The sequence below is a fragment of the Saccostrea echinata genome, unplaced genomic scaffold, assembly GCF_033153115.1.
Source record: "Saccostrea echinata isolate AGI-Se365-2 ecotype Australia unplaced genomic scaffold, CSIRO_AGI_Sech_v1 ptg000036l, whole genome shotgun sequence".
NCBI lineage: Eukaryota > Metazoa > Mollusca > Bivalvia > Ostreida > Ostreidae > Saccostrea > Saccostrea echinata.
In genome coordinates, this window is record NW_026889785.1 from 9495515 (window position 1) to 9548799 (window position 53285).

Here is a 53285-nt window from a genome sequence, read left to right on the forward strand (position 1 = left end):
GACTACGATTTCCGAAAGTGATGCAATTACACGCAGTTTTTGTCGGGGATGAATTAACAATTATCGATAAAAGGAGATAAACGGAGAAAATTTTTTATGTTTATACATTACTTTATATACATGTTGACTAAAGTTTACTTAAATGATTTATTTATTGAAATTAAGATGACTGTAATTCTTTGTGTACAAGCGGGATCAAAACTCTGAAAAAATGCTGATATTTTATCAATTAAATGTTTTGTATAAATTTTATCCGTTATTCTGTGTTTTTTTTTTTATTTCTCTGCTACGTTGAAGCAGCCTCTTCTATTCAATTCTATGAACTGCGTGTTGAATTTAATCACACTTGCCCCAGTCTGGGCCAAAATGCATAAATAAATAAATAAAAATAAAAATATGAATAAATAAAAATCAGCTGGATTGACAAGGTAGCATAGAAAAAAATAGATAAATCTATTGTTTGGCATTTTTTAGTCTAATGTTCTTTTCTTTCTTATAAAAAGAGAGTTAAGATAATGAATACCCTATTTTGAAACAGTTCTATATCAAACCATGAATTATAATACGCATGTACGACAACAAGAGAACTAAAAAGAAAAATCAAATTTAACAATTGAATTTTCATTTCATTACCTATTTTTGTCGCCATGAAGTCTTTTCAAGTTATCATTGCTGAAAGGACAAAATATAAAACAAAATCAAGCCGTATGAGAATAGGCCCGAAAGTAGCAATTTCACTGGGGAGGGGAAGGGGAGACATACAGATATTGTCAAATAGCTCATTGAAAAAAAAAGAATGAAGAAAGTCAACAGACGCTATGAAAGTTTTTGTGTGTTCCCGGGGGGGGGGGGGGGGGGGGCTGGCATTTTTAAGCATATACTGGTAAGGGTCTGGAAGCAAATTCTCTTTAGAAAACTGCTACACGGTTTTATTGATTGTATGGATATCAACGTCTTTTGCATTTAGTGTGTGAGTGAGGGGGTTAACTTTTATGTCATCTAATGTAAATTACAGAATCAATCAATAAAATGTCCTGATGTTAAGAGAGAGAGAGGGGATCCCGACAAATGTTTTTAAACAAAATTGCAATTAAAGTTTTAAACAATATAATGAAAACAAATAGAAATTTATTGAATTTCATTATCTTTTTTTTTTTTAATTTTCCAGCAAAATAACAAACTTTTATAGCAGCTTAATACATTTTTTATTTGAAAAAATACCATATGCTATTCTTAAATGAATGGGGCTGCTTTAAAACCAAACAAATAACGATGGAAATTATAATAGTAAATAGTTTAGACATCGGGATCGAGATGCCTCTCTCACCTCGATACGTATACGGATACGGATACTTATACGGATACGTCAGATAGAACAATCTCTATTATAAATATTATACAATCAAGACTGTGATATAACTACATTCAGAGACCAAAAGAGCTTATGCGATAGTAAGGTGTACGTCGTCCGTCCGTCTGTCTCCGTCTGTAAACATTTTTTCAAAACGCTACTCCTACAGTTTTGATCTGATTTCAGTATAACGTGGCACACTAGTAGACTACACTATGATACAAAATTGTCTCTATTTTTATTTATTTTATTTTTTTTATTGAATGATGTCATGGTTACTAAAATTGAAATTTCTGTAAAATTCTTTTAAAAGGCTACTCCTCCTACAGATTTAGTCTGATTGCAATAAATCTTAATAATACAAAAATCTCAATAAAACAAAAAGAGATTACACCAAGGATCATTACTCTATGTATTGCAGTTTCAAGTCCAAGTTCTACTTTTAAGTACAAACCAGTAGAGCTAAGTCTCATCAGAGACTACTCAGACTTCAGAGACTTCTGGTTATATTTATTCATACCTTGGGTTTAAGAGTTCCACAAGGCCCTGAAATAGATATTATCAACGATGCTTACTGGTAAAACCTTGCCAATGATCGACTTATTCAATGCATCATCAATTGTTGACTGCCTTTCTGGACCTATTTTCCGACAGGTTTCTTATATTTGACAAAGCTCTCAAGACGAGACTGGATATTATTAGATTTTATGTTCGGTTCCAATTAAACGCCATGCTGCTTTTACACGCCTGGTGCAAGGGGTCCAGACAGTCGTCCTAGAACCTTTATACCACCTTACAGTTACCTGTTGCCCATCTATGGCTTGAATGCGGCAAACTTGAGACAACTCTCCTGCATAGTTAGGGATATCCACCAAAATAAAATCATCGATTTGAAATTGCTTGGTGGTATTTGTCTGTCCACAGGCCTTTCCTTTAAAGGTGCTTAGACACAGATTTGAAGTTAATATTTACTCAAGTTTTCTGTATAATTTCATGACTTATATGTTGCTATAGCATTTCATACGAAAATTTGATAAAAATCTTATTTTATTTGGAAGTTACTGAAACTTCGAATTTCAGAACGCGTTTGATAGACACATCCTTGCACTTTCACAAATTTTAACTTTATCCTTATAACTTTAGAAAAGTAGCAATTTTGTTGTTTATTAATGAAAAATATTAAAACTATAATGCAGAAATTTCAGAGTAGAAATGTAGAAAGCAAAATCCTCTCACCAGTATTGTTAGTCCGTGCTCAGTGGTGTGTGCAGAGTTTAACAATTGAACACACCCGGTTAAACGTTAACATTAACAATAACAGAGCTCGTGCCCTGTTTACAAAACCAGTTTATGTTTCACGGGTGTATTCAATTTGTTAAACTCTGTACACAACTACACAACACTGAGCACGGGCTGACAATACTGAAGTGAGTGGAGTTTGCTTTCGCACATTTTTACTCTGAATTTTCTGGATTATAGATGTAATATTATTCATTAATACACAACAAAATTGCTACTTTTCTTAAGTATTAAGGATAAAGTTAAAAATTGTGAAAGTGCAAGGATGTGTTAATCAAACGCCTCCCGAAATTCGTAGTTTCAATAATTTCCAGATTAAATAAGTTTTTAATTTTATTTTTGTGTGAAATGCTATAGCAACATATAAGTTGTGATATTATACAGAAAATTTGAGAGAATATAAACTTCAGATCTGTCTCTATGCACCTTTAAGGACCTAAAATGATATATTCAAAAATATTTAAAATGAGAGACTGGCTTGTAAAGTAGAAGTTTTGTTTTTAAATGTCTTATGAAATATATATATATACTGCTGGTATTTATTTACCTGATGTATAGGGGCATATTCATCTTCGTCAAAATCAAAAACGGTTCTGAAAGTAAAAAGTAAAAAAAAAAAATATTAAAAAAAAAATAGTCCAAGCTTATAACAATGTATTATTCATACCTGCTTTAGAGCCCAGGATTTCCTGAAGGAACCACACTGTGTCATTTGCTAGAAAAGAACAATTTCTTTTAGAGTAGCTATGTAAACAACATTTCAAAAATTAATAATACTAATAATAATATTTTTTACAGGTTACAAAATATTGTGTTTGTAAACATTTATTATAGGTAAATAAATACCGTTTTCGTCACAATTTTCAAAGAAAGACTGCCACCACTTTTTAACTTCGTCTTTTGCGAAAAACCTGAAGCTGGCCCTTGTATCCCCTTCCAACCTATCCATGTTGTTAGCAATCTTGGAAAAGTCCCATTTAGCAATATCAGGTGTGTTCCTGGCCAGAGGTTTAAGAAATCGTTCAAAGTCTGGAAAAAATCAGATACGTTTTAGTGCTTGGATATGATCTGTATATATATCCTTATGTTATACTTTGAGTTTTGTTTGTGTGTTTAAAAGAGAATTGATAGAAAAACCTCGAAATTGTTGTCAAATTCGAATATCAAAGTTATTAACAGGGAACATCTCTGAATCACAATCAATAAATACTTTCTAAAATAAACTTCATCTCTAATTTTACGATGCGTACTTTATCTTAGTCCACTCTTTCCAATGAAGTTTTGCCCTGCCATGTTCATCTTTGGTTATTTTGAAGACGTGTGGCTTGGATTGTCACCGGATACGTTAGTTGTATAACACCTATTTCAATGTCCACAATAGGCAGAAGATTTTTAAACCTGACAGAGCATTGTTATATACTTCATCACATGATCAAGTTTGAGCCAATTAGAGATGGTACATTTGCTTTTGAAGTTTATCAAGTCCAGACTTAATGGTTAAAATAATTTATTTGGTACACATCTAACATCTCTTACTCATTGTTTTCCGACTTTTATTCTCACAATATTAATTGAGGTTTTTACCATAACTTTGGAGGTATACTATAGCAATAAATCTCAAATAGATTGTACTCGCACCTCAGCCGCTGTCATGTCTTTAGATTTTCCAGTTATTAAAACTTGGTCGAACTGTTTCCCTGGCAGATTTATTTCCAAAAGAACTGAATCTATTTTTTTTTAGCGTTTTCTCTTGAAGAATGATGTAACATTAAATAACTGATATGCGTGCATTTATTTAGGAATAAATTACAAAATTACGATTGGTTTCTTGAGGAGTCAACAAAGGTTATATTTTGCAACTCGTAAGAAGTAGGCCATGAGCCCCAGTGCTCTCTTCGGTTATCTTAATCTTGTCTTTGGCTATCACAAATGACCCCACAAATGTACAGGAGTTACTCAAGATAATAAAACAAGTTAACCTTGACCTTGTTCTCTTGAACTAATTCCCAAATCTCAGAGTTATGCATGATAATGACAATGTAATTTTCCAAGTTTGTGTTCAACTTTATCTAATGAATATTTTAAAGTGTAAATCATGTCCAAGAATCTTTCAATTATTCCGACGCTTTACCTTCGAAGCAACTTATCCAATGCATACAACTCAACCCTTTAACCTACAGGTTTCTGTAAATCAGATGATGAAATATGAAACTTAATCAAGAGTGTCTAATCCCTCTACTTCGCCTTCGAAATGCGTTTCTTCTTCCGTTTCCTTCACAAATTTTTAAAAAAGAATCAGGTTACTCTAACAAAAATCTTATTTTTCAAGACAATGATAGAACACTTAATTTTTTTGTCATTAGGAATCAATTAATGTAATATTTTCTATGCTAGGAAAGAGTTTTTAACCACCAAAATCAAGAAAATTAGGGTAATTTACTTTTCATAGTAAAACATTGTGCACAGAGGTAGATTAGAAAAGAGAAATTAATCTTGGGGGCCTCCGAAATACGCGTAATTCGTTTATATTTGATTTTTTTGTTAAATGTTAATCTAATAGTACTGATACGAAGTTCATTTCTTTTGTCTGCTCCGTGATCGGAAGACCATGAGTTCCAATCTCAGCCGCGACTGACCTAAGTCGATAAAAAATAGGTAGCAACTGTTCCTTCGCCAGGCGCTCGGCACTTTGTAGTGAAGGTTGCGGGTCCTTCGGATAAGACCTTTAAAACCGAGGCCCTGTGTCACGACAGGCGTTGGCACGATAGTGATCCCTCACTGCTAAATGGCCATGAGTGCCAAGTATAGGTATCAATTTGCAGCTCTCCACCGACAAGTGGCGGTGTCTCAATATGAGTGAAAATTTCTCGAAAATTTCTCAAAAGGGACATTAAAAACAAACCTACAGCGATAGGTTCAATAAGCAGAATAACTATGGTGGATTTGAACTTATGAGATGTAAAAGATTAAAAATACATTTTGCAAAACGTATTTCAATCTTCTTTTTTGACGTGGGAATGAGTAAAACCCAGTCATCCCTCCCTCTGTTACAAATGAATTTAGACTCCTACCAAATAAAAAAAGTTTAAGGATACATAACACAAACACAAATTTGATGCATGGATTGAGATACATATTTTGACTGATTTTGAATGGAGATGACATATTTAATCAATCCCTGAAATATAAAAAATCCCAAGTTTTTGGTTCTTAGATATGTGACTTTGTTTCGTTTTCTATGTAATTCTATACAAAATTTTGCACATATTTTTGACATAGTGACAAAAACTTACAAAATTCTCCCACTTAATCTGGAAAATATCATTCAAGTTACCTATTTGAATATTAATCAATGAGAAATGTTTCTGATTTCTGAAAAAAGTTTGTGTTATTTATCCTTAAACTTCATACTTTTCATTAATATACATTTGTATTCAGTCTACAATAAAGCAGTGGTGGTTTTGTGTAGGCCTTTCACTTTGGAAAAAGTTTTCAAGTATTAAAGACCAAAGATTAGATTTTTTTTTAATGAATCTAAACTACATTCTAGTATTTGCCACTATATATTAATATAATAAATACAGATTCATCATAACTTTAAATTCTAAATTAGAATTAAATGTATAATGAATTATTGATAATAATATTTATATGTACTATATAACTGTATGTGTGCTCTATAAGGATGAGTCTTTTTTCAACTTCAGTAATCACAAAATTTGAATTAGGCGAAGACATTATTCGACCTGTATTCATAGATAGATGCATCACTGATGATGAAGAGCAATGAATTGTTTGTCTTAAAAGAGGGTGAAGTTTCAAACATCCCCCAAGCATCATCTTTCCAATCAGGAGGGCCAGAAGCAAGTGTATTCCAAATACATGTATTTAGTATTTAGTATTTTTAAACTTGTACATGCATTCCATCTTCCCAAGTCAAGAAACCCTCGACTAGTTGGTAGGAAGATGCATGCGTTCCTGAATGTATTTTTCAAGAATTCTCAGTAACCAATTGCAGGTGATTTTAAAGAATGTCCATAACATTTATTCAATATCATGGGATATAAACATGTAAAAATGACATATTATCGAAATGAGTAATGATTTTATAATTGAGTGTAAAGTGTTCTAATTTAAGATCAACTTAACAATGTATGGATTCAAATATAACACAAACAAACAATATATTAACAGGCTTGCACATGATACTTGTATATATGTGACGATTGAGTTCGATAATACACTGCGTGAAAAAATAGCTTTACAAAGCCAATAAAGATAATGTAAATTTTAAATTTACATTACCTTTAAATGACTGTACTGAAAAGTCAAAGTTCTAAAAGGTGACCTTTACTATAGCTTTACTTCACTAAAATATAATGTAATGTCCTACTTTTTGCTTAGTTAACAAAGCAGTAATAAATATATCATTTTGTTTGCATTAAAATAAAAGTTTACATATTTTAGTGGCACTAAATTTGATATTTAATGGCATTAAATATATTATTTTGTTTGCATGAAACTAAAAGTTTACAAATTGTAAACATACTGTATATTTCATTCACCTTTAATTATATAAAATGTCATTATTATATATATTAAATTTAATCTTTCCTCTGCAGAAATTATTTCATTTTGCTATATATTAAACCAGTATCGCATCTCCTATTGCCTTCTTCATAAGCAGTCCTTTATTCATCCAACAGACAAAACACAACAAAAAACAGTGCATCAGGTTATCTATTTTTTATTGCAAATAAGTACTATAAAATAAAACGTAAAAAAAGTTCTTTTACACATATGAAAAAAAATTGTTAACAACATCAAGATAATCAAAGAATGACCTAACAACCAAACAAAAATATGAATGGTGTTTCCTGTTCTTTTGTAGAACCTTTTGTTCTCCTTTGCACCAGTCGCTTACTTCTCGGTGGACATGTCTCGTAATACTTTTAGTTTAGACTGTCCTTGACATGCTTTCACGTCTCACTTTCCCAGGAATAGGGGTGTGGAATAAACCCATCCGCTGCCTCTTCATCACTTGACATGTACTTATATGACTGTTTATGGCTTAAATTTTTTTTCACTGATGCTTTCTCCTCTTCTGCCAAGTTCTTCTTCTTGTCAGTTGCAACCAATCTTCGTCTTAATTTCTGAGGATGGTACAGCTAGTAATTAATGATGTTTTTAAGTACTGTAATTTTGACAATACATGACTATCAAAATGTAATTTTTCTCCTAAAATGGCACACTGTGTATATATTACAAAAATACATGTGGTTAAATTTTAGAGGGGTAACGATATAGATATTTAGTGATTGGGCCAAATGAAAGGGCTTACAATACATAAAGCCTACCATTGGATATGTAATGGATGAATATGTAAAAGTTTAATTTTATAGTCTTACTTGAGGAAAAAAATCTACATGTGTTTCAATAAATTTTAACATTTCAAAATAGTGGGACAAGAAGAACAAGTAAACGAAAATAATTGCTGACATTATGTCCATTGTAACTAATACTAGTACTTTGGTACACAGTATTTAAATTTGAAGATAAGCAACAACAAAATGTGTCAAAAAGCAGAATTGGTGTTTACTGTATCCTGATGCAGCTTGTTTCAGGTGAACATATGGTCATACATATAATGTACTATTATGTAGCTTGTATAGGGTGAACATATGGTCATACATATAATGTACTATTATGTAGTTTGTAAACTTCAGGCCTATCACTTTTAAATCCATGCATTTGTGAAAAATAGACAAAAAGGCTATAAACAGTCTAAGCCGGAGTATATATAAACCATACCAAGATGTGTGTTATTTGTTATAACACTTGTTGCACTTTTCTTTACGAAGTCAGTCATTCCATTATTTACTTCTTAAGTTTTTCTTCAAAGCTCTTGCAATCCGGACTGCCGTAATCAGAATCTAATCTTACCCTTGCTTTATGAACTGCCAATGATCCTTACTTCGCGGGTTCGAATCCCACTGTGCGACATGGAGACCGGTCCTTCGGAGGAGACCGTATAAACCGAGGTCCCGTGTCGCAGTAGGTGCTGGCACGAAAAAGATCCCTCACTGCTCAATGGCCCTGAGTGCCGGGTATAGGTCAAAATTTGTAGCTCTCCACCGGCAAGTGGTGGCTTCTCCATATGAGTGAAAAATTCTCGAGAGGGACGTTAAACAATAAACAAACAAACAAAAATGAACTGCGAATGTAGAGTCGCTGGTATTCGAGTTCTTTATGCGCTCTATTTGCAACGATAAAACTTGCATGGTCGCCGCTACCTATGACTAGAAACTCTTCAATGAAAAAAATGCTTGTGCATCAACCTCGTGCAGCCTGCAGGAAATGCAGATATACAAGAGAAAACAGAACTAAATAAAGACAGACATAAAATTTCCGGATTGATCCGGTGTGGTAACATTACAATATCACACTCCTCTGGATTAAATATTATGATACTGTTTCATACGCAATTGTTTATATTTATAATCTGTTGATTATTACAGAATATATTTTTTAAGACACTGAATCTCGATTTCCTTTGAACTCGGATCACTAACCCTACACGGGTAATATTAAAATACGCCTTCAAGGGAAAATACGCCTGCCGAGAAAAAAAATATACGCCTGCCGTGTTATTGATTAAATTTCTTTTATTTTTTCTTGATATATTACCATAGACCAAAAATAAATTTTTCAGGAAGAAAAATTGAAAAATGTACATTTTAAGGTATCACACCGGTAATTGACCAATCAAACTGAACTTAGTAAATTGTAGTTCCATACGTAATAAAGAAATATTTTTTTATTGTGAGAAATTTTTTATTTTCCCTTATTCTATAGTTTATACACGTGGTTTTGAGGGTATTCCTGTTTGCGGATGGAAAATATCAGAAAATGCCGTGTACGTACGTACCCATTTTTTGGTGTGAGCTAATGTGACTGGTAACGTTTATATAACACTTCCTGCTAAATATTTTTTCATGAATTCGAATACCTGATTTTTAATGACTTTTATTCTATATAGAATTATATAGTGAACAGAATTACCGATGTGATACCTTGAAGGTGATTGTGTAAAATCATCTACATCCATATTAAAGGCATTTTTAATTTTAAAATGGCATATTTCAACAAAATATGTCAGTTTATGAACTTTATGTGTGCAAGCACATATTTTTAAAGTTAGAAGTAGGGTTGACATTAATTTATACAGATTTCTATGTAAAATACTAATAATATGTCATGTTTTACCCCCAAAACTCCAAATTATGACTTTCAAAGTAGGATTATGCATCTGACATGTAGAAAGAAGTTAGAAAATGTTTTTTTTTAAATTTTAGATGACTTTAAACTCTGTGCACCACCTGACCGCAGTCAATTATAGTGTCTACAGACTTTGCCGTGAAAGTAATTTAGGCTGATTTTTTTCAAGAAAAGACTAATTCTGGGTTTGCGAATGAGTTTTCAACAAAAGCGACAACTGCGATAAAATGTGAAGAAGTAAAACATGTTTTCACAAAGTGTTCAATTTTACAGAGGCTGGGTTTACTTTCATTTTATTCACATTTAGTGATTCATTTATAACTGAATTGGAGGAATAGAAATAATGAAATGAGTTAAATATGTCTAATAAAAGTAATGCACAAATTAAATTTAAGAATTTTTAAAAAATAAGCAGCTTATGACCAAAAATGCATTAATACTGTCTGGGCACGAGAGAATACTTGTTCTGAGGGCTAACCATGTAGCACACATTTAGTACAGAATGTCACTTAGCACCATGGTATGACTGTTATGGTTCTCTAAACTTTTTCCATGCTTTCGCAGCTGACATTCATGATTTTTCAGTTTGCCGGAGAATGTTTTTATCTATTTACCACTTATATGTAAGTGTTGACCCTCTCTTTTAAATTAAGTCTCAGTCACGATTGTTATTTTAGCATGATTTGTTAAGCGCATTAATGTACTGTAATATTAATGAATTACAAATTAAAGCGACATATTTACACAATTAAAATATCAGAATAACCATAATTCAGCTAATAAAGAGCCCTTTTGTTCTTTTGTCACTTCCTATAAATTTTATCAGTTTTTGTACACCCACCCACCCCCAAGAATCATGATGGATGGCCTAATATTAGTCTCTTTGTTGCATTTTTTTCAGATTTAAAAGTGTTAAAAACCATAAAAATGTTTAAGATTTATATTTTTTAAGGGTCACCTTGATATATCGGTCCGTCTGAGGTCATCCGTGACCGTCTAGGGTTATCTAGATATCAATGACTGGAAGGTTATGGATATACACTCGAAAGGCCATTAAATTTCACCTTAAAAAGTAGATCATCCCATCTGAGGTCACCTTCATATCTGAATCAGGTTTAGGTCACATTGATGAAGTCCGTCCGGAGTCAATGCATCCTGATGTCCATCTAATTTGACCTTAATATATGGGTCAACATAAAGGGAATATTTCTAAAATCAAGGTTTTCAGTTTCAGGCCTCCCTGAAAAATCATTATTGCTACAATCTTTGCTTCCTTGATATTCGAAGATCTTGATTGATTGTATGTTGTTTTACGTCCCATTCGGAAATTTTTTACTCATATAGAGACGTCACCATATACTGGTGAAGGGCTTCAAATTTTGACCTTTACTCGGCACTCAGGGCCATTCTTAATTGTGCCAACGCCTGCCGTGACACGGGGCCTCGGGTTTTAAGGTCTCATCCGAAGGACCCGCAACTTTCACTTCAAAGTGCCGAGCGCATGGCGAAGGAACAGTTGCTACCTATTTTTATCGACTTGGGTCAGTCGCGGCCGAGATTCGAACTCACGACCTCCCGATCACGGAGCGAGCGCTCTACCGACTGAGCTACCGTGAACGGTCGTTTTTAAATCGAAGTGAAGTTTAAAAGCCCAAATTTACGTTAACATAATGAAAATCTACCTGTTTCAAGATCAATAATATACCGCCTTTCGATTGTTAAAAACTAAACAATAGCTTCTGATTTGATTGACAGGTCTGCTATCTGTGCTACCTGATAATTTGAAGACAATTGCCTGGTCACGCGTTAAACACTTTCATCAGTGTACCGCCTAAGTAGTCGCTTTTTATACACTCTTGATGAAAATAAAGACATTAGTGTTGGTAGTTTTATTTTAAAAAGAATTGAAAGTAGATATTTAAATCTTGCTTTTTTTTTAATCTCCACTTGTAAGCGATATGTCGTCCAAGATATTTGTAGAACTTGAAAATGAAAAACTAGCGACTCTTTGAGCCCTTTATTTCTTCAATGAGTTGGGCTGGGATCCTAGAGGGAAGAAGTTCCAGTAGCAACTCAGACCGATAATTCTTCCGAACCCCTTTTATTCAATGGATTTTTAGAAAGCCCGTCATGCCCTTGTCGACCTTGCACTTGGGAAACAGAAACTCAATTTGCCGTAATTGGAAGTGCAACAATTATATGATCAAAATGAAATAGAATAAAGAAGAAAAATATAAGCTCTGATTTTGACAATATCTTGTATCTCGACCTCGATATCATTAAATATAAAAATTACAAGATTTACTGTGCGACGCACATACCTTCACGCTGTAAACAAGTTTGTGTTGTTATTTCACTACCCTGGGGAATAAAGGCATTGGCAACTGCTCTAGCTTACCCAGTGCCAGCTATAATGAGATGCACATGCAGGTTAGTTTAAGTAGCTATTTTCAAGGTGTTAGTTGCATAATTAATAGTGGCATGATTGGGTTTCAAAAAGTTTAAAGTAAGTATGTAGACAAAACTGTCTTGTACGACATGCACAGTGTACAAACACAATACTATCAATAAACATTTCTACATCTAACGTTCCCAGCACTTTTAAATAGTTTCCCGTGACACCTATGATTTTTTGTATATTAAGCACTTAGAAGGGGAGTGTTTTTGTAGCAAGTCCAATCTAAAAATTTCTGAATTATAATGTGTTATGCTAGCACCATTATTTAATAGAGCACAAAAGTACAAATCAATAGTATGATTCGTATTAATCAGTACATGTGCAATGAAGGGAAGAAATCTATCTTACTATTCATAAAGTAAACGCTACCCTGCATTCCTTGCAACGTTAACAGTTTTATTAAATGGGCACTTTAAACACCTTTCCTCGGCCAGGAACAATATAATCTACCTTTTGAAGAATTTTGGTTCTTCTTTGCTCCGGATTGGCGCTGATTTTTCTCCAAAAAGCTGGGTCTACCAGGTCCTCTTGGTATTGGTAGAGATACCAACTATCGCTACTGTCCCCAACTCAATTAAATACGTACAAATACAAGTACTTCTTTAAAAATACAATATTAATTTCAAATGTTTAAAATGTTAAAAAAAAAAGAATAATATCAAAAATAATGAAAAAAATAGTACCTTTCAAACGAACAATGTAAAAAGACTATAAATGGTTCAATGTGAAGCCAACATACTCTAATTCTTAAGTGTAACTACACGCCAATTTTGGGTACCAGGACCCCTACTTGGTTCTTTTGTCTTCGACCTTATTTCTTCTTTCAGACATTTTAGGTCCTCATCTATTTCAATACATCCATGTTTTGTTCTTTTTATTTCTTCAAATACGGAATAATGACATGCTATAAAAACCAAAACAATGAAATTAATTATAATGATAAATGTTAATTTTATCAACTGTTCAGATGAACGAATTATACAATGTTCATTGTGGCGTTTTGATTTAAATATAAGAATTTTAAATAAAGTCAATTTATTTCTTGTTAGTAATGTTTCACTTTGTATTTTGATCCGAGGACGACCCTCAACAATCAGAAGATGACAGTTCAGTCTGCGCAGTCCGTCCAGCCTCATCCTCAACAAGATCCTGAAAGATCGAGGGAGGGAATGTCAGCGACAAATGCACACGCTGTTGTTAAAATTCTGGCAAGGTAAGAGCTAGAACAGGCTGAGGGGACGGTAGTTTCACTTTCTCTTACTGTACAAGTTCTGACTGAGGATCAGCTATCACAGACTGAGGAGATGGCACAACCCTCACTACATATTGTTCAAGCTTTTCCTTAGGAAGATCATGCACAGACTTGGGAAGTGGCAGTCATGCACAGACTTGGGAAGTGGCAGTCCCATCTTCTCAGGTTGCTGAAGTGCATCTCAGGCCTTCACCGTCTGCTTCACCCTGGACGTCCGCACCGGAATATCCATCACGTAATCCTCCATCCATTAGGGACGTCGCCTGATCATCTGGGATCGTATGAGCTCCACTCTTCAATAATTGAAATATTTATGTGAAACAAAGCTATTTTTCTAAAATTGCATTATATATTACATACAACAGAGTATAATGCTTAAATTTTTTGGCAAACTTGCACAAGTTTGCGTCAAATAAAAGCACCATCGGTTGAATAAGCAAGACTTCCTGACTCTTTCCACCATTAAAATAATGGGATAAATCCTATTATTTTTGCGAAATAGGAAAAACAAGTTAAATGTTACCACAAAATATGGTCGTAATACATTTAATAGCAAAATTTATATTATTAAGTAACATAAACGTATTATACCGATTCAATTTGCTACTCACTTTCCTCAGTGATGGGAAATATGTTTATTATACCTTGGGACGTTCTTTTTGAAGGTGTGGAGAGTTGTCAGAGGAGGATTGCTTTCTTGTAAATACTGTTATTTGACCTTTAAACATTTTTAACTTTGAAAATTGAATTCTATAAACTGACCTCTCATGAATTCTAGACTTAAAGTACATACTTACCGACAACGTGTAGATCTTGAATGTTTTGACCCAATTTATGACCAAGTGAAACCTCTTGAACTTGACCTCGAAATTTTTTTTTACCAATCTAATGACCTTTTAGGGCTTTTGAATATCGAAATTCATGTATCTGACTAAGTGATTTGTTTACAGATGTAGAATGATGTCCTTAAAAATTCCTCGTACTTGCTTTTCGGTAATACGTCGCGGGTTCGTCGGATGAGACCGTATAAACCGAGGTCCCGTGTAAAAGTAGATGCTGGCACGAAGAAGACCCTTCAGTGCTCAATGGCCTTCAGTGCCGATGATTGGTCAAAAATTACAGCTCTCCACTGGTAAGTGGTGGCGTTTCTATAGGAGTGAAAAATCCTCGATAGGAACGTCAAACAACAAATAAATATCGAGATCTAGATGTGCTTTTTAAACCAATCACCTGGAATATCTTGTCTATGATGGATTATGAGCTGAATTTTCTATAATTCAGTAGCAGCTACCTCCGGTTCTTCTACATCTAGGTGTTCAGCTGAACTTCTTGTTAATTTCTGATAGAATCCACAATTACAATTTATTAAAATGAAATGTTTTGATTCTGAAATTAATGCAAATTAAGAAAATGAAGTAAAAATATAACATATTTTACAAATGAACTTTAATGTCTTTCACCTGATTGTGTTGTGACAGCATGTACTCTTTCAAGACGTTCTTAAAGAATTGTCGACTCTAAAAAAGGAGCAAAAACAACATCATGGAAGACAATTTTGAGATGCAATGAAACCAAGAGGCCTGTATTAAGATGATTTGGACTCAACATTCCGGCTACCGGACGCTTATCAAACCTACAATAAAACAACGGAAATGAGTTTGAAATCACGAAGAAATCGCGGAGATCTTAAAGGAACAATCTGAACTTTCCAAAAAGCGTGGAAGTCTGATACAAAGAAATAGGACCGTGAAATACCCAGTTTGGAACAGAGTCAGCACAAAATGTTTCCTGAACCTGTGAATTAGGACTGGGAAATACCCATCTTGGAACAGTGTCAGCACAAAATGTTTATTGAACCAAACTAATAAGCAAGAGGACTAGAAATTCAGAGGTTTCTGGAGGGAAGTTGGCGACGTCTGAAGAGTCTGAGTGAGAGCGAAAACAGTTAACAATTCCCAGTGTTAGCTGTACAATAACTCATCCCTCTGATCCAAAACAAATGTTTTAGTTCAAAACGTTCATAACATTATGTCAAAACTAAAATCACAGTGGTTATATTATGTCTCCTTGTATGATCAACCATTCGATACATATGGTGTTCTTCAGTTCCATTGGTGTTATGTTTAAGACATATCACCATCTGAAATAGCGATGTTTTCTGAAGCAGAGGCTCTTGATATCTGTGATTTTCACCTGTGAGTGTACTGCAACTGAACTTCTGAAACATATATAACCAAAAAATAAATAAATAAATAAATCACCAGATATTTATGTTTCTGATTAAAAACACTTACTTGATTTTTCCTCCACTGGGTTTCCAACATTTGTTGCCACTGTACATTCGCTGCTCTGTACATTTGCTACTCAACGTTTTTCTATTCTAGATAAAAAAACTTTAATAAATTATGTTTTCTTTGGTAAAGAGATACTTTCCGGGTGTTTTTCTTTTCTCTTGAAAGTTTCTCATCAACAAAACCAGATATATTAACTAATCTGTAAGAACAAAGTGCAAATAAAGAGTTGTGAACATTATCACTTATAATCATGGTCTTTCAAGCATTCATTATATGTACTTACAGTTAATTAATTTTGTTCCTTGCCTTGTCCCATTAATTGGGACTAGAGACATGAAGGTCTTTTTGGGAAAAATATCAAGAGGCTTTGATGGTATGATGTTGGTGACTTCATTTCAGCTAGTCCACTACAGTAAAAAAAAAAACAGAACTTGTTAAGGTAAAATAAATTATCCAGTTCACCTTAGCTTAACAACTAAATGAACTATTCTTATCCGTTGTCTGATGTCGGTAATAACTGTCATATAAATTGTCCAATCTTTGTCAAATCTTTCTCTATACCCTTCAGGGTAGGTGGGTCCACTTATTACTCTAGCCCAAACAATCTTTGTTAAAGTTTCAATAACCACTGAGCAAGAAACAATGAAACTTGTGTGAAAGCTTTATTGCATAGCGAGGATTCAAGTTTGTTCAAATAAGGACCTCAGGGGCTTGATTTGGGGGGGGGGGGGGGAGGCAATGGGCGATCAGATTTTTACGAAGTAATATCTAAGGAAAATCTTTAAAAATCTTCTCAAGAAATGCAAAGACATGATTAGTCATATTTATATAGAAGCATCCTAAGATAGTGTAGAATCATGATCCACTGCGGTAGGTGGGGCCACAATTAGGGATCAAAGGTTTCCATGGATAAAGTAAAATCTTTTAAAATCTTGGGAACAGCAAAGTAGTGATCAGTCAGATTAATATGGAAGCATTCTGAAGTAGTGTAAATTCAAATGTGTTTTAAAAAAAAGACTCCTGTGGGGTTGGGTATGGCCCACGATAGCCAATCAAAGTTTTTACATAGGAAAGTTACACACAAAAAGCTTAGGAAATATATTTTCTTAAAAACCATGTAAATTCATCCAGAAGTAGAGTACATGTAAGTATGTTCAAATCATGCTCCTAGAGAAAAGGCAGGATCACAATGGGAATAAAAGTTTTACTTATAAATTTCTTTTTAGAACAGCTAAGTTTTGATTTGGCATTTGTATGGAAGCATCCTCAGAGAGTGTAAAATGTAGTTAAGTGTTGTGGCCAAAAGGCCTCTCGTTATTTGCTTTTTCCACACACCACAATTTTCAGTAAAACATGAAGCGAATTTTAGTTTTCATTCCATGCGTCTTTGCAGCGTGTTGTAAATGTAACACCCACCCACCCACACACATATACATATATATATATATATATATATATATATATATATATATATATATATACTTGCACATACCTTTTAAATTCAATGATGGTTATAACACCAGCTATTTGTTCTTCTGGTTCCTGCTTTTCCTGAAAAATCAACAAATTAAAATAGGATTGTTCAGCTGCTTTCCACAGTAAGCCAACAATAAATGTTTTGTTTAATATACTCTGAGCTTGTTTGCTGTTTAACATCCCTCTCGATAATTTTTCACTCATAGTGGAGACACCACCACTTGCCGGTGGAGAGCTGCAAATTTTGACCTGTACTCGGCACTTACGGCCATTGAGCAGTGAGGGATCTTTTTCGTGCCAGTACCTACTGCGACACGGGACCTCGGATTATACGGTCTCATCTAAAGGACCTGTAATATACTCTGTCAGGTCAAAATTTACCCACCCAATTTTTTTCATTATTTTTTAAAAGATATTTTGTTTCTGGTAAAATACAGGTGATCCGATTTGTTTTCAAATGTTAGATTCAGCCGATGAAATTAGTGGAACCCAAGGAAAGGAAATTCTTTTACCCCCTAAGTCAGACGTTCTGATGTTGAGGTGGATCTATTAAGGCATAAATTCTTTGACAAATTTTCTCTTCCAATTCTGGATATTTAGCAGATTATTATCTTTAATTTGCAGCTTACTGCAAATTAAAGACAATAAAGTGCATCCTTTAAACTTTTGATCAGAAATGTCAGGAAGGCTTATCTTGTCAGATGAAGGAAGTCCATTACTGGCTAAAACATAAAACCTTTTCATCGGAAACTAATAACACAAAATATATAACTTGGGTAACTATTAAATTCATTCATTATTCATTCATTATAATTTAATTTTTCATCATTAAGTGTATAAAATAAGACAATTTCTCCTTCGAAAATGCCTTCAAATTGTACGTATTTTAAATGTAACGTCAAGCGGATGGATACGTTTTTGACTTAAGTCATTGTGACGAAGGCAACCAAGGTTATACGATTTATTCTAATTTTCTTATCCAATCAAATGACGTGTTACAACCAAAATTAAATTATTGTACTTTATTCACAACAAACAAATCTATAAGTCTAAGTTAAAACTATTTTTATTAAATACTGATGCATCACTTTCATTGGAGGTTGTGTCTCATTTGATTCCAACTTTATCTGGTTCATGCCCATCAAAAGCATCCTTGATGGGATGCTCACTCCTCCATGGCACCTGATCCCACCTTTGTTTTTGTGTTTGCTCCCGATTTGTACTGTTTTAGTGGACTTTGAGCTTGAATACAGTTCGTTATTTTCATATTTTATCCTGCTGGATTGGCAGTATTGACAATGATTATTTGGTCAGATGAAGTCCAGTCCTCGCCATCGGCAAGGGTTATTATGGTTTTGTCTTTTAAATCCTGGAGAATTTCATCATCATCCACCTCTGTTCCATCTTCTAATAAAAATGCCTTTGTGGTTATTTGTACTTTACATTTAACTTTAACGAAAAAATTAGGAAATTTCATTCAGACAGGATTCAACTACAATCAAAGTGCAGATATTGTAGATATATAATTGATTTTTAATCACCATTTTCCTTGAGAATGTCAATGGGATGTCAATGGGACCTCTGACAAAACAACTAGTTTCTTTTTGTTTCAATTAAATAAAATTACTAGTACATGCATTTTTACCTGAAGTAAATTTTAATGTGAATGAGGAACTTGCATTCAAAGCATTATTTGAGGCATTTTGTGCAAAAAAAGTTCCAACAATCAACATCTTCGAACATACTTGTTGAAAATGGTACAAATACCACCAATAATTTTCACAAATTATGCATATAAATCGTACACGAAAGTTTTCCTGAAGTATGGAACCTCATCTCAGAGACCTCCATTAGAAGCCCAGCTATTCATTTTTCTCTTGATTTCTGGATGAGTCTGATGCATTTGGGGGGGGGGATTATTTCAGAAGTCTTTATTTACACGGAAAAGAAAGATTTTTATGTTGACTTAGATGGACCCTTTTATACGAATATTCGTCAACAAGATCGTTATTTTATTAACGGCGTGGAGGTCGGTTTAAAGTTTTATCCAAACATCTTTTTCTTTAAATTTATTGGTAACGATTTATATTAAATCCTTTTATGCTAATTGTTTCATTGACAAATGATAATGAGTCATTACTGAGTAGTAAACCATCAATCTTGTTAAAGGTTATCATACCATTACTTTAATAGGGTGTTGGGTATGTTCAAAATAATACATGACATATTTATTCTATCAAAAGTTTTAATTCATATAAAAAATGAGCCGTGTAATATATGTACAGAGTACTTGTTGGGCCATAAGTTCAAGCAAGTTAGATACACTTTGAATATCTGCAAGGTTTTTTTTTTCAGGACCCAGTTTAAAGACATACGCAACGTAGTTTGAGCTTTATCGTCTTTTTCCCTGGAGTTGAAGAGTTCCAATACTTAAAGTAACTGTATGCTATATTTTAATGTCTGTATATGCTATTGTACACTTCTTCTAAATCAAGTTTGGATAAATAAAACATCGAGAATATATGTTTAGTAATTTTTGTATATTTTTCTTTGAATTATACGAGAATTTTCATCAATTGATATATTTTCAAAACCCCTGGTAAAGCATGTTGATTTTTTGTCTACGAACATCTGATAGCACTATAATCTTAAATTAAGAATATCTTGAAAAATTATCAGTAGGTAAGGTACGTTGCGTATGTCCTTAATATATAACAATTCGGTCTCGACTCCATTGTCTCGACACCCTTCTTTCACAATAGTGGTATGAAAAACCCCACCTCTTTTGCTCATAAGTAAATACGGTGTTGTTTCGAAATCTTTTTTGCCAATGGCGGGATCCTTACTTTTGAGCACTTTCTTATATGCTTGAAGTGGCGCATTCGCAAATCGTTTGCTTATTCCCTTACAACAGCATTTGACATTTTGAAATGATCTTGGATCACACGGCTTCAGTCGTTTTGATTTTCTGTTGCTAGCTTACTTTGAAAGTTGACAAACTTTTGTTGAACCCCCGGATCTCGAATGCAGGATTGGCTCAAATTATGTCTTTGTGCAAAGATTTATCATTTCGTCTCCAGTATGTTCTAATTTGAATAAACGAAGGGTTCTATTGTCACGCCTGCCTGTATTTTTCCATTTTTGTACTATAATATTATTGTAAACCATGAACCCATGACGAAAGTCACCTCTGACTCCTGGCTTCATGGTAGACCATAGGCTGTGTCCATTTCGCAGTAAGAAGAATCACTTATATCAATATATTTGTCCACAAAGACATAAAAAAAATTGCAACATTCTTAATTTGGCATACTGTGAGATGAAATATCTAAGCTGACGTGGGAGGTCATATGAAATTCTACTATCTACTTTTCTATTACAAAACATTGTATCCCAGATCGGCTCGATTATTGAATCTTGAATGAACAGTGATGTAGCGAGTAGATTTTTCTGCCCTGCAAGCCCCTTCCAAGAAGTCGACGAGGATTTCTTTTAAATTGTTTTACTTCCATGTTCCTGCATGTAAAAATAAAATTGCCATAAATTTGTATTTATCAGGTACACGGAGGATTTTTGTAGTCAAGTTCCATACAAAAACAAAGGCCTATCAATTGGCAAACGAATTTAAGAGGAAACAAGTATTCACTGTTGTATTGTGTAGTCTTAAACATTGGAATTTTGTCCAGAATAAATGAAAAATGATATCCAAGTACGTTCTCACGCATGTAAAAAATGGGTATAAACAACAATGTAATTGGGTTGGGTTTTTCTTTTTGCAAGTCATCATTACTTTAATTAGAATTTGTTACATTTCACAAGTACATTTCTGTAGGGACGTTTTTCTGAATTTAATGTAGTAAATATTTGCTTTATAATGATAATGCAAGTTAGCAACTTCATAATACCTAGAATGGCTCACTGTCAAGTACAACTTAATGCAAAGAAAGGAACATAGGGGGTAATACCTTGAGTGAACTAAGTTTAACACTCTTCTCCCTTGTAATGAGATTTTAAATAATTGGCAATTAAAATGCATTCTAATTTAAATAGGAAAGTGTATTGAAAACCTAACCTCTGATGGAAGGAGATTCTTGATACTTTTCCATTTTGTTGGTAATGAGAGTTCATGCAAATTCTGATCGATAGCTTGTTGTCTTTGACAAGACATGTTAAATGCCATAATTTCTTCCGTGTTTTCCTGACCTCTGTTGGTTCAGCTTTGTATGAATTGTGATGATTTTAAGTACTTAAAGGTCTAGACTGCGCATTAGGAGACACGAGGCTTTGCTTAAAATTCAGTACAATCAATAACACAAACTGTATTGGGAAATATTAGTTTAGAGAACTTGGGTAAAAACTTCTTTAAGTTGGTGTAGATTGCCAAACATATTACGGTGTTAAAATATGGTACATAAAATTCCCCTATTTTCCAAAAATTTGTAATGCACGTGTATTTGAAACCCCATAAATGTTTTTTTTTTTAAATGTAAAAACAGCAAGACATAAACGAAAAAGAGGCATGATAAATACTTCATATTTTAACAGGTCCAGTTTTCCTATCTGTATTTTGCTAGTGGAATGGGGATTTCTCGCCACAGTTTCTCTCCCATTAGCCACATTTAGCTAATACTTCAATCGTAGAGTACTGTTGGGTAGAGGGTGTGCAATGACCTTCAGTTGTTTTTTTTAATAAAAAGTCAAGATCAGAAAACATGTAAATCCTTTTCCAGAGCAAACTGTCTCTCCCCTTGGTCCTTCCTAGCTTAAAAGTTAAGCCATAAGAGTGTCCATGAATGCGCAGTGCCCTTGAGACAAGTTTATAGATTAGTGATTAATATAAGCGAATCTATATAAACTTCTTTCTTGAGTTTGCTAAAGGTGGCCCTGTGAAAGGGTTACTATCTTCTTTTCTGCATGCAATAGCAGCCCTTTTCAAGATATTGGAAGAATGTTTAGCTATTGTAAGGAAAAGCGGTTAGGGAGAAAACATTTTAAATCTTTAAGGTGCTTGACAACTTAGTGAACAACTGAAGACTTAGAGCCACTAACTTCATAAAAATCCTAATTCAAACAAATATACATAGCAGGTTGCAGTAAATTTTAAACCAAAGCTCTTTACTATTCACTAAAATATTAAAAGTAGTGAAGGAGAAACGTCAAGAGTACTTGGCAACAATATATTCGAGAAATAGTGTAAATCATATGTGGATACTTAAAAATTCCAAGGAACTTTTGGAGAATTTGAAATCGCAAAACGTTACCAAATTCAACAACATGAAAACTTACAACTTTTCAACTTAATATACAACCATTCCCAATGATAAATTAAAGTCCAGGCTTTTTGACATCATTGACTGCTGCTTTTTCAATAAAAATGGAACTCGTAAATTTAATTACCTTGTCATTGGTCATTTACAAAAGTACTTTGTGCAAACAAGTACTCTGAAGTTAATATTAAAAAGATGCTTGAGTTTCTGATTAACAATATCTATGCGGTTTTTGGAGACCAGGTCTTCCAAAAATCTATTGGAATTCCCATGGGTACCAATTGCGCCCCGTTATTAGCAGACCTATATTTGTATTCATATGAAATAGAATTCGTTCTTACTCTAATAGGTGGGGAAAAAGACGCTTGCTGTGGACTTCCACTCGACATTTAGAAATATCGAGGACATATTGTCAGTTAACAATGGTTATTTCTATTCTTATGTCGACACGATATATCCCGGTGAGCTTGATATAAAAGATACCGAGTCTGACACATCTGTTTCATATTTGGATATTTTACTAGAAAAAGACGTAATCTTGATGATAAACGTGATGACTAACTTTTCAAACGTCAACTCCCCTTACTCGTGCAGCAATATACCCTTATCACCTGCATACGGGGTTTATATCTCTCGGTTGATTCCATACGCAAGAGTATGCTTTACGTATGAACAATTTCTAAAACGAGGTAAGTTATTAACAAAATCTTGAAACAAGAATATCAGCAGTCTCGTTTAAAGTCATCATTTCGTAAGTTTTATGGCAGATACAATGACCTTGTCAGCAAATACAATCTATCATCAAGTCATATGCTAACTGACGTTTTCAAACAAATTATTATGCCATTATTAACACATTTGTTGACAGATTTTTCCGTAATTTCCCGATCATGAGAAGGAGCACACGGCGGGTGTGACCGGTCGGCAGGGGATGCTCATTCCTCCATGGCACCTGATCCCATCTCTGATGTTTTAAAGGATTGTGTTTGCTCTTGATTTGTATTGTCAAATGGACTTTTAAGCTTGAATACTGTTCAAAAAAATAGTTCAACTCCAAGTTTAGGGCTGATCACATTGTTTAACACACTCTTTGTTTAAGCACACTATATGTTGGGATTCCGTTTTGTACAAACCTGATGTCAATTTCCTGATTATCACTGTGTCTGTTCATAACTGAACTTGTGTATTCACATCAGAGCGGGGGTATTATTAGTGAGCACTGGCTCACAGACCTTGTTTTTAAAACAATGAAAAAAAGACATGTAATGCTATAATTTTTAGCGACATTTTATCCCATCGCCGACTAATACCCCGCATGACAATCACTTATCTTTCTGATCACATGACTTAATTACTTATAACAATTTCACTATAGTTTATAGAAAATTCAATATCGCAAGGGCATAACCTTTTTTTCCCAGAGAAATCCTCTACACCGATATATATAAATGAATTTCCTCAATTGAAAAACTGCTGCTGTTTTAAGATATTCCCACTTTACACAGGGAAAAACAGATCGAAACCATTACAAAATTTCGTTGTTTCGGATGAAAATGCTGAATCACGGATATGCCGAGAAATGTTTGTCAAATTGCTACATTTCTAGACTTAATTGCAATTATTGGAATGGACTCCTGCTCAATCATTACAAAAGGATAATGGCACATAGATGACCATGAGCCCCCCAAATGCCACATGGTTCTCTGGAACGGAAAAGCCAGCGGATACTTCTATGAACTATGGAGACAGTAGTACTGTATTCTCTAAAACAAGATGCAGTTGTTTATGGTGTAAGATATTATTGAGATGAGGGCTCATTTGACACGTGACAAGGAGACTAGACCTAGATGCTACAGTACATAAGATTAAGTCTAGATAGTATTTATGGAAGTATGGATAAGGGGGGGGGGGTTATTAACAGAATTCAATCGCTTAAGACAAAAGCAGGGTAAGGTGTAACAGCTTGGAGTTGCAGAGTAGAGCGGATCATAGGAAAAGCTGTTGACAGAGGACCTGTACAAAGAAAAAGACAAAAAAAATTGCTGCATTGCTTCACGCTACGCTATGGACTGGACACCATCTATTTTTATACTTCGTATTCTTATTAAATCTCTACTGATCCAATTGAAATCTTGACCTGTAAAGCAGCTGCCGCTGCTTCAGCCATGTTGAGAAGAGGTGGGTTGAAGAAATTATCCCTAATAACTTCTTCTGAAGAAGAAAGTGAATGTACCCAGGAAAACGGCATTCACGTCCCTAATCTGCGCGTGGCATACCGTGTCTGTCAACATTGTGAGCATTTACCCATTGATGATCCTTGTCCTCAATGTCGACACATGGGACCCCGTCAACATGTGTTTAAAAGGGCAAGATACTTTAAAACATGTCCATGATGCCTTCCGCTTTCGGATTCACCGAATTGTAAAAGGGTATTTCCCTCACTTCTATCAATACGGAGCAGAACCAGAATTATGTGGGGCCTTATCCCCCGGCATTTCCTATTCTGTCATATAGACCTTCTTCATTACTTGCAGTGTTTTGAAAGAGTCCATCTATGCCTTTGTAGCCCGTAGGCTGGTGTCAATTAAAGACATGTGGCTTAACGCACCAGTGATCGCTTACGGTAGAGACATTAAACCAGGATTTCCTATCTGTGAGGAGTTCCCATCTTTCATCTCGGAGTCAATCATTACGAAAAAGTCTTTTTTTCACAAAAAATGGCTGAAATTGCACGAAGTCTGTTGCAAATATGACTGCAAAGATTTTTGGGCACAAAACTAGTTTTACTTCATTTGACAAATTATTTTCCGATCTGAAGCTTGACCATCACCATCACTGACCTTGTGAATTACTGTCTTATTTATTTTACATGTTCTCCCGAGTTTTTCTTGTATAATTATTTTTTTCAATCTTTTGTCGTAGACAATCAATTGTGTAATCTTTTCACTTCCTCGACAATTAATGGAACAAAAATGTTGAGCAGTCACCCTGTTCAATTTCAAAGGAAAATGGTTTCATTTCCACCTCTCTCATTAAATGACAAAGAAAAGATGAATTTGAATATGATACACTCTATATCTCTGGAAACAACAAAATTTAAGTATGGTAAAAACAAAATTATAGGGACGGATTGATTTTGATGCGTTGCTCAAACGGACCATTTTTATTGTTAGCCCAGTGTAGTAAAGCTTATGATCTGGATCATAATAATCTTGGGTCAGAAAAGTCTAGTGTGAAGTAGTTGAGTTTTTTTAAATAACAAATTGGAATTTCAACGAAAATATAGATAGAACAGACAAGCTAATTTTTCTTCACTCTTGTAACATTGCTGGAGAGTTTGAGAAAAGCAATTATGCAGGTAATGTTTAGAAAAAAAAAAACTTGTTCCGAGTCTTGAGAAGCAATTCTGCTCAGTTTGTCCACAATAGGTGCGTTCCTTATGTGTTGGCATCTCCCTGCAATAAAAACAAGTGAACCAGTTAGGCTGTCCTTGCACATGATCAGCAGATGGATGGTGTCCACTCCCTGGGCCCTGCTGATCTCCTCCAGGACATCAAAAGCCGAACTTCGGTTCCTCTGGAAGAGTTGTAACATAAGATCTCTAAAGTTATCTTCTGGCATATTATGAATGCGTTCCTGAGAAAGAAACACTGAAACATATGATGCATCCACTTCATGCAAACATCTGTTACACAATTTATCGATATAAGGCATCAAATTAACTTTTATAAAAATCATATATGTTCTATTCTTGTAAGTGTATTTAATAAGGGAATATTTTAGTAGACCTACCTGCAACTGAATATATTTAGCAGCAACCGCCCTAACCTAGAAAAACCTATAGTATACTATAATTAACTATAGTAAATCTAAATTTTCAAAGTTATCACAACTCAAAAGTTATCATAGTGATCACTGTTGTAAATCAAAGCTTTCACTTCAGTAAATAAAGTTTTCATAGTGATCACTATAGTAAATTAAAATTTCATAGTTATCACTTTCGTAAATCAAAGTGTCAAAATTATCACTGTAGTTGACTATAGTATTTTTTGTTAGGGCGCACCTATTCTATCAGGTACCTTCTGCCGCGACGAGCAGCACGAACACCCTGTCCCCTGGAACGACCCGATCTTACTCTTGGATGACAGACACGCCCCCTTGCAAATCTTGCACCTCTAATACGTCTTAGTTCAACAGAGCTTGAATCAGTACCAGGGCCCTACGTAAGGAAAATTTCTAGATGGCACACACACAAATTAATTAGTTTTAGTTAAGTATAATCAACACCTATAGGCATAAAAATAGAGAAGTTAATCATGTAGTTCATTTTAATTTATTATGGTCCATAGTATGTTCGTGATCGTCAGAAAGTGCAACCGATTCTTAATTATCTTTTGAGCTGAAATTTTATAGGTTTAGATCATCGCCGCTGCGGCCGGTGATTGCACAGTGGCAGTGTATTAAACTGACGTAACATTAGCTTCTCTCCCACTTTTTTTGAAGTAGCGATCAATTAAAATAAAACATAAGACAAATGATATTAATAATTATATCGGACAAGAAATTGTTACAGATATTTAATGAGGCATCGGATCTGATCATGCGACAATCAACATTTCACGTTAAACTCGGTCTGACAGTGTCGATACAGTAATTTTTTATGTATGTAGATATGTATCTCCGTTTTCGAGAAATTATTCGGGATATTAACTTGACCTTTGAGTATAATTCTTTTTTATTTATAGTTTAAAGATAATAAAAATATACAAAGATATAGACTCTGAAACAGTTTTCTGAAAGGGAATATGTTACTTTACATCAAATAACGTAGTCCCGACAACCCCCATCGTGGGCCGCAACGAACATTTTCTTTCATTTAAGAAGTTTTCACGTTTAAACTAAAATTTTATGAATTGCAGAGTGTGTATAATTTTTTTTTGTCATAAACTTTTATAGATTTAAAATCTGTTTTTATTAACTGGGCTTATAATAAACTGAAAAAACTTACAACTAGCGTATTGGAATCCATCTTGCTTTCGGCCTCGGCTGACTCCAAACGTCTTCGTCATCAATGACGATTGCTACGTCAGACTCAGCAGCGAAAGATAATAGCACCGATCGATAACTCTTGAGTGTGCTAAATATAACTCAGTCCCACAGTGCATTACGCGCGTCGCCATACTTTCGGACGATAACATCATGGAGGTGTCTGAGGTGGATAATGTATTAGCAGTTAATATTAGCGAAAAACACGAACGCAGAGGTGCAACTAAGCATTGTGCATATGGTCTATGTAAAAGTGACTCTAGATATATGGATAGACTAGGTATGGAAGGCGTTTTCTTCATTCGCTTTCCACAATTTCATCGGGAACCGGAGAAATGTACTCGATGGGCCAGTGCATGTCGACGAGAGCATTTTACTGCTTTGTCAGTAAAGAAGGATACATATATATGTAGTTTGCATTTCAAGGGCGGTAGAGGCCCCACGGAAGAATATCCTGACCCAATTCCGGCAACAGCTACCAAACATGAGGTAAACACAGCTGATCTGACCTACATGTAAAAACTTTTTTAAAAGGCCGACATGTCAATGTTTATGGTATTACATGTATGTTCATTAGTCTAAAATATCACACTAAGATTATAGGTAGATACATGCGAATTTAACAAATATTGTGTACCCAGCACTACAATAAGGTATATATCATATGCCAATAGGGTTGAAATATGTGCTATATTCTAATAACATATCACTGTTATAAGTAAAGTGTCGCATTTTATCATAATTTAAAAACAAATCGCTCTCAACAGAATTGTTGACAATACAAGTAAGACGTTCATTCTCATTCATGGAAATGTGTGTGCGTGCATGTAATGTTTGCTTCATAGAACCTACATTGTCATGTAAAATTCCCAAAAATATCAAGAGTAAATAAGTATTGTCGAATTTTTTTTATTTATTTGATATCATAGTACCACTATGCCAAATTATATACATATCTAGAAAATGTAAATTCTTATCGTTATATTTGTTTTCAGCTTGAAAAATTTGTCAGAAACAAAAAAAAGAGGCCGTTAGTGCGAAAAAATTTAACATGGTCACCAGAACCCAAACGCAAGAAGAGTGATTTGGTGAATATAGACATTGTTGAAACGAAAGCTACTAGTGCACCGTCAGATGAGGATCATTGCACAACTAATCATGATACAGTCCAGGCAGCAGAGGCATTATTAATGTTGCAGAATTCTGAAAGTGAACAAGTGAGTTAAACTTTGAGGGTTTTTAGAAATTTTCTGTATTATATCAACAGACATGTGCTATCTCCCTTTCTCTAAGGTATATATTTTTTAGAGGTGTGTCTGGTCAAATGTGTACTGGCTTTTCCATCTAAATAATGTTGTATATAAATACTAGATTATTTTTACAGTGACAATACATTTTCACCCACTTAAAAATTGAAATGTATTAAAACAACAACATGCTTTCATTGTTGTTTCATTACTCAATATAATGGTAAGTTTGTTGCAATAGTTGTGAAAAAATATGCAGGTGATGCAGTTTTTCTACAATGCCTGCAACTGATTTGCTTACATGATTCAACAAAGAAATAATTTAGCATTCAATTAATCCTGATTAGGTAGGTTTAAGTTAAATGCAAGGTCTTCCATCTCTAAGTTCTTTTTTCAGTGGTTGACACTTAGCAAGTACCGGTCTGTTTAAAAGAAGTTGATCTTTGAAGGAGTAAGAGTCAAAACTTATTTTATTTTGCAGGTAAACATTGTTTCTGATGGGCAGAAAGGTCTAAATATCCAAGATCCGTATTCCATGTTAAAGAATTCATGTGATGAAGAAACCCAGACATCATCTTGTTGCTTAACCTTGAATGAATCTTTAGCATTAAAATCAGAAAATTTTGATTTAAAAAGCAAGATTTCTGAACTTGAAAAAAATGTATACAGTCAAAGACATTTTCCATTGCTGATGTGAAAGTTGATGACAAGAAAATGATATTTTACACTGGTTTAACTTATGGGCAATTTATGTGTTTGTGGAAAGGACAAGGTGCGTTTGGTGCAAAATATGGCCCCGTGTCAAAATTAAATAATATTCCTTAAAACTCTTTGAAAGAGTGTATATTTTCATGAAATTATCAATATATGCATGTACAAAGCTTTATTTATGTTTTATATAAACGTAAAAGTAGCATAGTTTATGATAACGTTGTGATATTTTGACGTTGCTTTATGCGAAGTCATGAACAAGAATGGGACGTCATGTTTTAAAATAAATCCAGCTTACATGTAAATTTTACTATGTACGTATATTTAATCTCATTTTCATATAAACGTACATTTCGATGTATTGGTATACATGTTATAACATACTTGTTCCATGCTTACTAAATTATTTTTCATAATTAAAGACAAATCTTTTATCAATTGGTATGGTTGGCTTTGAAATTTTTTGAATCATAGGGGAAAAAAGGGATGTACATGTACAGTACATTCTAAGCGGATTTCTGACTTTCCGAGCCCCGCATTGGCACAAGCAAAGTATTGGTTTTATTGTTTTAACTTGACGATCCGTAATTGCCAAGCTTTGTAAAAAAAAGACTTAGAGGATCGTTAAACTTTTTGTTGGATTTTGATTGCAGGTGTTCAAGGAAATGATTTTGTGTGTAATAATATATCTTCCTGCTTATCTGCATTATATTTTCAGGAAAAAAAAAGAAAAAAAAACATTTTACGCTCCCTACTGGACACTGCTTTTCTGTGGTTTGATTTACATAAGTTTACCTGTGTCTACCTATTATAATATTTTATTTGCGCTGTCCAGAGGTAGAGCCCATCCTTAAAAAAAGGAAAGGATGTGAACCTTCATTTATTCTTTTCTTTCAACAGTTGGGAAATATTCCAACATCGAAGTTATCAGCAATTAATTTACCCTTTTTTTCTTCAAAATTGCAGCTTGTTCCGACACATGAATATATTAGGATCTATGGGTTATTGAACAGATAGCATGTTTCAACGACATTTTATACGTATTAACTTATACATCTTCACATTGTCAAGGTTTTGTGATATTGTTTCTCTTCACTACCTTTTTAAATAGGAATGATTTCACAAAACCTTGACATTGTGAAGATGTATAGGTTATTGCGTAGATGACCTACAATCTACTTGGTCTATTAACGATGTTTTAGAGACTTTTACAATTATTCATCCCCGTGGTAGACAAGGAGCAAATGTACTACCTGGTTAATAGAAGTTTTTCGCGGAAAAGAAAATAATACTAGTACTTCACGGTAAAGAAGGATTTTTCGCGGAAAAGCAATGTCGACTCGCGGAAAAATTTATCAGCGCAATTGAGGAATTTTCCTGTAATTTTTCCCAGAAAAAGTATCCACACCAACTCAAAAAACAAAAAACAACTAGATCGACCCAAAGGACAAAACCTTATTTAAAGAAAAGAAAACTAACCTAAACCTGAAAAACATATTTTGAAAGGGGGGATGTCACTTTACCTTCCTACATGTCTTACCAACTTTACAAAGTTTACTTGACCCTTCCCCCTTCATATTTTTGGTATTTTGCTATATGAATTTTATACAAGTGGTGGGTATCGATCGGGGTGGGGTCCGGATACCCCCCCCCCCCCCGCGGATTCCTTACTGCTTCCTCTAAGTAATCGATATACCTTTGTAACGACAACCTATGCAAGCGTGTGTTTTAATGAAGCTCTAAACACCAAGGGAAAACATTTTTTAGACTTTGAGAACATCTTATCATACAAAGGTGTACATTATGAGCTAATCTAGTTCATTTCCAGGATAAAGTGCCTGCCTTATTTCCCCAGGAAAATTGTTCAAATACAATCGAGTGTTAGTGAACAGAAATCACTGTTGTTTACTTAAATTGGTAATCAATATGTAAATACTGTATTCAATTACTTTATCTTGGTTTATTAAACCTTTACTGATTTTTTCCCTATAGAACATTAGATCGTTAGATGTGACTAATTCCCTAGAAATCGTTAAGAATGGACTAATCCCCGTGTGTTAGTCAAGTGAGCTAATCCTTGCTTCGAAAGCTAATTCACGATTATCCGTAATCCTCTAGATTTTACTTTTACATTGGTATGATATATGAATGGACTAATGTTCATGTGTTAGTTCAGTGAGGTAATCCCTGCTTTGAAATCACGCTATCTGAATCCTCTACATTTTACGTTTGTATCGGTATAAAAAACAGTGAAAGGTATATCATCTGGACCAGGACTAAAAGTATATCATTTCGACCAGGACTATTTCCCTCGGCTTCACCTCGGAAAATAGTCCTGACCTTGGGGAACTGGAACTTGCTAACTCCCTCAATGATAATTATACTTTAACTGTATACTAATATAATATTAAGAATACGTCAATTTAATATTGTGAACCTGAAATCTTGAAAATAGATGGCCCTTTGTTCATAATAAACAGAAAGCAATATTAATTTTATTTTGTAATTCGGGGGAAAGGAGGCAGGCAGTACAGTTGAGACTTTTTACATGTTCTATGGGGGGGGGGGGGGGGGGGAGGGGTCTATTCAAAGAGAACTTTGATTACATGAAATATTTATAGTTCCTATATCACGTTTAGTAGGCGTAGAAATTAAAGCATAAGTAATTATTAATTACTTAGTAAATAATTATTGATAATTAATTGTATATTTTCAAGATGACAACAAATAAAAAAGGGACAAAAAAAAGGATTGACGTGGAAAAAGTATCATTATGTTCATCGTGGTAATGAAATTTCAAGTAAAACTTTACCATTTACCCATGTAGGGGGCAGGTTCACATTTTTTTATCGACATGAAACATTTTTCGAATCGGAATCAGCACTGAAACAAAACGTGTCTGAACGTTACGTATAGATAAATTGAGAGTATAAACAGGTTAAACAAAGAAAATGCACACAAAAAAAAACAAACAAAAACGAAACCAAAAAAAACAAACAAAAAAAACAAAACAAAACTCGAACGAGGAGGGGGTGGTGGTGGTGGTGCTGGACCCGCCTTTGAATACGTACTAGATTGTTGATATTGATATCCAGGAAGTCATTATTTCAATAACCTGTGAGAACGACATTTTCTACAAAATCCAGCACAGAGGAATCCATTTCACAATAAAACCGATGCTTACATTGTATGTGCATTCATTAATAATTTTCTATGTTCTATGACACCCTATTTATATTTTATTTCAATTTTACCAATCAGTTGAAACAAATTAACAAGAATAAAATCAGCTATATTTTCTACGGTTACTGCATTACTGTTCGAGAATATTTCACTTATCCACAGAGATCTGTGGATATATATACTTATCATTTCTTAGCAAAGATTAATATTTGTTTTAGTAAACAAATCAGAATTTCAGTTTTGCATGTGCGCGCAAATAGGCAATACTTTTTTGGATATTAATACAGAAGGAGCACAAATAAATTACGTGATTCTTGACAATCAAAAGAAAACAAGCTGTATAATTTCAAGTTCACGAGATAGCCGCATGAGGAAAAATTCTGGAATAAGATATTCTCTATGAAAAGCCTCAAGTTGAGGACACATGTAAGACCACAAGTCATTACTGACAGATATTCTCTCCACTGACATACCCTTTGGAGACCAGACAACAAAGTCGCAAACGTCCAATTCACACAAAGCTAACTGCATTTGAATCTGATAATAGTATTTGTGATTTCTATTGAGTCTCAAATTTCCTTGATTATCTTTAACACAATAAAAAAATTTTACATTGCTTTGTTGACAGATTGTCTATGAAGTTCAAGGAATTACAATTTCTAAGCACATATGGGCATTTGATCTCAACTAGACCCTTTGTTTCATTTAATTTATCAATGAATATTCCATCAGGACTACATTCAAGAGTAGGGTGTTTTGGGTTCAACCACAAACCCGTTTCCTGCACATTGTAGTTTGGATGTTGTTGTTTGTACAGTGCTGCTATCCTATAAGTTGACAATCCTATCCTATCCTATCGTGAATCCTGCATCCACAATCCTATCCTGTGATTTCAGTCTAATCCTATCCTATCCTATCCTGCTACTTTCAGTTTTTTAATATTTAGGAGTTAATTTGACAAAACGAAAAAAAAAAAAAAAAAAATAACCATCATATAAAAATCAGTTATAATTATGGATTTTATTTAATATGTTTAAATGATAAATATAATCGAGATCGACGTCCATTAATTCCCGACACCCCGCACGAATTAATTTTCGAGTACTCAGTTAAAATGTAAACAAAGGGACTGTAATAAATCATAGGCAAGTACTGATCTAGCGAACGTGTAAAGAAAGTAAGCTTTCAAAATAATTATAAAAAAAATACAATCCGAATTTATTTTGATTTAATTTCACATACTAACGATGATCGAGAGACGTCACGGTATTTGCAATTTCTTTTCGAATTTATACACTTTGGTATATAAATGGGGTTAGAGAGGGGAAATCGTGGAAAAAGGGGGGGGACAACAAATAAGACTTCAGATACTTTTCTAATGTTATGATTATTAATAAGTAGACTAAAGGAACAAAATTTAAGCTCTTTAATTATGAGAATCAGACTATTAATGTCTATACCTTTGTGCGGGGAAGGTACAACACTGTATAATAACCGTACCCGTTGAAAATACAATTTCTCTACACATACTAAATAATGAAAAAAAGAGGATATGTTGGATGTTTTAACAGTTATGTTTCATGTCAAATTTATGCAAAACTATTTTTTCCTGAACTGTAAACTGAGCACCATGAAAAATAATACATGTATATATACATGTACCTAACTTAGATTTTATTCATACTCATGTAAATCCAGAAAGAAGACACATGTATGACAAGACCATAAACCGAGGACAGACATTTAGAATATCTTGACTTTTATTTATTAAACATGTAAAAAATTATTTAAATATATGATTAAAATTTGCTTTATATTTATTGTTTAAAGTTATTCTTGTTTGAGATGTTCAGTTCATCATTGTTTGAATTTGAATATTTTACAAACATGCAAAAACTTTATCATGTTTGCTAAATAAAAATCAAGATATTCAAAATGTTAAATTTTCTTATTTCACTTCACTTTGTTTTTAGTTTATGGTCAGTTCAGTGTCATACAAATGTATCTCAATAACCATATTTTTATGAGTGAGAATTTAATTTATGTTTAACAGAAAACATTTTCATAAATCTTCATAGTCAGATAAATTGACAGCAATAATTATTGCAGTGAACACACACATATTCCTTCGAATTCTTTCTTATAAAACATGTATATGAATTCACAGTAGTTTCAGTAATTATAAGACATATTTAAGTAAATTTTGTTTTTGACCTTGACATTTGATCTTGAATGTTATTCAGGGTCTAAATGAGGAACAAAAATGCTTGACCAAGTTGACAATATTTATTCAGGGTAATTGCCTCTTCAGTGTTAAATATATATATATATATTGGGCCAAATAAATCTCATCTACAATTTTATTTATTTATCTACAATGTATAACAATTGAATGTTCCATTATGAGACAAATTCATCAGAAGTATACATGTATATCAATGCCAAGCTCACAGATACATGTACATGAAATCAGTTTAAATTTAAGTTTATCAATGTCTTTTTCCAATTGTATGATGTTTTACATGCATATGATTTCGCCTGCTTGTCTGTCACTCAAATTGAATTTCAAATGTCAAAGTTTGTGTCAAAGAGCTAGTCATAAGTAACCGAACAGTTTCAAAACTGTCAACAATGCACAGAAAACAAATACTTCACACACTGATCTCCTTAATAAAAAAACATCATGATTTCAGACACTAGGGGGCTCTTGTACAGTGGTTTGAACATCTTTCATATTTATTCCAGCAGCAGATGAGATGAACTGCAATATGTACATCAGCAAATATGCAGTATCGTCCAAAAAAAAAACAATTCTTATCATGATTATAACAATATATATACATGTAGATTGTGTAATTTTGTCATATACATTATACATTAAAACTGTATTTTATTGTGATTATCTTTCTCATTTCATGTATGACTGGCTGAATTTTACCTTTTTTCTCTCCCAGAGTAATGTATTTAAAGAAATCAAGCAAACTCGAATCTTATACTGCAACTTCATAGTCATATCTTAATTAAACAATCATAATTTACTTGTAAATTGTAATTCATTTCATCTCGTCAACTTGTTAACTAGTATGAGTACATTTGTTTGTTTTTTTTCTCTATTTTGAATTTTTCTGCTTGTATTAATCTATTTATGTTTTTTGTTTGTTTTCCTCTTTGCTTAAAATTTGAATAAGAAAAAATTATGAAAATACATATAACATGATGATGACCATGATGACCAGAACAATAACAAATTGTTTTCAGTTTTACTCTTTTTTAAAAAAAAAAGAAGAAAAATCACTTATTCAGAGAATCTACAGAAACTTCATCTCAACTCAGATAATGATATATATGTATTATACTGATACCCATGCATAAACACATGTTAATAATCATACCTACTTTTTAAATGTAAAATCATTTTTTCCTCACAAAATATTTTGATGAGGGCAGGCAAAACCAAGTATCATTCTCTGCAATGAAGAATAATGAATGATTAATTTATAATTCATAACCCAGAATAGGTCATACATACAATGTACATGTAAGTACTGAGATGGCTTATAATACAATTTAAACAGTAGCATAAGAAATGATTCTGTCTTTATTTTATTATAATTGCACTCAAATTATAAAAAAAACTTTTTTTTTTAAACCACAGTAGGGAAGTAATATAGTAATAACAAGCTGGAAAAGGCATAATACATCTTATTGTTTTAGAACACACTGAATCATGACAGAGTATTTGTAAATTTTTAACCCCCTCCCCTTCCTACACTACCTATTTTTCCACACCCGATTTTTGTCTATATTATAATAGAATAAAATTGTGATAGGGGCTCAAGTCATTATAACATTGTTTAAAGGGGGGAAATGTATAAACATGCACAGATGTACAGTGTGTAGTATACTTACCTGCTTACATGTTCTTGCACCAAACAACTGCGATATCGATCTGTTCAAGTCCGCCGTTGGCGGTTTGTGTAGAATTATCCAGACAAACAGAGCACATTTAACACAGTTACATGTTATTGAACTTTAAAACACGTAGGAATTGGCTTAATCATCCAAACATGCTGAAGAAAATAAGATCTCTTGATGTCCGAACTCTTCGTTGTTTACATGCGAAGATTCTTCCGGTAATCGTTCACGGTTAAATCGTACGTAATGTCACTCGAAGTTAATTATTAATTTGTGTTAAAATAAACAAAATATGTTTATTTTCTATCGTAATTTTATAAATATTTCTTTTGTAAACGTTTTAAAACATACTCCGTTTTTGTAATTAATTCTGAAATATGAATCAACCTTTACTCGAATCTGATTGGCTGTAGGATACAGGATAGGATAGGATAGGATAGGATTGGATTAACTACTATATGTTTCTATCGTGAATCCTCAATCCTGAATCCTATCCAAACCCATCCCATGTCAACTTGTGGGATAGCAGCACTGTAATGTGCAAGAGCATCAGATTCATGTTTACTCCCATACAGTAGGGCTGCTGTTACAGGGGAAACTGACCACAGAAGTCTATTGACTAGACTCGTAATACCTGTTCTGACACATTTGATATCTTTCGCATTTGATGCTGTTACCCTGCACCATCTATTTACCTGCCAGTCCAGAGATAATGCCTGACCTACAGTGTTATCAACTACAAATGGGGAACATTTATCAGAACACATTTTTTTTTAAATTATCAATAAATTGTCTACATTGAATCTTTAGAATAACTACACCATAATCATCTATGCTGAAATTTTCATAATGAAAATCTAATAAATTTGTCCATCCACATTCTTGTCCATTCATGACTAAATTTGATAGAAATTCATTTTTCTATTCATTTGATAATTCATTCTCCCTCAGTTCTTCAGGTCTTGAATCAGAGTTTAAGATATTTCTGACTGAGGTTTTTTGACGTTTAAGAGTTTTTTTCATGGACTTGTATTCCTTGTTGAAAATTGTCTCAGGATTCTTATTTTTTCTTCTACCTTTGTTCCACTGTAGTAGTTTGTCTGTGCAGGTAGGCAAGTCAGTCCCAAATTCAATAGTGTAGTCCTCCAATGCAAACAACAGAGCTGCAACATGAGAACATATGCCCAAGCCAGAAGCAGAGCAAGTGCATGTTCCCTCTAATACTGATCCTGATGATTCGGATAATGTTATTGTACAGTTGTAGAAATGTTGTGATTAGGAAGCCAACACTGATGCTTTAACAAAATAGTGTCCTTTACAACTGACATCATGTATGTTTTTCACATGACAACTCCTAAAAAGATTCATACCCTTAGTAAATGGTTTGCTAGTATGTACATCATCTTGACAGTCATCATCAGAGCTGTTTGAGTCACACTCTACTGATTCCACAAGGTAATTAGTAGATATACCCATGATTAACATGTTTTGGTATAGTTCTTCCAGCCTTGAATTGGAACATAGGGAACTTGGGATGCAGCAGGTGTTGGATTCTTTTTAAGATTCAGCCATTTACCATCGTCAACTTTCAGATCAATTTTAACATTGTTGTTTACAGCATTCTGGCAGCTGCATAATATAAGGAAAGTTATTTAATGGCCAAAAGGTCAAAGCATGTTTTTTTTTTTTTTTTTTGGTTTTTTTTTTGAAGATTTAATCATTTATTAATTTAATTGAAACGAAACATTACTGAGAAAAAAATGTTAATAATTTATTGTTTACGTTAATGTTTCAATCGTGATACTCGTGATTTTCGCTGTTTGCATAAAACATTATCAAACATTGGGTACCTTTCTATCAAATCCGGTCGTTTTCCAGAAGTACGAAGCCCACGACATTTCAACCATCTTTTTAACTGAATATTTGTGTGTTCCTCTACCGACGCGTGAACAAACTTTGCCCCGGGAATGTCCTCTTCTACTAACAAATCAGCCGCCATCATAACTTTTTGTCCGAACCGACTACAGCGCCTCTAGCGAGAAACTTATATTAATTTATGCGCATAAATTATGATGTAAATTTCTATCGGTGCTATTAGATCGTAATTTTTATAGAAGTATCTTACTCATGTGATCCTTTTACAACCAGAACTCCAATGATTTATTGTTTTAGAATAAAGGTGAGGTCACACGATGCGATTTTTCATTCGATTTGCTTTCGACTAAAATCGTACCTTGTAACCACCCAAGTTGAAAGCAAAATCTGAAAGTCGATTGGAAATCGGATGGGCGTCTGATTTTCAATCGACTTCCTAATGAGAATCGTCATTCGCGACGTCATAATGACAATTTCAGCGTCACAAAATTAAAAAAAAGCAGAATAGGTCTATTAAATAACAGTTTAAATTTAATGGTGTTAATCGAAAGCCGGTTGACCAAATCTGCTGTGACGATATGGTCTCTGTCCACGGCTCCGTCATCCCCCTTGAGCCTTTCACCCTCCTTGTACATGGTGTCCATGATGTTGTTTTGGGACCTTTATACCATTGTACTGTGATTTCCTTGTCTTTTATGTCCTTTACCTCGCAACGCTGCGGCCACCAAGATCATGTCTTGAAGATTGAAGGCCTTGCTGGATTCGGAAGGTGGGTTTTCTTTCAACTATAACCTGTAAATTAAAAAAATTATCATGTTTAGTTAAATAAATTATAATTTTTATGAATGACAAGTAATCTCATACATGTGCAGAGGTTTAGTGAAAAAAGCTGGAATCGACACATCCGACTCTCTCTCTCTCTCTCTCTTTAAGAAATGGGGTTTTCGAGATTGAAAATGAACGTTTTGATTTAATTTCGTTTGTCAAGAATTTTTCAAGTAAATTGTCAATAATTTGTTCTGATCCACCCCAAATACGTGTCTGAAATGAACCTTGACTATGGGCAGATAGTTTTAAAAACAGTAGCTCTCGTGACTAAGTTAAACTTCGTTACCCTTGACTACACTAAAGACAAGCTCTATTGTTCCATATACTCAAACACAACCTGAGTGGACTCGTCTGTAACTGTAACCATTCAAGATTTAGTCTGTAGTTTTGTATTATTGAAAATTGATAGAGCATTACCTTTTTTTATCATCGAAAATAATTATATATATCATTAATTGTATGGCTTAATTTTTCTTTATGTGTATACATATATTTCGATCAATCTAACTATGATTAATCATTCATTGGTGCTTAGAATTTCTATTATTATTTTTTTCACCTTGTGTTTCCAGCCTCAAAATCTCTGTTCTCGTGAACAGGCCACTGAATGATCGTGTAGATATACGTAGTACATCTACCTATTTTTTTTTCATCATCGAAAATAATATCTATCTATCTATCTATCTATATATATATTAAATTGTATGGCTTAATTTTTCTTTGTTCGAAAGGGAAACCTACTGCTGTAAAGAAAACTAGGCGATGAATTTTTTTTCACCACATTTGTTAATGTTTTGCCAATACTGTGGTTGTGTCAGGTAGTTTTGGACACTGGGAATTTGACAGAAAAATTAATGAAAAGGCAGGTGCATCGTAGGATATTTATGCATCACACTTTCATAAAAACCAAATCTAAATGCTGCTGACATATTTGAAGATTTTTTTACTTGGTGCTGTAGTATCTCTGGATGACCATCATTGGATGCTGTAAATGTCTTTGCTGTTGCGGCTAATGAATACTTTTGCAAAATTACAGAAATTCATGTTGTACTTTTTGTTTAGCTCTACTGTCAGAGACCAAAAGAGCTTATGCGATAGTAAGGTGTCCGTTGTCCGTCCGGTTTTTATAGGATTCATTTTGAAAGTAAGGGGGATTACCAGGGGAAAAAGAAAAAAAGTGTCGGGGGGTCCCCTGCACCCCCTTTAACCATCCCATCCCAAATTATATTCCCTAATGTTACGTTCACATGAGTAAAAGTCGGGGGCAGGTGAAATAGCTTTCCAAAAGTATTTGTATCAATTTCGAATTTCCCGACCTTTTTTAGATCAATGTAGAGAAAATAAATCCATATATTCACCTGGAAGGTCGCGTGCAGGTTAATATAACGTAGTATATTTTCTAAATTGTTAGATCTCAGCCAATCAGAAAGATAAAAATTATTCAGTTAATAATAATTTACATTTATTGCATGATCGTGAGGGAAATATGAAGATTTATTCAACCAAGAAAAAATCACATTCTCTGAGGGTTTCATGCAGTAAATTGTTTATTATACCGAAACAAGCAAAAACTTTAAAAATAAACATTAACTTTCAAATTCGGCACTGCTTTTAAAGTCCCTTTCAATTTTAATCTAAAGTTACTGAAATCCTTGGACACATAACACTCTGATAAAACGATCAGCAATTTTATGACGTGAACCAGGTAATTGTGACCTCAACTACTCTCGAGAGTTTTCGTTCAACGAAAGATTTCGGGAAAATGCACTATGCAGTATCTGAAGAGTTTGAATAAGATGAAAAGCATGCCGACGACAGTGAAATATGAAGTTTTATGGCCCTGTCACGTTAAAATCTAGAACCAATCAGATAACGCGATGTATAGAATAATTATAATGAGGTATAATAATTGTAATTATTGTATTGTTTCCACAGTTGGCAAAAGTCCACTTGATATTAGGTCCCTCATCATTCAAACACCATCTTCGAATCATTAATCCCTCTCTAGAAAGTTATCGAGGTCCAGCACAGGTCTAATGTCACCTTTTTTGCATCCCGAATTCCTTGACCCCTGGACTGGGCAAGTTCTTCAGTGCTAGAAATAAGCACAGCAAACTTGCTAGTCAAGGTGTAGGCTGCTTCCCCACCCTCATTCTGGCTCGCAGTTGTAGTGGCTTTCCTAAGCTTGGCCTTAGAAACCAACATCTCTGAGTTTGAAATTCTGAAAAAGATAATTTACATGTGTAACACAAAAGAATAATTAAATGATCCTTGTGTTATTTTAATTCTTTTATTCTTAAGTTGACTGAGTTCAGTTGACAGTGGTCCTAAAATAAACAATTTACAGTTGAAAGTGATAGTCATACATAAACTCTTTGACATTTCATGGGCCACAGCGCTCACCTGAGTAACTTTTGCCTTGCTGTTTTTCACCTGATTTCTCCTCTCTCTCTCTCCCCCCCCCCCCCCGTTGTACTTATTTTGGCACCGCTGTGGCAACGCACTTTGAAAAAATTTTCAAAGTGCGTTAATTTTGGGCCAAAATCAACGCACTTTGAAATTTTTTTTCAAAGTGGGTTAAGAGTGTACATAACAATTTTTTACTATGTACACACTTAACGCACTTTGAAAAAATGTGTATAAAACAAAAATTTTGGACTTAAATTTTAGTAATAGACAACATTATCCCCTCGCAACGTTTGAGGGGATATAGTACGCGATTATGTGTGTAAGTGTGTTTGTTAGTTTTTCCTGTGCGAAACGGAAGTGACGTAATTTGCATCGAGATCGCTATCATATTCAATATGAACATAGACTGATTAGTTTGATAATAATAAAATAAAAGATTAGCCACAATACTCATTTGACTGGAACTTTTACAAGGGCACCGCAAAGCGGAGCATTCTTTCTAAAAAGCATATTCTATAAATCAAGGCAGCATATATATAGAGAGAGAGAGAGAGAGAGAATTTTCATGGTAGAGAAAAATCATAATTGCTCCTTTTTCCATTTAAGTCACATCCACCGAACTTATTACAGACTGAATTAAAATAAAAAAGGAAAGAAATTATGCTATTAAACAATCATTTCTTAAAGACCAATTTCCCTTTTGTAAAATTTAGGAGAACTGTTCGAAAGAAAATAACCCCTAAAAATCTTTAAAACGTGTATATCTCAGATCCTGAAGTGACATCATCACTGAAAAAGTATGAAACCAGGTTCAAATAATTATTTATCATACCTAAAATTTGCAAGAATATTGACCAAGCCGTGCACATTTTTTTTCAAAGTGCGTTAATATGGTCGATATTAACCCTTATCATGCTTTATAATATTTGTATATCAATATAACAGGGTGCTGTATAAAACAATAAAATCATTTTTAAAATATTGGTATCTTTAAATTACAGTAGAATTTTTATTTTTTAAGATACATCCATAATCCTTATATAATTTTTAGCTAACCTGAGCCGAAGGCTCAAGTGAGCTTTTCTGATCACATTTTGTCTGTAGTCCGTCTGTCTGTCTGTCCGTCCGTCCGTCTGTAAACTTTTCACATTTTCGACTTCTCAAGAACCACTGGGCCAATTTCAACTAAACTTGCCACAAAGTATTCTTGGGTGAAGGGGATTCAAGTTTGTTCAAATAAAAGGCCAAGGGGAGATAATAAAGAATTAGTGAAAAATTAATAGCATCTTTTAAAAATCTTCTTCTAAAGAACCACAAAGGCAGGGAAGATGAAACTCATGTGGAAGCATCCTCAGGTAGTGTAGATTCAAGTTTGTTCAAATCATGACCCCCGGGGGTAGGGGGGGGGGCACAGTGGAGGATCAAAGTTTTACATAGAAATATATAGGAAAAACCTTTCAAAATCTTCTTCTCAAGAACAAGCAAAGCCATGATGAGTCATATTTATATGGAAGCATCCTCAGGTAGTGTAGATTCAAGTTTGTTCAAATCATGACCCCTGGGGGTAGGGCGGGGCCACAGTGGAGGATCAAAGTTTTACATAGAAATATATAGGAAAAACCTTTCAAAATCTTCTTCTCAAGAACAGCAAAGCCATGATGAGTCATCCTCAGGTAGTGTAGATTCAAATTTATTCAAATCCTGACCCCCCCCCCCCCCCGGGGGTAGGGGGGGCCACAATCGAGGATCAAACTTTTACATTGAAATATATAGGAAAATTCTTTTAAAATCTTCTTTTCAGGAACAGCAAAGCCCTGATTGATCATATTTATGTGGAAGTAGTGTAGATTCAAGTTTGTTCAAATCATGACCCCCTGGGGTAGGATGGGGCCACAATGGAGGATCAAAGTCTGAAATAGAAATATATAGGAAGATATCTTCTGATGAAGAACTGAAAAGCCATGATTAGTCATTTTGATATGGAAGCATCCTCAGGTAGTGTAGATTCAAGTTTGGTAAAATGATGACCCCAGGGGATAGGGATGGGCCATAATGGGGGATCAAAAATTTTACATAGGAACATATAGGAAAATATCTTCTTCTCAAGAACTGAAAATCATGTTTAGTCATTTTGATATGGAAGCATCCTCAGGTAGTGTAAATTCAATTTTGTTCAAATGATGACCCCAAGGGTAGGGTGGGGCCCAATAGGGGTATCAAAAGTTTTACATAAGAACATATAGAAAAATATTTCTTCTCAAGAACAGAAAAGCTATTTATTTTTTTTTTTTTAATTAAGAAGATTAATAATTTTTATGTTGATCTGGATTTAAACAAAAATGTAAATTAGAATTATAAAGATAAAATGATTGAAAGCACGTACATATACATACTCTTGTACAGTATCTTGAGATAATGAAATGCTATAATTTGTCAAAATACTTTTTTTTTTAGTAACAATTGTGATAACCATTATTTTCTTTTATACATTAAAGAACTGCCTGATAAATTTACGCAATATAAATAAATGGATTTTAAAAATAAAAAATAAAGAAAATAAATGTGTAAATATAACATGCTACCTGGATAATTAAAATATAAATATTTTGTTAATCGTGTTAATGATAATGTCACACTGTACATAAACACGCTTTGCTTGTAGAATGTTTTATTTACATCGAATGACAAACTGGCATGCTGATCGGTCGAAGCGCTGATTGGTTAACACGTCTTATCGCTAATCCTGATTGACAGCTCAGTTACGCAATACCGAACGCGCGTTCGCTTGCTAGGTTCGCTACTGAATTTGGGGTTCGCTTTCGGCGTTCGCTCGGGGTCCGCTATAGCGAACCATAAGCGAACCCGGGGTGCGCTTTGGGTTCGCTTTCTGTTAGGTTGTGTCTGGTCGGTACTGTATTTGTCAAAGTGAATCAAGAGGTAAGAATATATGAATAATTATTTAGGGAGTCAAACATCACGGACCGAATTAACCAGGTGTGATATTTACAGTGGACACCAGCATAGCTGTCAAGTGGTAGAAAACGAACTTCAGTGTTCGAAATACTAGATGATACAATAATGATCTTTACTCTTTATTAATAACTTAAGGTGAATATTGACTAGGTTGACATATTTTATATCTCAAATAAAGCTACAATTACAGGCTTAGTAAAAATTGCATCAGCTGATTGATCAATCACAGATTTGGCAGGAATAAAATGACCCGGCCGCAATTTGAATGGGCTCGAAATAATTGATGGCCCACTGGTCTGGGGCCATTGAATTTTCAATGTGGGCTAATAAATTGCAGAAGGCATATGCCCTTTGGGTCAGCATTTTTTTTATGCATAATAAAATTCATTCACAGTCGGGCTAGTTAACTTGACAGGGTTGTGTGTCCCAACTTCTGTTGTTTCTTGTTTTGTTAAATTGTACTTCTAAGTATCACAATATAAAAAAATATTACTATTATTATTATGGTTTTGGGCCATTCTTTTTAAAATCTATTGGTCCAGTGGGACAGTGAATTTAGTACTAAGCTGACCAGTAAAAATTTAAGGCGATAGCCCGTGTGACCGGTAAACAAAAATAATTATTTCTAGCCCTTGTTGGTCAGGTCACAGGAAACAAACATAATTTTTTTTTAGGCCTTATTATCATTTTGTTTATATATTTTTTGCAATGTAAAAATGTTTGTATTGAAAGCAAAATTGGATTATTGCAAATATACCTGTTATTATATAGTAGCATACGTTTGCATAAAATCTCAAAATTTGAAACAAATTTAGAGACATTGTAAGCTAATGTAAACTAGGACTTTTGTTTCCTGAAGTGAACATATCTTTTTCCTTTCCAGGATCAGCAAAGGAAAAAAAAGTTTTTATGGAAGGTAAAATATCTAATTATTTATAGAACATCAATTTTAGTGATAAGAAACATTTAAAAAAAAACAACTATGCATTATGTAGCTTACATTTGAAAATAAACGAAATTAAAAATAAATAAAATGGACAGAGTGAGAATTAGAGAAACCTCAACCTTGGTCAGTCAGTAAACCATTGAGTGCTGTTTAATCTAGAGCTCTTGACATACCAAACTTGGTACTGTTGTACCCTAGGTAAAGTCAGTGATCCCTAGGTTACAAGGTCAAAGATTAAGGACATTGGCAAGGTTCCTGGTTATTGTATAAAATTTTTCAAGAACTCTTGAGTTAGGCTATATTCTGGATTGTTTAACCTACCAAGCCAGCCTTCTTTTTTAGATTTCGTCAAATCGGTGTTTTCGCAATTCTCAATGCGTTTCCTATGTAAAATATTGATAAAAGGGATCTACATAATTTTTCACCATAATATTTCTCCAAAACCCACTTATTTCATTTAGTTTTTAGGTCACCTGAGTCACTCAGGTGACCTATTGCTATCATCATAACTATATACTTAGTTGGTTTATTTAATACCCAGGAGCAGAGAAGAAGATTTTCAAAGAAGTAATGCATTTTCACTATATAATCAATAGAGCCCCGCCCTTACACCAGAACCCCTGCCCCTGGGGCCATGAAATTCACAATTTTGAAAGATGCACTCTTGCTCATCATAACTATGTACTTAGTTACTGTAATTAATACCCAGGAGCAGAGAAGATTTTCAAAGAACTAATGCATTTTCACTATATAATCAATAGAGCCCCGCCCTAACACCAGAACCCCTGACCCTGGGGCCATGAATTTCACAATTTTGGAAGAGGCACTCTTACTCATCATAACTATATACTTAGTAAGTTTATTTAATACCCAGGAGCAGAGAAGAAGATTTTCAAAGAAATAATGCACTTTCACTATATAATCTATATAACCCCTCCCTAGCACCAGAACCCCTGACCCTGGGGCCATGAATTTCACAATTTTGGTAGAGGGGTCAATGCTTATTACAATCATGCCAACAGTTTGACTGCTTGATGTCCAGGAGTAAAGAAGAAGATTTTTAAAGATTGCATTAATTTTGGTGGTTTTAGCCCCACCCCTCAGGCCCCAGGGGGGCAGGGATCATGAAATTCACAATTTTTGTTCCCCTTCACCCATAGATGCTATATGCTAAATTTTTTTGAAATTGGTAGAGCGGTTTCAGAGAAGAAGCTTAAAATGTTCAAATGTTAAAGCACATCGCACGACGACGGACAAAACGGATAGCAATAGGTCACCTGAGTGACTCGGGTGACCTAAAAATATTTCTTCTCAAGAACAGAAAATCTATGTTTAGTCATATTGATATGGAAGCATCTCAGGTAGTGTAGATTCAAGTTTATTCAAATGATGAATGGAGGAGCCACATTGGGGGATTAAATTTTTACAAAGGAATAAATGGGAAATTTTTTTAAAAAATCTTCTCAAGTACAATAAAGCCATTTGTTATAATGACATGGAAGCATCATCAGATAGTTTAAAATTCAAGCCCCCCCCCCCCCCCCGTAATCATTTCAATACTGAACTGATTTGTGCTTTTGCCTTGCCAATGTGCTCAGGTGAGCAATGTGGCCCATGGGCCCCTTGTTATTGTTGAAATCAGCACCAATTTCATCAGATTCATTCTAGAAACCCACCTGTGTAAGTTACAGGTGAGAAAAGGTAATGCAAGTGCTTTCTACACAATACTATACTAAAATTTCATTCTTTCAAAACAAATACGTCTTTTTTTTAATTAATAACAATTTTGATGCGATGATATTTCATCACCATTTACTAGACATATTCATACGGTGATACAGGTACGCTCAGGTGAGACAGGTATGTCAGGTAAACCTCATTAACCTTTAAACTAAAGAAAATTTTCAGGGAACTATGTTTATTTATTTCATTAGACTGAATAATTGTAAAAAAAAAATACACTAAACAGGAACAAAGAACCGGTTTACACGGTTTTATTTCAGAGGCACGTCAGCAACGTCCCAGTTATCGTCTTCTACGTAACGACAACTGTATCAAACGAATACATCTATATCTCCGGTAAAAATTCATCGATAGTAATAAAACCAATATATTGAAATCCATCACAATCAATTTCTTAATCAAATAATCGAGATAATTTAAAATAAATGCAGTTATATCGGCGTTGTTCAAGAATGAATCGTCAGTGTCGATACATTCCGCCATGTTTTTAACTGAAGTAAACAAGGAACACAACCTGCGTCTTTTTGATGAGCTTATGTACTTTCAACCAATGAAATCAGGGTTTACAAACAGTGTTTCAGTTTGTAAATCGGATATGATGAAATACCAACAAAAATTAGTTTGTACAAGAATTGTTTATTCTTAAAATAGGAATGGGAAATTCCGATATCCAAAAACCGACTTGTGCTGCGATCAGCACTGACACGCAAAGTTGCCGATCGCGGCATTTGCCGCGATAAGCTTGATAAGGGTTAACGCACTTTGAAAAAAAAATGAAATTTTTCTAAGTGCGTTTACGTGGTCCCAAAATTAACGCACTTTGACATTTTTTTTGAAAGTGCGTTGTAACACACCGCCCTACCCCCAGAGGTCATGATTTGAACAGTTAGAATCTACACTACCCCAGGATGCTTCCACATAAGTTTCAGCCTTTCTGGCCCAGTGGTTCTTGAGAAGAAGATTTTTAAAGATTTTTTCTGCATATTTCAATGTAAAACTTGGATTCCCTATTGTGGCCCCGCCCTACCCCCGGGGGTCATGATTTTAACAATTTAGAATCTACATTATTAAAACTTTTAAAGCTTTTTACTATATATATTTCAATGTAAAACTTGAATTCTCTATTGTGGCCCTGCCCTTCCCCCGGGGGTCATGGTTTTGAACAATTTAGAATCTACACTACCCAAGGATGCTTCCACTTAAGTTTCAGCCTTTCTAGCCCAGTGGTTTCTTGAGAAGAAGATTTTAAAAGAGTTTTACTACATATTTCATTGTAAAATTTGGATTCCCTATTGTGGCCCCGCCCTAACCCCGGGGGTCATGATTTGAACAATTTAGAATCTACACTACCCCAGGATGCTTCCACATAAGTTTCAGCCTTTCTGGCCCAGTGGTTCTTGAGAAGAAGATTTTTTAATGACCCAACCCAATTTTTGTATTATCTTGATTATCTCCCCTTTGATGGGGACCTGGCCCTTCATTTTTATAATTTAAACTCCCCTTCACCCAAGGATGCTTTGTACCAAGTTTGGTGAAAATTGGCCCAGTGGTTCTTGAGAAGAAGTCAAAAATGTGAAAAGTTTACAGACGGACGGACGGACAGATGGACGGACGACGGGTGATCAGAAAAGCTCACTTGAGCTTTCAGCTCGGGTGAGCTAAATATTTATGACCTCTAGTAGCTATTACACTTTATCATACAACATAACATCTAAGTATAAAGAAATAATATGAAGTATAAATAATGTAATAATAATTTACACACTTGAGGAATGCAGTATCATAGCTTCCGGTTACTGTGACGTCATCATACAAGAGGACTGTTCAATAGAAATATATCAGGTCTTATTTCTTAATTTATAAAAACTATACATACTTGATAAGGAACCACTATAGACCCTTTTTCTATGACACATTTTGCTTAGGAGTTATTCCCCTAAGCCGCCATGTTGTATGGCAAAGCAGTGAATTTACCTCTTTGAGCAAACAATTTTAAACATGCATTCAAGAAAAATATGGGGGAAAATATTTACAATCTTATTATCATGAATTAATAGAGGATATAACAAATGTGTATTCATAAGAAAAATAGTGTTATCTTTACCTCAGTAACCAGTATAAGAAATTGAACTTGGTTGAATAATGATGGGATCTGGGAATGTTGCCCTCCAATATGGTGGCTAAGGGAAATAACTCCTAGGCAAAATATGTCATAGGAAAAGGGTCTATTGTTATAAAAACGTTTTGCATCAAACAATCTTTTAAAATCATTTATACCACCAGGATCCAGTTGTATCAATATTTAATGAACGATTAAAGCATCATTAAACAGATCATTTTTAATGTGTCATTTAATTCCGTTGTATCAATCTTTTAATGAACGAATCGGTGCATTAAAGCTTCATTAAACTCCTCAACTTTAATGAAGGTAAGGGGGCTTCATTAAGTATGGCAGCCAGCCTTACGTTTTGCCAGCTAGGCAGACGGAGAAATGACAGAGTCTTTCGTGAGCGTTTTTCACTGCACACTATGGACGATGAGGAAATTCGCTACCGTTTCCGTAAAGAAAATATTGGACGGCTTGTCACATTACTGGAACCGTCACTAAGGCATTCCACAAATAGATCGCACTCTTTGTCTACAGAATTACAGGTATAAACATGCTTATTTCCGTAAAAAAATCAAATTATGGATAAAAAAACATAATAGAAATTCCCACTGCGTCAATGCGTTATCATTCACTGAATCCAAAATAGACTTTGTTCGATGTGTGACGTCATTTCTTTCGTCATCATCTATGCGGATCTAATATTGTATACATTTACTGTTGATAAAAGCTGAATTAAACATACAAACAAACAAACAAAATAACCCGCGTCCATGAAAATACTAGTTCTCTTTCATTTCTTTTCCTCCATATATCAATAACATGAAATTTATCTATTTTATGAATGCTTTATAGCTCTGATCATATTTATATTTTGTTTTTCCACATCTATCAGCTTCACTAAGTGTGTTATTAAAATCACCCATAATGATAAGATTTTGTGTTGCGGGAATAACCTTCATTATATTTTGAAAAAAAAATTGTTCTTTCTTAAAAATCATTTGGTGCATATAGATTGATGATGTCAAAAATTTCATCATTTTCTTTATATCTTATATGTAAAAATCTTCCATCAAAACGTTGAACACAGTCTACATATGAGTTAATATTATTCTTTATCAAAACTGCTACACCTCTTGCCGTACGTCGTAATAATATTACTGTAAATAATTTCTCCATTCCATATGTGTTTGTAATTCTCAAATAATTCATTATCCAAGTGAGTTTCCTGCAAGGCAATAATAATATCAAATCTTTTTTTCTCAAATAACTGAATTACATTTTTCATCTTATCTATATTACGTAACCCATTGCAATTCCACGAAGAGATCACAACCATTAGGAATAAAGAGAAGGTAGATAATTTCCCCATTGTTATTTATTTTTCTTTGCATTACTCTTCTTATTTTTCTTTTTCCTTTTCTTTTTACCATTGGCCGTGTTCAAAACGATTTCTGTTTCCGATTATGAATTGTCTTAAGTTTCCTCTTCATCCGTTTGACTCTCATCAGCAGGGGCTTCCTCCATGTCAATATAACTTTCACCCACGTTTTCTCTCTCTTCACGCTGAACTTCATTACTGTCCGCTTGCGTGTTTGTTTCTGTATTTTTTGTGTTCTTCACCTGAAATTGAATGTTCACCTAATTCCCCGTCTTGAACCTCTTCTTTATCGTCCTCATAATTCACCCCCTGATCCTTGATATCAGAACTCCATTCCTCATCTCCGGAATCCGATTCATAATCTCTCATGCTTTGTCTACAGGTATACCTGTTTTCCCATTCACCACACTTATGAAAAAGATGAGATTTACAAGCCCTTGCGTAATGACCCTGACCTTTACATACAAAATTGGGACACGCTTTAAATAAATGTTCAGTAGAATAAAAAAGCGAACACACTTTGCTCTGATTGTTATGTATACACCTATAATATTCTTTCCGGAATCTTATTGTGTACGGGAATGATGACATATTCTCTGGTAACTTAACCTTCGCGTAACGTGTACCATCTGCAATGGTTGTGCCCATATAATATCTTCTCTTAATTGGGGATACTAACTCGACATTCATTGATCGGAGTGCCGATCCTATTTCCTCGTCTTCTACATAGGCAGGTAGATGTAACAAGAGGCCCAATGACCTTGAATCGCTCTTCTGATAAACTGTACAAACTATCACTTCTATTTGAAGCCTCTAAGTATCCTATATATTTCGATAAAGCCTTGAAATTCCAAACGTAGGTCATCATGACCTACATTTTAGATGAAACAATCTGAGAACCCAAGATGATTCTAAGCCAATTAGTACCTGAGAGAAGGTCATGGTGACCTTTTTATCGCTTGTCATTCTCTGAGGACCCAAGATACATCAACTCAGTTTGGTGATTCTAAGCCAATTAATATCTAAAATATTTATAAAATTATAACCATAAAATTTCTTAAGTAGGTCATTGTGACTTTCTTTTCAATTTTTATGACTATAATTTTGGTCAATTTTGAAGTGACCTTGAGACCTCGCCCTTTGCCGCAGGGTGATTACCCGTGTAAATCTTAATCTACGGGACATCCTCATCCTTTTTTGTAAGTTTGGTGATAATCTGCCTAGTGGTTTTTGAGAAGAAGATTTTTTGTAACCATAGAACCTGTATCTATTAAAGCTTCTGTCTCAACACCATTAATAATGATTCTACTTTCGTTTGAATGACCCACCATTCTTGACAACAAATTTTGTTCAGGGCTCTTATTTACAGATTCCTCCCCCATTTGCCCTTTAATAGAAGAGGTTACTAGTTTGTTGAATTGTTACTCCTTTGAGGCACTTGATTGTTTGACCGAGTTCGGTTGTTCTCATCTCGGTTTGTCCCGAGCCAAACATACAACGTCAAATGGCCGTACTGGTCCAAAAGAGCACGTAAATTGTAATTTAACCATGAATAAAAATCTGTAAATCGAGCACCAGGTCTACATTCAAAATGCAAAAATAAATAATTTTGTTTTAAAAGATCTAGATGTTTTTTCAGGTAATTACCCAAACTTGTACTAACTAATACAGGCTGACTAACTAATTTCTTCTTTTCTACTGGTCTAAATATTTCTGTAACTTACTATTACTCATTAAATATCAAAGCTAAATGACAGTGAATTAAACTCTTAAAACAACAAAATATAAACTAAATACAAAAGTAAATTTTGGTTTAAATCTGTTGATTTCTTGTAATCTGTAATAAAGAAAATAGTAATTAATATTTCTTTGTAACTGCTACACCTTGTCCTGTAATCTGAAATAACAGAACGAAGTAATGTAGATCGTGTATCAGCTAGTAGTAAGAGTGTAAGGCTATCAGGTGCTGCATGCATAATAACCCAGAGTTCAACGGTAATTTACACGGTAGAAGTAGTTGTACTGTCACGTTGCGCTTAAATCCGAAGTATTTCATTCTAAGTATCCATGAATGAAAACTTAGACCATGTTCACATGTATGCCGATCTCCTGAAGAAATAAATCACGGAGCAAGAGAACGAAAATACATACCAAATGCATATTCATCACGATAACCGAAAACACTTACTAATCTGTAAGTCATAAAAACGATTAAATCCTACAAGAAAAACGCAACGATGTCGACA

At 34.1% G+C, this 53285-nt stretch overlaps 1 protein-coding gene and 1 pseudogene across 1 annotated transcript; one reads left to right on the forward strand and one right to left on the reverse strand.

Annotated features, from left to right (window-relative positions):
- Positions 1 to 27874: 27874 nt before the first annotated feature.
- On the forward strand, positions 27875 to 28947 carry LOC133199999 (uncharacterized). Its single transcript, XM_061335773.1, has 2 exons — positions 27875 to 28210; positions 28717 to 28947. Exons 1-2 carry the CDS (start codon positions 27875 to 27877, stop codon positions 28945 to 28947), a joined length of 567 nt encoding a protein of 188 aa, XP_061191757.1.
- A 9105-nt stretch (positions 28948 to 38052) lies between these two features.
- Positions 38053 to 38777, reverse strand: LOC133200000 (uncharacterized; annotated as a pseudogene).
- Between the last annotated feature and the right edge of the window lie 14508 nt (positions 38778 to 53285).

Bases quoted from the DNA above. Each gene is read 5' to 3' on its own strand.
- LOC133199999 (XM_061335773.1), top strand. From the start codon at position 27,875: ATGGAGGTGTCTGAGGTGGATAATGTATTAGCAGTTAATATTAGCGAA. The intron at 28,211-28,716 runs GTAAACACAGCT...ATTTGTTTTCAG, and splicing joins CAACAGCTACCAAACATGAG to CTTGAAAAATTTGTCAGAAA.